Genomic DNA, 60948 nt, shown 5'->3' on the forward strand with positions numbered 1-60948 from the left:
TTCCTTTCCATTCTTTTTCCTTTCCTTCCTTCCTTCCTTCCTTCCTTCCTTCCTTCCTTCCTTCCTTCCTTCCTTCCTTCCTTCCTTCCTTCCTTCCTTCCTTCCATTCCCTTCCTTCCTTATTCATATCAGAGCATTGCACAACTTAAGATTATGGATGCATATGAAACATATGCAAAATTTAAAAAAAAAATTAAAATGTTAAGATAGACTGTTTTTGACCATAAGCCGTCTACTTCAATAGCATTTAGAAATAAATCCCCTGATGTTGGGAAAGAGTGAAAGCAAGAGGAGAAGGAGACTGTGACAAACCCAGACCTACTGGGATATACCACAGTTTCACTAAGCTGCCACCAACCATTCCCTATAAGAAGTCACACAGACCAGGGATGGATTTTTAAACAAATAAAAGAACAAGGTTTATTTACATAACACACAGGGAAAATAAAATGATCAAGTGAATAGGATACAGTAACGTGGCTTAGTCTCAATCATACATACACACAGTTTGGTTCACACAGAACACTTAACTTGAAGCACAGACCCTGAACCTATCAGTTCTGGCTAACCATACAGACACCTGAACCTATCAGGTTGGTACTGACTGACACACAGTAGTACCCTGTCTGACACACAGACTCCCACTCAAGCTTCTTCTCTCAGCTCTCCTCCAGCTTCTTCCTTCCTAAACTTCTCCACACAAGCTCCACATATATATACAGTACAGCCCCTCCTCCTGATGTCCCGCCTTCCACTCCCCATAGGATGGAACTTTCCCTCCAAACCCATGACAGACAGGTAACATCAGTGCTGTATGTAACAGAGACGACAGAGGATGAGATGGTTGGACGGTGTGATCAAAGCAACCAACATAAATTTGACCCAACTCCGGGAGGCAGTGGAAGACAGGAGGGCCTGGCGGGTTCTGGTCCATGGGGTCACGAAGAGTCGGACACAACTTAATGACTAAACAACAACATCAATAGCATTATCTCAGCCATTTGTTGAATCTTCTTTTGTACACATCGTGAGACATAAGTTGCATGCACATAAAAGTTGCATTAATAGAATTTCTCCACAGTCACAGAAAATTTATCCCAAATTTGACTACTCATTAGCTGACTTCTGTGTGGGCCATTTCTCTCTCTACTGGTATTCAGGAGGTCATCTCTTCCGCTCTGCAGAACTAGTCCTCTATTTGAAGAAATGTCAGAAGACAGTCCTTTGCTCAATCAAATCCAGTTTTGAAAGGAAGACAACTCAGAAGGGAGAGCAGAGCAAGGATCTTGAAGTTGCCCATCAGCCACTCCTACCTGGATACGATAAACAGCAAGTGCACAAATCTCCTAATCACAGTCTCCATTTCTATTATGAGACAAATTGTGTTTAATTTCTACCTAGATTAAGGCATTTATTTCTAAATCTGCATTTATACACATCCTTTCTGTGATGCAAATCTATGTCCCCTTTCTCTTCTCTTTTTTTGTTGTTGTTGATGATGCTTTTCCTCTATTTGTATGATTTGTGTGTGACAGCCAACATATCAGGTGTTCGTTTTGATTTAAATGTGTAGAATTATTTTTGTGCTGCTTTGGAACATTTTATCCTCCCCCACTATTGAACTTCTTATTATTAATGGTCTTCTACAGTTCTAATAATATCTTGTTTTTGAACGGTGAACTGCCTCAGAGGGGAGGGCTTGTTGTCAAAAGACACAGTAGAAAACTTAAATAGATAAATCAAGCCGTGCTGCTACCAAGATTTACTGGAAGTAGAATTAATTAGTACGGTCTCCAAATCTTCGGCATTTTCCTCTGAAGATTTTTGACAGCTATGCCTAATCACCCTTGGGGGGGTGAAACAGGAAATCTTCCTTCTCTTCACACTCTTACCTCTGGGAATACCACAGATCTTTATGATGTCAATGTTCTTACAATATTTTCACCCAGTTTTGCATGCCCGTAGCAAATCAGGATGTAAATTAACAGTACAAGCTTCCACATGCCCACTCAGGTAAAAAACCTATGGGGGAAAGGGTTAGCATAGCCTTTTGGCCCAAGCCTCATATCACAAGGTAGCCTCACCAAAGCAAGGGTGCTTGGTCCTGCACCTTGATCCGTTGGCTATAAAGTCGTGCCCCGCTTAACTATTACCCCGCATTATGACGAATCTGCTTCACAACAATGTTTTTGCAATCGCAATTGCAATGGTCTAAATGGGTTTTTTTCGCTTTGCAAAGATCGGTTCCCTGCTTTGATGATCGTTGGGTTTTCAAAATGGTCGCCGGGTGCTCAAAATGGCTCCCCGCTGTGCTTAGGGATGGATTCCTCGCTATACAGGCACCGAAAATGGTTGCCGTATGGAGGATCTTTGCTGGACGGTGAGTTTTTAGCCCATTGGAATGCATTAATTTTATTTATTTATTTATTTATTTATTTTATTTCTATCCCGCCTATCTGATCATATTAGACCACTCTAGGCGGCTTACAGTAAAAACAACAATGTAATTTTAAGACTTTACAGCAGAAACGTAAAAAAATAAAAATAAATAAAGAACAGAATAAGAAAAAAGATCGTCAAGGGTTTTCTGTTGGGAAGGCCCACCTATACATCAATGTTTTTAGTTGTTTCTTAAAAATGCCCAGCGAGGGAGCCGCGCGAATCTCAGGGGGCAAGTTGTTCCAAAGGGTTTTAATGCATTTCAATGGGTTTTTAAATTTCGCTTTACATTTTCGCTCTACAGCGATTTCGCTGGAACGAATTAACGTCGTTAAGTGAGGCACCACTGTAGTTCCTCAACCTGAGCTAGAATTTTTACCCTATACTATGCTTCTCACCTAAAGTCCAAGCAATGGGGCAGGGGAGGAAGGGATTTCACAAAGTGAAATGGCCATGGCTGCATCTTAGCTCTTGGAGGGCCTGTTGGAGATGGAATCATATATGCAGAATGTAAGAAGACTTCCTTACACCAAGTAAATGCATACAGGATGGCACTGCACAGCTGCCAACTTAAACACAGAGAATTAATTCACTTGTGAGCAAACCACCTTCTGCAACTGATGAACTTCAAGCTACTCCTGCCATCTGGCCAACAGACTATTATTTATTTGTCAGAACAAAAAAAATTGCTATGACAAATATTTGGTCAATGTATTATTAATGTTGTTCAGTATTTAAGCTGTTGTAGTCACATAAGCACAGTGTCATCTGCATCTCTCTCTCTCTCTCAGATCTGAATTAATCTAGCAACTGCAGCTAATACATATGTTTTATTGTTCTTCTTGTTTTGAACTTTTTATTATTATAACATTTATAGATCTTTAGACTACCTAGTTTATAGATCTAGGTAATTTGCAGGTAATTCAGCTGAGCAAGCAGAAGAATCGATTTAGCCAAACTGCACTACTCCATGTGGTACAAGAGGATGGACTGCATCTTCAGATCTTCAAAAAACCTCAGATTTGTGAATGTGGGTTACTGTGCTTCTCTATCCACAATTCAAAAAGCCATGAAATGGTCTGATACTGCTATATACTATTGTGCCTGCAATACCAGCAGGAAAAAGGATGCCAAATTTCACATAGCAAAAGGGCAGTCTGAATGTTAATGACACTAATGTCAAGGTGGTCTACAGCAATTATTTTCAACTTTTTTTTGGGGGGGGGAGCATGGCCATAAACACAGTATGAAAGAAATATAGACTAAATCAAGAAAGGCTGTATATGTCGCATAATGAACCTTGTAAGGTGGTGTATGAAGAATTATTTCCAGTCTGTGGCCCCCCCTCAAATGTGCCAGTCCACCATATAGCCCCCATTGAGAAAATGTGATGTACAGGATACCCTCTTGTGCTCACTGCCATTCACAAAGAGACCCCATGCAGGGACTCGATGTGGGACACACAAATCTGAAGACTCTGAGTTCAAGCCAGACATCAGGCTATCTGGAGATCCCTGCCTTAAAGAGAGGTGGGAAGTAGCCTTTTAATGTGTAGGAATATTGGTCCACCTAGCTCAATGTTGTTAACAATGACAGTCAGCAGCTCTCCAGAATTTCAGGAAGGACTCTCTATCATGCCTATCTGGAGATTCCCTGGTACTGTACTCCCGGATTATCTCCCATCCACATGCTAACTGAGCCTAACCCTCTTTAACTTCTAAAGAAGATTGGGACAAAATTGGGCTGGTGTGATAAATTATTTTAAATAATTTGACAAATTATTTTAAATAACAGTTTACTTGTATGCCACGAAACCAATGGGATAAAACTATTTCTTAAAACAGTAATGTCGGTGTTTTTTTAAGTGCATTTGTCAATTTTAGATGGCAGATCATTATATTAATGGATGGTTAGTTTATTAATTGATTAAATGCTTCTGGGACAAATCAGAAAAACAAATACTGTACATATATACTCGACATACTCTGGTACACACTGCTCAGCGATATGCCCCACACTTTTGTCTTTAATAGAAAAGTATACATGGAGTCACCAAGAACATTCCAAGTGGTCTTCAAGGAAAGAGAACTGCTCTCCAGGTCATGACCTGGAAGTTGTAGAACCAGATGATGGCGATTTATGACTGGATTTGTCTTCCGCAAGAAAAGAAGCCCTGGGGGGCAGGGGAGGAGTGGCACGCCAATTGGGACCATGCCACTGTGGGAGGTTGGAGCCAGTTTGTGGCAGCAGGTGAGACCTTTGCACTTAGACAAACCCAGACATATACCCAGTGTCAGCCATGGCATCCATTGGGTGGCCTGAGAGCAGTGGTAGCCTCACCTGCTTGACAGGACAGTTGTGAGATGTTAGCAGTGGGGACTAACCATGTATGCGGCTTCAAACTCCATAGACACAATGCAAACTGAACTGTTCCCTTGTCCCATTCCATGCTGAACACACACACACACACACACACACACACACACACACACACACACACACACACACACACACACACACACACACACACACACACACACACACACACACACACACACACACACACACACACACACACCAGCTATTATCTCTCAATGTAGCTAGACGTACATCCTTAACATAACAATCACTTGGGAGAAACAGTAAAACCTATGAAGCATCTTGGCGCACTCTAAAGATGAACTGGTTTGATTCAGCAGAAACCTGGGAAGAGAACAGCCTACCTCTTCATAGACCTTATGAAATGAATCTCAGTCCATAAAACCTTGGTATGAAATAGAACTCGTTCATCTTTTAAGGTGGTACAAGAGTCTTGGCTGGGTTTTGCTGCAACAGATTCCTGGGTAACACAGCGGCTACTTTTCTTGAAAACTGGAGAAACAGTTTCCATTTCCATCAGGAAAATGCCATGGGTACGAACCCTGTGGCATCCCACACTGTGGGTATGAACCCTAATGGCGTTCTGTGTCTAGTCATGCTGGCCACGTGACCACGGAAACTGTCTGCAGACAACCGCTGGCTCTATGGCTTGGAAATGGGGAGGAGACCCGCTCCCTAGAGTAGGTCACGACTGGACTAAATGTCAAGGGGAACCTTTACCTTTACCTATGAACCCTATCTCAATCCCAATTCACCCTGTAGTGCCCAATTCACACTGTAATGAGACAAGAGGTAAGGTCACAAATCTGCATCTTCTTGTGTAATTTGATCCTCAGTAACGCATGACAACTACCCAGAGTCGGCCCATAGTAGGATGATCCTGATTAAAGACTTGAGAGGAGGAGGAGGAGGAAGAGAAATAATTAAGACCTGCATGAAACATCCAAGCAAACTTTTGGCTGGGCTGGAAAACCGATTTAACAGCTCATATAACTCATTGTCTTAACCATTCTGCTACAGTTGGGACAAGCCTAATGTGTACTTCAGCATCAAGTGCCAGAAGAACCACGACTGTCTTTCTCTCTGGCTGAAGACCTCCATTGTACCATGCTCTACTGAGGATCAAACAGGACAAGATGATGCCTCAGAGGGAGTGTGCTGTTAGGATGCATGGGAGGTTACAGGGAGAAGAACGTGTTCTGGTGAAATCAAAAGGACAAAGTAGATATACACTACTGCATCCTGAATTCCTAAATGTGTATTTACCACCTGTTTGTTTTCATCCTGAGCTACATTAAACAAGTCCCTCATTTCTTCTGTTTATTTGTTGAGTGATATATATCTGATACAATAATATATGAGACACTAATCAAAGAGAGATTAAAGCAAAACTTTTTAACTGGACTTCTTAATGTCATTATTTCTTTATTTAGGAGTATTTTAGGCCAGTAATCATTATAGACTTGCAAGAAGACAGTTTCTAAAACAGACCTTCTCAATCGGCAGACTAGTAATTGATTGTTAATTGTTAATTGATTTTTAATTTATTTTATTATAATTGTATATATGTTCCTGTTAGCCGCTCAGAGTGGTATAGATTTACCAGATGAGCAGGATATAAATCAAATAAATAAATAAATAAATAAATAGTAACCACGGAAAATTCATAACCAAATGATGCCCTCTACCCACTACACAACACTGACAACCTGCTAAGTGGTGTAACTGGAAGTTTGGCTTTCACCGAATCTTAAGTGTTTTTTCTTCCCCTCTACTTCCCTTCCCCTTTTTTTCCTGTTTGATGTGTTTTTCTAACTTACCTTTTTATGTTTCCACGTGCAGAATCATTATTTAAACTGATGGCCAGAAACCTAGTGAAGATTTACACCTTTATAAGTACATCAGTGTAACTCTGATCAATGGAAAGGAAACCCACAGATCAACAACTCCCCGGTTGAATTCCTAGTAGCATGCTAGCTGCAAGACTCAGCACCCGAATAGGAATTTGATCAGGGACTTATTAATTAGTGGCTATTTGCCCCTCCAAGTTATGGCAATACAGTACACTTATGCGGCCATAAATAGTCATAGACTCTGGCTGTTGCTTTTAAAAAATAAAATGTATTCCATACTACTAATGAAATCTTCACTTTTAGTTGTGTGTTTTTTGTTTGTTTGTTGTCTGGTGTAGCAAAAATGATGTGGGGATGACACCAAAATAAAATATGCACTAGAAATTACTTGTCAGAGAAAGCAATCTTTATTTCAGCCGCATGCTATATGTGCCATTCTATAAATAAAAGGGTTTTTTTCCAGTTGTTTAAATGTATCAGGAATTTTAAAAACAGGACACAGTTTTCCTCATCCATCTACCACCTCCCTTTTTCTCCTAAGTTGTCCCACAGTCTATTCATTTTTATTTTTATTTTGCAACTTGCATAAAAGACCATTCTGAAAACAGTACATTGGCTAGATGTACAATGTCATGTCCATGTTGTTGGTCATTGGAAAAAAAGCTACCTCTTAACCACAAAGACATTTTTAAAAAGAAAAAAAATCATAAAATACTGTGCCTGAAAACATAAAATGCCTATATAATTTTTCAGCAGGGTAAAACATATATACAGTGCCACATTCCTTTGTATATACCAAAACATTCTTCATAAACACACAATGGTAAAGAAGAAATATTTTCATATGTTGTTCGTCTGTTTTCCTCAAAAGGAACATAAATAATTTTTCAAAGCTTATTTGACTTGTAAGGACTAGAGATGGGCATGAAGTGTCGGTTTGGCAGTTCATGCTGGTTCGACTGATGAACGTGCAGCTGTTCTGCCGTTTGGCATCCTGCCCCCTCCAGCAGCCACCCACGTGGATGCAGCACTCCATCCTCCCTGCCCTGCCTCCTCTGGATGCTGCCCCTGAGTGGGTGTCTGAGGGGGTGGAGCACCAAACTGTGGAACAGCTGTGCAGCCATTGGCTGAACCAGCATATCCTGCTGAACCGGTGGTTCATGCCCATCTCTATAAGGGACAAAATCACGGTTTGTGCTGACGGTGTTTCTGCAGGCTGAAAGAAACAACACTGTCATGTGATTTCTAGCCCTGAAGCAGAGGGACAGAAATTCCATGCCAGAAACACAACACCCCCACCTTCCAGCACTCTTCCCCCCCTTTCGGCCTTTTTGTAACCAGCACTTCTTCCTCCATTAAGTATAGGCGCAAGCAGAGATGCAGGTTTGCATGGAACGCCATGAAACATGAGGATATCTACTAGAGTTGATCAATTGGGAGGCCATCTTCAAGCTTTGAAATGGATCCTCTCCAATAGAAGGAATGGATGGTGCAGCCCTCGGTGGTTTCCAAAGTTGGAAAGTTCACCCCTTAGACCAGAGGTATTCTGAGTCAAATCATGGATCCACCTAACCTCCTGCTGTCTATTCCCATTTTTCCTAACCTACTGCCTTCCAGCAGAATTGCACTATGCCCTAAGCACAGATAACAGCAGCAGCTACCTGCTAGTTAAGGATGTGTGTTTCATCCTTTCCTTCCGCTCCATAGCAAGTGAAAATAGGCTTGCTCGCTCTTTTAATATTCAACATCTTTTCAAGCTAAAATGGTATTTATTTTAGTGATCTCTGCAGCTCACCTGTCCTGCCTTTGCAGTATATTTATCTGAATGAATCCTGAGGTTTGGCAGTCACAGCTTGCTCATATCAATATGATATAGACTGTGTAAGTTTGATTCTGCATGTGTGATTTCATTAGAGTTTTATCAGTGACAGGGTCTTAGCCTGTCATTACTCTAGAGAGAGCTAAATTGGTCAGAATGTTTCTGACAAATGGGTTGCTGAAGCAAAGACAGCCCACGGAATCATGGGATGCATAGAAATCGGTGCAATCATAGCAACAAGCTGGTTTTATCGAGACCCAAATTGTATGTGTCATCTTCATTTGAAACTTTGTATTTTTTTAAAAAAAATGAAATAAGCATTGAGTGGCATCAATTCTAGACCCAGGATCCACAACATGACCTTAGAAAATACACCAAAAGACTTGCCACATGTTACAACACATGGACAATATACATCCTAAACTGATTTTACGTCCCCAGACCACCCCAGTCTTCCTCAACCAGGAAAAAAAAATCCATCATAAAGAGAAGTTTCTCGCTCCTGGAAGGTTGCAAGGTAGCATTTGTCTTTCAAATCAGCAATTCTTCACCTTTGACCCTCAAGATGTTTTAGGCTTTATCTCTCAGGAATCAGCTCCTGAGATTTTTTTCCCCTTGCCTCATGTCTCTTTCTGAATGGTACTGAGCACGAGAGGATCCTTTAGACCATCTTGACATTGGTGTTGCCTACATTCAAGTTAACCTTTGTTGTGTAAAGCTTAGCATCCTTTTCCTGTTGGCAACACAGGCACAACATTGATAGACCATTGCATTGCATTTTGAATGCTTCCCCAGCTCACACTTTCAAATCAAGCCATTTTTTTTTTACCTGAACAGATCTCCTAGCTTGGTCTTTTAAAATAATCACTCCTTCAGCCTTATGAGTTGTCCTTACCAGATGTGGAAGTTGTTCCCTTTTTGCTAAAACAGTTTCATTGATTAATAATTTGAAGTATTCTCTTGAATACTTGACATCCTAGTGTAATTCAAAGGTATCCTCAGGGGTCTGGGAGATTGATGAAAGGAGCAAACTTTATAGTGAAATGCTGCATAATTTGCACACAGAGTTTGCACCACTGTATCACAGTGCATGCATCTGTTATATTAAAATGATAAATCAAGTTAGGATTCTGGTTAAGGAAAACACTTTCCTCTCTCCACCCCGAGAAACCCTTGGTATCCACGTGCTAGCCTCATGGATGTTTCTGTCTGGCCTAACCATCTTCTGAACTTGTCTGTCTTGTCCTTCTGATGGCTGTTTCTGCAGCTTTATTACCTCTGCAGCTGACTTTTCTAGTCTGACCAAACCACAACAAGGACAACAACAACAAGCCCTATGGAATGATAGAGGGATAGGAGAAATTAAAACAGACATAAAGCAACGGAGACCAGGAAATTGGTTGTGGCACATCAGAGACAGAAACAGAGCTACCACACTTCCCTTCCGTGGCAATTATCTCCAAAGCCAAAGAATCAGGATCAGCTCAAGGTCTAAAGATGCTGTGGGCAGAGAAAGACAGGAAAGTCACATTTTTTAAATAATATCTCCCAGGAAGCATCCTTGCCACTGTAATAGCCATCAAAATCCAAATGCAACATTTCCAAGCTCTGGGACAAACCATCCTCTGTTATGCACCCTCCTCCCCCAGGTGGTCTTCTCTGGCTGCAAGGCCCACCATCATGTGTTGGATCTGGACAATTTTCATTTGCCACCGAGATCCACGGAGATCTTATGTCAAGGCCATTGCAGGACATCAACAGGCTGCTAGGTCCATCTACCCATCGAGTGCTGGGCTAGAGCAGTCATCAGCCATGGTTCCTCCTGGGTACGGGAACCCTGGCAGCTCTCCATAGAGCCAGGTATTGACTCTAGCTATACAAAACTAAGGGGAAGGAAGGGACCAAGATTTCCAGTATGATGAGCATGGAGTGAAGATGTAATACATTTTTTCAGTTTCATTTAAAAAAGGGGGGTGTATAGAAGTCAAGAAATTGTAGTGCAGAAAATGGTCACCTGCTATGCCTTAGAGCAATGCACCAGCCCTTTTTTTTCATCAGCAGCAATATTAGCCCCCTCCCCACAAAATCAGGTCTTGCACACACACTCACAAAACAAACCTTGTCTTTCGCACTTTTAAACCTTCCATTATGCATATAATACATTTTCTGTGCTAAGCAGAGTTTGTTTTTTGTTTTTTGGCACAAAAATAGTCTTCCATACATTTTTCACCAAAAAATGTACTATAATGCGAAATGCTCAGAATCTGGCCTAATGGGCTCTTGACATTGGCTTCTGTTTCTCAGCTGGGAGAATGAAATGATGGAACATTTAAATCTCTAGCATGGAGTTTCCTGGTTCCACAGGCCTTCTCTCCCCCCTTTTCCCCCATGCCGAGCCGTGATTATGTCAGGATGGCAAGTAAATGCAGCAGCACACAATTCATTTTGACCTGTATTGTCGATTCTCCTTGACAATGAGTCGAGGTTGTCCTCAGTTAACATTTTTTTTCCCTTTCTCTCCCCACTCCCTCATTTTCTCTCTCCTTTTAAAAGTACTGTGTGTTCCCAGATCTTGCCCGTGAGTCACTGCAAGGACCGAACACCTGCCGAGTTTGTCTTTGGAATTCGGAGAAATGCTGTTTCCATGATCAAGTGCCTGACCTGCTCTTCTTTTTCACTTCTGTTTCTGTAATGAAAGCAGGGTGAATGGCTTTTCAAGGCTACATTTCCTTCTCTCTCCTACCATGCTGGTTTGTCAAGTTGCACTTCTGTATTATTTCACACCTGGAAATGTCTGTCATGGCAGCTTTATGACCACAACACAAGCACCAGCTCTTCCTATGTTGACTGGAACTTCCTATAAAACAAAAGACGGATTATTAACACCTTCTAAAGAACGTTCTCAGTCAAAGCAGGGGGTGGAACCATGCACTGCGTGAGACCCACCTCTCTCCCTCAAGGAGATTTTACAGCTCCCTTAGCGGCTCTTTTCAGCCTGCAGATACACATTTTGAGGGCTTTCTTTCGTGGGGGGGGTGAACCACTGCATATGAGTTGCAACCAACTAAGCCTTTTTTAATGGCTTAAACTCCCATTATTTCCAAACTAGAAATAAACTTCTGGACATTTGTGGCTTGCTTTTTTTCTACATTGGGTGTGGGCCCAATGTTGTGATGCCCAATGTTCCCCTATCTTCCCTGTTTGCCTATCCTTGATCGAAATGAGCCAAGATTGCAAAGATCAGCAATTTAAAATCTGGGGGATTTAAAAATTATTTTTGTTTTTATTTGTGTCTGATATGCTTGCACAGACTAACATGCACGCTGCTTCATCGAAAACTACTCCTAACATGTTGAAAACAACTAACATGCTGCTTCATTGAAGACTATAATGTTAAAAGATATTCATTGTATTACTCCTTATCTACCAGGTTACTGTTGTGGTTACTCGTGCTCCAATTTGCATACGTAACCCATTGCATTGCAACTATCATGTTGCTTCTGACTTATGGCGACCCATTTCAGAGTTTTCTAGGTATAAAGTACTCAGAAGTTGTTTGCCATTCCCTTCTTCTGGTGGTAAACCTCTTTATTCATCTAGCCAGGATAAATTGGATCAGTTCCAGCTGGAAAAAAAAACTGAGCATGTAGACAAGGCAATTGCATGCTGCAAAGCCACCACCTCTTCTTTCGATCCTTGCCCAATATGGCTCCTGAAACCAGCAGAAGAGTTGACTAAAAATGGATGAGATATATCATCAATGCATCTCTTAAAAGAAACCATTATTAGGACCATCCCAAAGAAATCAAATTTAGCATCAAATGATCTTAATAACTATCAGCCTGTTTGCTAATATACCACTCTTGGGTAAGTTAATCAAGAGATTGGGGGGGACCAGTGAGGAATCAAACTCCTAACTTTTGGTTCCATAGGTCGATACCTCACTAATCCATCTAGTCAGTAATTGAATCAAAGAAACTTACAGGGAAGTTGACCCACAAAATCCTCACTGATCCAATGAGCCTACTCTAGCTGAGACTTCCTACTATATATATTACTATATATATAGTAATGCCTCTACAAATCTTTTAAAAATGTCCTTTAAGAACAACTTTTGATGTTACTAAGTGTTACTTTTTACACTCAACGTTATCTGTTGCTTCTAAAAAATGACTTTCCAACTGCTGCTTACATTATTTATTACCTTGAATTAGTTACAGATTGCTGCGAAACCAAATGATTTGCAGCCATTTTCATTGATAGTCCCACAGGCCACAATCTGCATAAATTCGTGGTTACTATGAAATTCTTTTCAGTTCTTGGCAGGCATGTTGATGGAAAGTTGACCAGGCAATGGTATACATAAAGAAAAACATGGAAACTGGGTAAACTGGAAAATGTGCCTGCTTCCCCATTGTCACCAAAAGGCATGTACAAGTAGTATGCCTTGGCCAATGAATAGGCCATGCTGTCTCCAAACAGAGACTATGTATGATGACATGGCAAGCTGTGAGATATTGGAAGGCCCCCCAGGTATAATCTTGCCTGAGATCATTAAGATTTAGATCCAGGTTCCCTTATCTTTGGATCCTGGGCAGGTGGGATCAGAGGCTGCTAAATGAAGGACCTCGGTTGTAGGATGCCTTCCTTGGAACTAATCTAGCATTCACTCCTTTGTTACAAAGGGGCCTTATCTGAAGGATGCTGTCTGAACCTCTGAGAGACACCACACATAGCTTCTTTGGGCTGATCCACTGGGTCAGAAAGAAGGCGTAACATCAGGATAGCTCCTGAGAACATGCTTCGTTCCACCCATGCCTGGAGATGAACTGAGTCCATTTATGATATGTCTGCAAGACTAGTCCCTCCAGGGTTCACTCCTTCCCACTAATATGGAGCAGCAAAGGTCCTCCTCTAGTTCACTGAAATTTAGTACTGATCTGCTGGCATGAGGGGTGAATCAAAGCGCAGCACTGGCTCTCTTGGATTCACCACTGATATGGATTGTACATGTGTTGTATCTTACTTCTCTATTGTTTGTGGGGGGGTTTTAACTCTCTATATAAATTGTATCTCACAGTTCAAGCATATTTTTTTAAGTAGGACATTATCCTGAAAACCTTTCAAAGTAAATTTTGACAAATTTGGAAGGGAAGAAGACTGAGAATATGTACAGTAGGACTCCTGTGTCCACTGGGGATTGGTTTGAAGCCCTGCCCCCGGCTAGTGATGCTGGAAACAGTGGATAATAGTGAATGCTTTCTATAGAATGATAAAAGAAAAAATCCAGAAATATGTATTTTCTCAGTGTATTTACCAGAACTGGCCACTAGAGGAAGCCAGGGACTATGAAATGTATACTTCAACAACAAGAATACATAGCATGCTCTCTGGCTCCCTCTAGTGGCCAGTTCTTGTAAATACACTGAGAAAATATATACAGGCGTACCTCGGTCTTCGAAATTAATGCATCCTCCGGGACATTACATAATGTGGAAATTTCATGAACCGATACGCGGATTGTGCTAGGAAGGGGGGTGGCCCTAGAAACCTTCAGGCGCAATTCATCCTGGGGAAACCTAAACTGGGCCATTATTTTCTATGGATTTCAGTTCGTAAACTGAAAATTCCGCAAGGCTTTCGTAAATTGAGGTACCGCTGTATATTTGTCTTTTTTTTCTTTTAATATTTTTTTTATTTTCAGACCATAGAGAAGTGAAACTGTGGATACTGTTCCCTTCAGATACAGGGAAGCCCATGTTCGCCTCCAAGTGACAAATCACTAAATACAAGATACATAGGTGAGGGAGAAATTATATATGACAAAGAGTAACAGGCATAGTAAACATATCACCTAGCTTAATCCGCAGACCGAAACTTTTGTTTCCATACAGAGAAAAGACTGTCAGATGCAGGAGACCAGAGATGGATTTGAGGAGTGAGAGACTGTGTCAAACAGGTGTCGTAAGAGAGAGATCCAGGTGTAAGGAGCAGCAAGGCAGAAAGAATGAAGCAATTGAACACAGCAGGATATTTCTAAGAAGCTGAACATGGTAAAGTTGGGGGAAGAAAAGTGACACACAAGGTTATATTGGTAATGAAACAAGAAGAAGCTGGAGGAAATTACCTCTGTCCATTCATTGTTTTGTGCATCGTAAGATTCCACAGTGTCCAGGTAGGTATGGCCATCATAGCCACCAACTGCATACAACCTATCTCCAAGAGGACAGATTCCTACGGCGTCACGAGGCACACTCAATGGTGCTACAGTTGTCCAAGTATCTGTTTTAGGATCATACCTGGAATACGAAATGAACTAATTTAACATAGTAATTGTTTGGAGTGGTTTTTAAATAATAAGAGACTGCACAATTCTAAATATGTTGACCACCAATTTGCAAGGCATTTTTATGGCTGTTACTGACACAGAGCTAAACTAAAATCTACCACACAGAGAGGCATGTGCACAAACACACCCTTACACAGCTTCACATTCTGGAGATGGAAGGCAACTTTAGCTATCCCAGGGTGGAGTGAGAATTTAAAATGAAATAAGATATTTTAACTCTCCATATGCACCATTCAGTTTCTTAAATTGGGACCATATGCTCCTCCCACAACTTCCTGCTACACTTTCCTCCTCAAAACAGGAAATGTTGTTTCCTTCTCTCATTTGGATGACATTGCTCTGAAGCCAAATCGGAGGAAAGACAGACAGGATTGCTCCTTACTTGTGCCCTCACTCTTTCTTGACTATGTTGTTGTTATGTGCCCTCAAGTCGGAATTGACTTGTACTGACCCTAATAGGGTTTTCAAGGCAAAGAGGGGTTTTACCAGTTGCACACGCCCAGTAAGCTTCTATGTCTGAGCAAGGGACTCAAATCCAGGCTTCCTGAGTCCTAGTCAGTCATTGTATCCCTTCCTGTACTTGACTCTAAAATGAAGCAATATTTCCTGCCAAAAGAAGGAATGCAGAGCATGGAGGGTCATGGAATAGACCAGCAACAAAAGAAGGTGGTTGGAGACATGTTCCAAAAATGTTTGAGTAGAAGGCCTGCTCACACTTTATAAAGCGGAAAAGATGTATTCTCTTTAGAGTGTTTTGATTAGAGATGGGGACAAATAAAAAAAATGGTGATTCATTTTGATCCATTATTCGTCAACGTTAATGGATCAACAAATACAAATATACGAATATTCTTCGATGGATCGATGGATTGATGTGTCAATTCATCTGCATTTTAAATGGCTGTAACACTGCCCCCCCCCGATGATCTAGAGACCCTATATTTGCAGGGAAGGTTCCTCAGATGCCTTTCTACTATTCCTGAAAGTTTGGTGAACATTGAATCACAGACCCCCAAGTTATATAGTCACAAAGAGGACCCCTCCAGGAAAGCTCCCCCCAGGTACTTCGATACTCCAGAATCACAACGGAGCATTTATGCCTTTCCCCCAACACACCAGGCAACTTTGGTAAAGATTGGATATTGGGCATCCAAATTATTCACCCACAAATTGGGTCCCCCCAGGAGAGTTTACTACAAGGCACAGAAGCCCATTCTGCCTACCAGCCACCAATCAGCTGATCAGAAGCCAATAGGCAACCACCCACACACACAGCCAGCCACCCCAACAGCCTATCCCACACACCCTTCCTTTCTCTACCTTAGCCCCCACTCCCACCAACACCCCCTTACCTTAATAGCTGCTGCCGAGGTCTCCATCAGGACTTCACAGCCACGGCATGTAAAAAGTGAGACTGGAACCCCTTTGCAAAGATGGCAGCTGCAGCTTCCCTATCCTAAATGAAGCTGCAGCTGGCATCTTTGCAAAGGGCAGATAGTCTCCCTTTTTACATGCGTGACTCCAAGGCCAGAAGGCCTCGGCAGCAGCGATTAAGGTAAGAGGGTGTCGGTGGGGATGGTGTGGTGTGAGGCCTAAGGTAGAGAAAGGAAGGGGATGGGGTAGGCTGTGATATTGGGTGGCTGTAGGGGTGGCTGCCTTTCTGCTGTCAATCAACCGATTGGCGGCCGGTAGGCAGAATGGTATTTTTTGTTTTTCTTTTAATACAAGGATGAATAAAAATGGATAAATATTTGCCCTTTCATATTTGTGGGGTTCTCTGGAACCCCAAAATAAGGATCAACAAATATTTAACAAATTGGCTATATGTGTCAGAAAAAGCGATCCGTTTTTATATTCATCCCCATCTCTAGTTTTGATTCAACTCTATAGCAAACAGAGAGAGAGACTATTGGAATCGTTGGTCATGTTTCCTTTAACCACTAGAGGACTCTCTAAACCCATCGTCCGGTTCTATCTTGTAATCATGTTGTATCACAAAATAACTGAGGTGTTGTATAATTCGAATCTCCCTGAAGTATGCCATACCAATAATGAGGCAGTCCATCAGCCTTTCCTGCATCTCTTGCTGTTTGAAAAAGGAAAGCATTTCTTATACAGCGGCTATAATTCACAGTAATGTTTAGTACTATGCACTAGTTAAAACAGTTTTATTTGATAGATTGCCCGCCTTTGCAACGAATTAATTTATTGCACTTTGAAAACAATCTTGGAGCAAGAGCCTCTGGGAGATTCTGAAACGAGTGTGGAAATGCAGAATTTAATGATTCATAGCTACCATTCAATATTAAACTGAAGATCCATTTATCCCAGATATTGTCTGTGTGTGTGTGTGTGTGTGTGTGTGTGTGTGTGTGTGTGTGAGTGTGTGAGTGTGTGAGTGTGAGAGAGAGAGAGAGAGAGAGAGAGAGAGAGAATATATTTAAAATATAATAATATAATAAATTATAATAACATAAAAGCTAGTCTTTAAGGTGCCCCCACGTTTTTGGTTTTATTTTAATTTTTTTTTACTTTTTTTCTATTTTTCTTTAACCATATTTAGGAAATGTCAGGTACGGGTAATATAGCTTTTTTTTAAAAAAAAATCCCTTTTTTGTGGAGACCCTGGCTTTTAATTTAAAAGTCCAGGATGATTTTAAAACACACAAAAAAGCCTGCGTACTGTTGAAGCATCTAAAAGATGTGATTCATTGCATAGCAAAGGCTGCTGAAATGTAACTCCTTTGCTGATCATACCTTTCTACACAATCAGAAAGGCGGGAACAGTGGTTAGAAGCTGGAGCGTCATGGCCTCCCACCGCATATAGAAATCCATTATAGGTTGCCACACCAACCCCTCCTCTCCTCTTCGACATGGAAGCACACACGCTCCATTTGTTGGTGTGAGGGTCAAAACACTCCATGGATTTCAGGCAGGAACTCCCGTCTCGTCCACCAACAGCATACAACCTAGAGCAGAAACCCACATAAAATTGTTAGAGGCTTTAGAAAGTTGAACTTCAGAAACTGGCATCAAAGTTATTGTGCTAACATATCAGGCAAAAATAAGAGAGAGAGAAAAGAAGTCTGAGGAAGTGGACTTGTCCACAAAAGCTCACATTAAAATATAGCAGTTCGTTTTTAAGATGCTATAATGTTTTTTTGACTTTTTTTATTTTGGTTTTGCCTGATGTTCTAAATAATGGTAACACTAATAAGATTCTCAAGGTACATGAGATGTTCAGGGAGTGATTTACCGTTATCATCCTCCATTGATTTTCTATCATTAGGCAAATACTCAAAATCAAATATCAGGAGTTCTAGCTAGACATTCTATCCACTACTTCTCACTGACGCCATACACCACAACTAGGCAAAGTAGTCGTGTGGGCATTCATTCATTTTATTTATATCCCATCTTTTTCTCAAAAAAAAAGGACACGTGCCAGCTTATAAAATACTGTATTTGTGTAACACCACACGTCATCACTTCAACCGGTTGCCACCTGCTTTTCTGTCAAGTTCATCATTTTGACAGGCAGGTGCAAAATCGTCTCTCTCTCTCTCCCTCTCCCTCTCTCTCTCTCTCTCTCTCTCTCTCTCTCTCTCTCTCTCTCTCTCTCTCTCTCTCTCTCTCTCTTTTTTTTTTTTTTTTTTTTTTTTTTTTTTGCCAGGAATAGCTCTGTTTGCTGAATTTGGCCAGGGCAAGTGGTTGAGAACATTAGTTCGTTCGTTCCATATTATAGTTTCCAATAATAACTTTTCTAAATGTTTGAATTCTTCCACAAATTTGATAGAACTTGGGTTTTTTTAATGATACACATATAAAAATAATTTTTAAAAGTGGGAGAAAGTTCCACTAACACATTCTTCCGTGCTTATTGTGGGAAACTCGCAAGCGTTTTAGCAAAATTAGAAGTACTGTTGTGGCCACAAACAGCCACAGAAGATGTTCGAGCCAATAGTAAATAAGACTACCGTTGAAGGAGACAGTCACAACTAGCAAGCTGCCCAATTCTTCTTCTTCATCAGCATCACATTCATCGCCACTACCATCACCATTCCTTTCACCACAATTATTCATTACTATCTCACTTTATGTGGGGATGTGGTGGCGCTGCGGGCTAAACCGCAGAAGCCTTTGTGTGCTGCAGGATCAGAAAGCTAGCAGTCGTAAGATCGGAGTGAGCTCCCATCACTTGTCCCAGCTCCTGCCAACCTAGCTGTTCGAAAGCATGCAAATGCGAGTAGATAAATAGGGACCACCTCAGTGGGAAGGTAAACAGCACTCCGTGTATAGCCGTGCTGGCCACGTGACAACGGAAACTGTCTTTGGACAAACGCTGGCTCTACGGCTTGGAAACGGGGATGAGCACTGCCCCCTAGAGTCGAACACGACTGGCTAAAATGTCAAGGGGAACCTTGACCTTGACCTATCTCATTTTATATCTTGCCTTTTCTCTAACGAACTGAATACCATAATGGTTCTTCTCCTCTTCAGCTCTCAACAACACTGTGAAGGAAGGTGAGAGTAATTGGCCCATAGCCGCGCAGAGAATTTCATGGCACAACAGGGACCATTGTTGTTACATATTGTCAAGTTGGAACTGAATTATAGCGACCCTAACAGGGTTTTCAAGGTAAGTGAGATGTTTAAGGAGTGGTTTTACAAGTTCCATATCCCCAGTGAGTTTATATGGCCAAGTGGGGATTTGAACATTGTCCTAGTCCATGTGAGGCATAACAGGGGCTACTAATCGCCATTATTTAATCCTAGTGGAAGCCATTGCAGGCTTGGATGTATGTGTAAAACAAGAGGCAGAGACAGAGAGGGAAAAGATTGCACATACTTGCTATTCAGTGCCGCAACACCCACAGTACTCCTAGGAGTTGCCATGCTTGCTACATAATTCCATTGCCGGGCCTGGGGGTCCCATCTCTCAACTGTATTAAGGTAACTCCATCCATCATGGCCTCCAACTGCATACATTGGCCCTTCAAGCATTGCTACACCTGAAGATAAAAGGGGGAGGGGAGGAAAAGATTAATTGATAATACTGGCATTTTATGGACAATATATATCTGCTTAGTATCTTTGCATTGTGCTTGCTTACTCAATAGATCCATGACGTAAATATCCAAAAGAATAGTCATACAATGATGCAATACTGAAATCCATACAATACTAGGTTTCTTTCAAGCTGTGGTCCAAGCTATGCTTTCACTGCAGCTTTTCCTCTCCGAAAGCCTTCCACCATCTCACGATGAATACCTTTCTGACTAGGCAAAGTCAGACCTGGCTATAGTTGGAATCACAATTTTTTTTTCATATTCAGAATTGAAAGAACTTGGAAGATGGTGGAGGAAGAGGAAGGATAATCTTAAACTGATAAATTCATTCACCAGGTTCCCAACTTTGAGTAACCCAGGTGTTCTTGTACTACGATCCCCATCAGCCTTCGCCATTAACCGTGCTGGCTGAGTTTTCTGGGAGTTGCAATCAAAGAAAACCTGGATTACCTAAGGTTAGGAACCACTGCACTGGGACTTTGAGAACATAACTCTTAAAAATCTGAGTGTGAGTCCTCATGCATTCATATTCATGCATTGTTTATGGCGCTGAACTGGGGTTGCCGCCATTTCCCCCCCTTGAAAGTCTCCTCATCACTAACAGCCACATAGCAGGCAAGTTCAACACGATCCTCTGCATTTGAAAAGTCATTGTAACTCCTGAGTCTGCTAGTGCAGACAGGGAAACCACATCCAATTAATGGTTGTGTGTTCAAACTTTCCAGTGTTCATCAATCTCAAGAATGTATTCGCGAAGGCTTTCACGGCCAGGATCGAATGGTTGTTGTGTGTTTTTCGGGCTCTTTGGTCATGTTCTGAAGAATCTCAAGAATGATGGAAAGAACTTGAGACTACCACTTCCATATGTGGAAGAAAGCCAGAACAAGAGACTCATCCATCCCTTCAACTGTCAAACTGCTGATTATTTTTCACACTCCCTGGAATGTTGCCAAATAAGAGTCTGCAGCCCTTGTCTCATTCTCATGCTGGAGACGAGAAATACTGAAGGGGGTCGATGAATTTTCAACAGATTGCCATGACTCGCCTATCTTGCGGAGAATGAGTAATCTGACACAATTTGTCACATTCTACAGTCCACTCTCCCTGTTTCTTTCTTAGTATGTCACTGCTGAGTGATTGTTTCAAGAGCTCTGCCCATGTTACCTAGGCCATGCCTGTGTGTTGACATCGGAGGCATCACAGTCCATGCTTTGGTCACTGGATTGAAACATTCAACTGTATTGGATGTCTTCAGTCCATCTCGTCCTCCCACAATGTAAAGCTTGTTGTCAATCACAGCAACCCCAAACTGCAACCGCCTGCCGTTCATGGTTCCAATCTGGACCCAGCTGTTCGTCCTCAGGTCGTATTTCTCAATTGTGGTAGTGCCTGTTGAAAATACAAATCATAAATCTGATAATGTACCTGAAGGAGGAGTTTCAGATTTCTAAGACTGTCACCTGATTAGTTTAATGAAGTTCACTGATAAATTAATCAATTACATCTCCTTAAATGGGCATCTTAGTAAAACAATGACTTTGAAGTGGGCTTTCCTTGTTCTTAGTTTATGTCACAAATGTTGCAACAAGCTCTGTCTTATAAGATTCTTTTTAAAAGAATGCTGTATATATTTCAAATTGATCCTGCCCTTTTCATTTTCTTATAACTGTTCTTACTAAATATTCACCGCCTTAAAAGGCATCCTCAATCAACTGGACAACCATTTTAAATCAACTTAAAAACTGTTGCTACTTGATAAACAAATCAACTATTCAAATGAGTGCTGTAAATCTCTGATCTTTATTCAGGAGTTTTCATTTCCTGGTCTATATTTTTAAAGCATGATTGTATATTTACAACTGTCAGTGTAAATTTTCTCTTAGTAAAATTATGGTGAAGAATTATAATTTCCTATACTATCCCTTTTCTTTTTAAAAAAATCCCAAAAACCTCACTATTAATATCGTTTGCCTAGTTGTAAAATCCAGCAAGCCAGGTTTCACTGGCCTCAGGCTGGGAACATATGAAGCTGAATTATTCAGTGCCAGGCTGGCATTGATCCCCTCAGGGTAGCAAAAAGTCATTCTTTCTACCCCTACCAAGTCTATAAGCTAGACACACCAAAATTTCACATGAAATTGTCAGGACCAGCCATCAGCAAGTTTACAGTGCAACACTTCTGGAAGTGAACTTTCTCCCACAAGGTAGAGTCCTGACACCATTACTTTTTAACATTTACACAAATGATCAACCAACATTCCCATACTCATCTATGCTGATTGATGATCTTGCCTTCAGGGGAAAACCTTTGTGGCCATCAAGCATCAGCTAACCTCTGCATTAGAAGATCTTTCCTCATATTATTAAAACAACACATTGAAACCAACACCTTTAAAATACAGGTCTCTTGGAGCACAGGAGCGGAAAGGAATCTCTGAGTTAGCTGGGAAGGCAAAATTCTGGGACGTGCCTCTATCCAAAGTATTTAGGTATCACGCTGTATCGAACTCTGGCCTAGACACATTGTCTAGACACCAAACAGGAAGTTGCCACGAGAAATAACATATTTAGGAAACTGGCTGAGTCAGACTGGGGTACACACTTGCACAAAGACTTGATGGCCTTGTAGGCCCCTTCCACCTTCACTTTTCTATGATTTTCTAAACACCTAGAAAAGCAGCTTTGGCCTTCTGCTACTCTAGAGCAGAATATGCTAATGCCATATGGTGCAAATCGGCACAGGCCAAACAAGTGGATGTAGCTCTAAATGAAGCATGCAAGATTGTTAAAGGCTGCCTGAAACCTACCCTCATTTTAAAAGTCTATTATTTGATTGGCATTACCTGTCCAGAATCACATCAAGAGGTACTAGCAAATAATGAACAAGAAATACCGCACCAAACCCATCCACTTCATGGACATCGATCCTCTAAACATGGAGGAAAAGGCTTCTGCATATATCCAAAGCTCTAAATATTAAACCGGAAACAGTTGGCTAAAGCTATGAAGAACAAATGCAGCACACCTGGTTGAATGGATGGATGCTGAAGAGTGTGTCCCACCAGGACAAGACTCTGGCTGGACCATCTGGATGTCCCTTAACAGACTTTGAAATGAAGTAGGAAGGTCAAAGAATAATCAAGTAAAATGGGGCTACTTGGATACAAGACAAATTTTCTGTGACTGTGGAGAAATTCAATCAGTGTAGCACTTATGTGCAAGCAATTTATTCCCTCACCACGTGTAAAAAAAGAGGATTTATTTATTTATTTATTGTATTTATATCCCGCCTATCTAGTCAATTACGACCACATTTGCTAGGATCTAGCAAATGGCCGAGATAACACTATTGAAGTAGCCTCTGATCAAAACTTGTCTAATTATCTTAAAATTTAATTGGTTTTTAATTTTTTCCTATATTTCATATGCACGCATAATTTTAAATTGTGCAATGCTCTGATATGAATGAAGAAGAGGGACTGCCATAGATCTTACGCCGCCTGTGGCAAAGAACATGTGCACACTTTCTTCAGTCCTAACTTTAAAAGAAAACTGGACTGTCAATAGACTCGCACAGCAATACCGGCAATGAGACAGCAAACCCCATCACCTTGAGAACAAAAAAAATTATATTGGAGAAGCAGGCCAGGTTTTGTGGCAAATAATAACTGCATACGGAGGAGAATGTTCCCTCTAAATAACAGGCTGAATACTAAAACCAAATGCCTCTTGTGTTGCCATAGTATGGTTCCTTTTAACCCAAGAAATATCGAAGTTCTCAAGCATCTCCATCTAAGGTATGTTTTTATGTATTGCTGGAGGCCTGTTGCTGTCATCCCATTGTTTTTCCAAAACTTGGCCGACACACACAAGGAAGTCTGGTGGCCTTCCATAGCTGCATTTTTATAAAAACATGATTACATATTTATCTTTTTTGACAACATTTTTCTAAGGTACCTAGTTGCCCACATATCAAAAACTGCACATTTTGGAAAGCTGAGAAAGCTGAAATTTTGCCTCTGGTCAGTAAGCCAGGTAGGCAGGAAACAACCATGAATTTATCGGCCTGACACCACACATTTCAGTTTGGATGAAGAGCAGATTTTATTTCATGATTCCTTCTCATAGGAGTTTCTGAATAAAATATTGTTAAAACAGCCAGCCAACTGTTCCTTTGTTAGGTGGACGGTAGGGTTTGTTGTAACATCAGGCAAATTTCAAGGAACTTCCTAATCTTTAGTATTTGTGGAGGAAATCTTGGAACACTTACAGTACCTGGGTTTGACCTCAGTGAATTCTATAGCCTCCATTTCTTAGAAACCAACAAGACATTGTTTTCTTCTCGTGGCCAAGAAATTGAAACCACCTTATGCTTTCACTTTCCAGATTAAAAGGCCAATCAACGCTTTGAAGTCTCAAGACAATTGAGAAGATCAAATAAAAGGTTTTGCTATAACAACCAAGTACAGTGGTGCCTCACATTACGACGTTAATTCATTCCAGCGAAATCACTGTAGAACAAAAACGTCGTAAAGCGAAAATAAAAAAGCCATTGAAACGCATTAAAACCTGGTTAATGCGTTCCAATCAGCTAAGAACTCACCGTCCAGCGAAGATCCTCCATAGGGGCAGCCGTTTTCAGGTGCCTGTGCAGCGAAAAATGGCTCCTAAACATAGCGGGGAGCCATTTTGAGCACCTGGCAGCCATTTTGAAAACCCGACGATCAGCTGTTTTAATCGTCGGGAAGCGAAAATCGGTTCTCGAAACAGGGATCTGATCATCGCGCAGCTAAATTTCCCCATTCAAAACGTCCCTTTGCGATCGCTTTTGTGATCGCAAAAACCTCGTCGTAATGCAGATTCGTTGTTAAATGGAGCTCCCATCTTGCGAGGCACCACTGTACAACAGCAACACAAGTATCATCTGGATTCTTCATAAAAAGTGCATGGATAAAAGATGATCATGCCAGAGGAAGGGGCTCGTGTGGATACAACCTTTGGAGAACTGAATGATCAATGGTTGTTAAAAAAAATAAAATAAAATAAAAGTGTGCTGATTATATACCGCCCCATAGTGCTTCAAGCACTCTCTGGGCGGTTTACAAGTTAATTATGCAGGCTACACATTGCCCGCCCATCCCCCAGCAAACTGGGTACTCATTTTACTGACCTTGGAAGGATAGAAGGCTGAGTCAACCTTGAGCCGCTACCTGGGATTGAACCCCAGGCCGTGAGCACAGTTTTGGCTGCAGTCCAGCAGTTTAACCACTGTGCCACGAGGCTCTTCGTTGTTTAGTCATTAAGTCATGTCCAACTCTTCATGACCCATGGACCAGAGCTTGCCAGGCAGGTCTTCCACTGCCTCCTGGAGTTTGGTCAAATTCATGTTGGTAGCTTCGATGACAATGGTCAATAGTAAACTATTGCTATTCTCAGCTATTGTTCCAGTTCATTCTTCAGCTGCCCATTTAGCTTCACAAGCCAGACACAATGCAAAGCTCTTAAAGATTGGACTGCTAGTTGGATCTACAGTGTTCCCGTGACAATTCTGCCCCTGATCCAAAACTCCCCCCCCCCCTTTAATCTTAGGCTGTATGGTGTGAGGAACCATATTCTAAGAAGGTGGTGAGGCCACACACAAAATTAGTTCAACCACCCAATCTTGCTCGCTATGCCCACAGGAGCAGGCAATGTTCAGTTTTCTCGTCCGGAGCAGGAAAGACCTCACTATCAATCCAAATGATACTGCACTTGCAACACATTATGGAAGGCACAGAAGAACAGAGCTAGGACAATATCTGCCAGGAACTACAGGGTAGCATAATTTACTTTTTCAAGCAATAAAAAAAACATAATCCTAAGTGGTTAGCAAGGCTAAAGACCAGCTCAGCCAATAACAGACCATCGGAAACTCTACAGAATCTAGACTCTCCTGGCCTAGGGACGTTGAAACTAACCACATCCAGCTTAATTTTTGTGCCGACACTGTGGCTATGATGTGTCTACTATTCCCTTCATCTCACTGTTGTTGGTTGGCAGGAATGTTGAAATGCAGCTAAGTTTATTCAACTGAAAAAGGATCTGGAGCTTATAACTGTGTTATATTGCACAATGCCATGATCAGGAATCTCTCCTCTTGAAGATAAAAAGACTAAACCAATAGAGTCATGACTAAGCTGTGTTTCAAAGTTTTAGCCAAACAACGTACTAGGAATAAAGAAATGTCTTCAAGTGCCTACGGCTGTCTGCCTGGGCTAGAAAAGTCTGGCTGTGGCATGACCTTATGCCTTCCCTGAATCTAGATGGTCTCTGCCCATTTTTCTGTCCTCCTTTGGAAGCTCTTAGCCAGAGGAGCAACTCAATCCATTTCTGAAACAGAACAGCCCAAGAGAGTTCAGCTAGCAGAAGGACATTTTGTGCTATCTACCTACAGCCAGAGCACCGCTGAGCTAGGACTGAAACAAAAAAAATATATTATTTCAAAAAAGATAAAGCACGACAACATCGGATGAAATCACACACTTATGTAAGAGGCCTAGCTCAATTTAAAGACTCGCTGATTTATTGTGGCACAAGTTTTCATAAAGCACAGATTGCTCTGGCAGACCATGTCCCTACCTTTGGTGGCATCCATGCCTCCCACAGCATAAAGAGAGCCGACGGTGGATTTCCTAGGCTTAGTTCGAGGGCTCTGCATCATAGACCTCCTTTCAGGTAGCAAGTGGTACTTCATAGCTTCCATGAGTAGTTTCTGGCACTCAAGGTCATCAGTAAACATAGGGCTGTTTTCCAGATCTGCCAAGAGCTGAAGGCGCAAAGATTTGTTGTTCATAATGAAAGAATCAGAAACTTTCCCCCAATGTACGGTATATCAGTCATGACTTTATGGGGCACTGGAGAAATGGAGTCTTGACCCAAGTGTCTGAGCTACTCCTCACTGTTTCTATAGCTTCTCCTGCTTCTCTTCAGCACCATAGATTGGACAATAATTGGATAGACAGTGTGCGCCTTAAAGCTTATGCACAAAAACCAAGTAAAATGGCAGCATCTGGTTGCAGTTTCAAGGACTCTAGTTAACAAGCCTCCTGTGTGTGGGCTCCAGTCAATGCCTGCCTATGCCAAATGCCATTCCTGCTCTCCAACCACCTCCATTTGAAACCCACAGATCTTTACATCTGCAGGTCCAGCTCCTAGCTATCATTTCCCTACTCCCCACCACTAAAATTCAACTTCCATTAGCAACCAAGAGGGGAAGAAAACCAAATCGAAGCAAACATTGGCTTGTTTTACATTTGGTTTTCTCTGTTTCCCACTGAGCTTTGGCAGCAAGGCACTACAAAGTATCTGAAGCAAGCAAAATGCTTCCTCCCTCTTTTTTCTTGGTTGCCACCAAAATTTGATGACATGGTATTCAGCAGTATGTGGGGAGGGGAGGGAATCCAAAAATAGTAGCATTCTATATAACTTCTTTTCACATTGCACGTCGGCTCTAACTCTGTCTTGGACTCCATGGAAATGCCTTAATGGTGAGACACCACACCATTTATAACCAAAACCGGTCAGATTTTGACCAATGGTGGATCCCACTTGGATCTCATGTGAAAATGCTGGAATATTTTGTCTCAGGAACTAGCAACATTTTCCTCTTTTAAGTGAAGGGGTCCAGTCATATTGCTTGACACTTCCTGTATTAATTAATTGCTTTTATTAATGTACTAAATTTATGTACTGTCCTATTAATGAATCTGTACTACTCTGGGTGGTGTAAAAGCATGCAAATGGAACTAGTTGGCATCAAGACATTCCTTCAAAAATATGGTCAATGACAAATCTCCTGCACAAGAGCAAAAAGACCAGACATTCTGTAGGTCAGAACTAGTGTTAGCAACGCACCTCAAAAGCCTCGTACATTATGCTCATAATATAAATTCGTCTGAATAAAAAAAAATGCAAAGGTTTTGTGCAAAACCATTTCTATAAATGTTTCTTTAAGAAACATCCCAACACCAAAAAAAAATCATCCAGTGAACAGAAATTTTTGACATTCTTCATTTGCACTTACAAATGGAACAAACGGAAATTTGCATTCCTCATTGGCAATGAAAGGACTTCAATCACAGAGATGTGGGGAAAGAGTTATGCCCCTTTTTCATTCATAGTGAGTAATGATCTCTTTCAATTTAAGACTGCAAAATTGAACTATATGTCCACCTTCCTTATGTCTATATCTTTTAACCTCTTAGAAAGTCCACGTCTTTAACAAATATCTCCACACCCTAGAGGAGAACAATAAATCTGCTCTGGACTTCAGTCCGAAAAAGACAACTATTCAAGCTGATGAATTTATTTTGGAGAGCATTTAGCAACCAGACTAGTTCTTGCTTATTTGGATCAAAACCAAGAATGAAATCACTGTGGAGCCACCAACGTCTACTGCCCTACCCATAATGCATCACTTCCCACCAGTGCATGTTTGGACCCACCTGTGGGGAGAGCAGAGGCAGTCTTATGTAAGACAGTAGCATCCCAAGGTCCCGCTGCCTGTTTTGCAAATCATGCCGAACCCACATCATTAATGCCTTGAATATGGACTCTTCATCCGGGACATTGAGGTCATCACTGGACAGGAGCTTTGCAATTTCACTGGCAGGCAGCAAGAGAAATTCCTGATTTTTTATTACTTCCATGAAGTGTTCCTATGGAGGAGGGTAAGCATCACTTGAACAATCAATATGCATTTTATTTGTTCATTCATTTATACTGCATTTGTTTTCAAATCAAGGGTCTGAAATCCTGGAGATGACAGCATACTATCACAAACAAGCCCTCACACACACATACACTCAATATGCTCTCCCCAAGTGCTAGAATTTAAGTCTCTTCCCAATTCCAAAATACTGTAGCTTTTGGAATATGCATAGGGGAAGGTCAGAGTTCACAAAACAGGTGCATCTATTCAGCGTAGCAATAGATTTACCCTATCTTAAACATCTCATTGGTCAGGAAATGTTAGGACTGTGCCCAAAAGGATTTTTAAAATGTTTATATCAAAAACTTTCTTGAAATCTTATCTTCTACCAACATATACAAAATCTTTTAATAATTTTACAGCAGTTATATGCAACATTCCCTCTAAGCTTTGTGGCTCTACGGACATGCAACACTGCATGGGAACCATGCAGCCAAGCCAGTGCTGTTACTGATTTGCTTCCAGGTACAGCCAGAACTCTGCATGCACGGGGCGGAACCCCCACCTAGTGCCCCAGAAAATTAGAAAGAGCATTAGTTATATGCCATCAAAACATGGAATATAATTGACAAGAACCTGTTGTGTGAAGTTACACCATTATAAACTAAATATGATTGCCAGAAATAATTAAGTTGATTGAAAGCTTCCCCATGTTTCAATTCCGAGGCTCCCTTGGACAGTCTAGGATGCCCCCACACTGTGTCTTTTGCCCTGGGAAAAGCCTTTGGGAGCCCTGGAATGGAGGAGTGTGAGCCCTTAATAGTCAGAAATCACTACTAGATTACTACAGGTGCATCTGGATGGCAGTGACCAGACCATGCTTGTATACAATTAAAGGTGCCACCCACTTTCTAAGGTTCCCTAGGGCAGTGGTCCCCAACCTTGGGCTTCCAGATGTTCTTGAACTACAACTCCCAGAAGCCTTCACCACCACCTCTGCTGGCCAAGATTTCTGGGAGTTGAAGTCCAAGAACATCTGGAGGCCGAAGGTTGGCGACCACCGCCCTAGGACATGCCCGGGGCAGAAGGGAGCCCCAGGGAGCCTCAATATCTGAAATGGGGCAAGGAAACTTTGAATTAATTTTAATTGATTATTTCCAGCACTCAGATCCAGTTTATGACAGAGTAACTATGCCAACGGGGATGTGGTGGCACTGCAAGGTGAACTGCAGAAGCCTCTGTACTGCAAGGGCAGAAGACCAGCAGTTGTAAGATCGAATCCACATGATGGAGTGAGCTCCCATCGCTTGTCCCAGCTCCTGCCAACCTAGCCGTTCGAAAGCCTGTAAAAATGTGAGTAGATAAATAGGTACCACCTTGGTAGGAAGGTAACACCATTCCATGTCTAGTCACGCCGGCCACGTAACCATGGAAACTATCTACATACAAATGCTGGCTCTATGGCTTGGAGACAGGGATGAGCACTGCCCCCTAGACTTGGACATGACTGGACTAAATGTCAAGGGGAACCTTTACCTTTACCTAACACGATTTTTCCCAGGATGTGATTCCTCATGGCCAAATGGTGATCAAAATTAGGTCCTTTCCCCACTATCATCCCCCACGCGGCATTGGGCTGCTTCTCTTATAATCTTTTCATGGGGAGAGCACTGAGGCGGGCCATATTGTCACAGATCCTACTCAGCTACCTAGAAGATCAACGTAAGGGGAAGGTTCTCAATACTGTGAACAACAGTATGACCCATGGCAGGATGATAGTGGGCAAGATCAGGAATTTGCCTTCAGCCATTATTTGAATCCTGGTCAGAGAAGAATTTCTGGCTCCTAATGTCAGAACTAAACAAGAGAATTTAAAAATTTTAAAATTTTAAACTCATATCAGAGCTCTGGATATTTCCCCTCACATTTAGCACCCTGGATATTTTTTTAAAACTTTTCTGAGAAAAATTAGGACTGTGCCTTAGTTAGTTAATCAACTGGGTTTCTAAAAAATTGGACGGAAACCCATCTTTTCAAAAAGCCATCTATTTTAAAAAAAAATGTCTAGATGCTCACGTGGGAATGAAACGGCACAATAACGGGCTTGCAATATTGCACTGTTTTTCTCAACATTTCTGTAATCCGAATGTATATTTTTAAAAAGGAGAAGAATGAAGGCTGTATTTCTTCAGAGGAATCAAGGAGACAGTGGCTTGACTCCTTCCTGCTCTCCCTACTCTCTGTGATGCTTAGGAAATAGGAAGACGGGAGAGTCGTGGCAAATTTTAAAAATAGCGCAGGCTGTTTATAGGAAACGATTTTTATCTGTGGAAACAAGATTATCAAGCAGGAAACTGTTAATAGCCCACATCAATAATAGCAAAGGTAAAAGAAAGGGAAGTTCATTTCGCTGAGCTCTTTGGAGCCAATTTATATCTGAGCTGTTTCAGAGATTCAGCTCCTCCGTACTATTTTGCCTGTTTCCACTTGCACCAGATGGCCTGCCTAGATGTTCCCTTGGCAAACAGAGATCCAAAACACCACATTTGCTCAAATCCTTTGTGGGGGAGTGTGCAGGAAAAGGGGGCGCTTAAGAGGGGCACCTTAGCCTGCAGGAAGGAGGGCTGCTTAATCATTTCTGTGCCCTGTGATTTCTGCTTGGGGAAAAAAATGCCTCCAAAACAGATGGATTTTATTTCATGTTTTTCCCCCCAAGCTGCACTAAGAAGACACCATTGGACTGTGGAGCTATTTCCAGGCTCTACAGTCTATCCTGTGGGTCTACTCAACCTACAACCTTACATGAATAAAATCCACCCTGGAGTCATAACTGGCCAATTGTGGACTGTGCATTCAGAATGTGCCCTCTTTGATGGTTTTAAAAAGCAGGGCAGTTATGTTCTTTAGCTTGCCAAAGCTGTGCTTTTGATCCCAACAGCATCTTGTTTTCAGCTTGCCCCCATTCTTACACTCAGAAAAGCAATTGTTCCTCCTTAATACATTTGAAGAAGCACGAAGTGGCATTGTTAGACCTCCGCTGAAATATTTATACCTTGACATAGTTTCACAGCAAGGTTTTTCTGCTCCTCTGACAGCCCAATTATTCTTTCTTCTACTTTGAATTATCAATGGATTAATATATAACACAACCTGGAGTGTGCCCTCTGATGCTTCTTGGACTATCATCATCCCACCCACCCCCTCCTTATGTTCTACAGTTCTCGTTTCCCACCCGACCAGCCCTTCCTATTTTTTGCTCCTCTTCTAAAAACCTTGTTGCAATTTCCTTGCTGCTAAAGGAATCTAATCCAGCCAAAATGAATGTGGATTTTCTTTCTTTCAACCCGTCTTCTTATTCATCTCTCAAAAGGATTCCTAGCTGTTGTTTGCTCTGTCATCTTGAAATGGAGGGAAAGCTGATCCTTTGCCCTTTGAAAAGAAGGCGAGGAGTGGACAAGTATGTATGTTTTTGATTCGTGTGACTAATCAATTAGCTTAGTCATGATTAAATGCTTTTCAAATTAAATAGCTATGCTATCCTGCACTTTCTGTCTGTAGCAAGAGAACCACCAGCTTTGTTTTAGTTCAAAGATCTAGGACTGTGCATCAGAGTCAAACAAACCAGAGATCATGAACTGAATTGGCTTGATTCGGATTGATTTTTTAAATTAATATTCCGTTCCAGAGCAAATCAAAATGAATTTACAAATCAATCTGTGTCAGGAGGACAAAATTAATCAGATGACCCACAGATTGCTTCAGCAAGCCTTTAAGCAAGTTTTGAAGACGTATGGTACACAAACTCCCGAAATGTAACAGTTGACTTCTCTCTTAGGATTCTTCATGCCTCCAAATTTTACGTACATTTATTTATTATTTATTTATTTTCATTTACATCAGTGCAAAACCAGAGAAGTTACAGTTGCATTGGTGTTTTTTTTTCCAATGCACTGACTCTGCAACTTAGAAAGAGGTTCAGATCTGGAGCACAAATGGCTGAATACTAAATCAGGAAATTTTGAGGAGCCTCAAATATTTTTGAAAATCGGATCAGAGGACTCGTGCACAATACCTATCAATGCCACCAACAGGAGGGTTGTAAGCGCTCAGGCAAACAATTGCTTAAGGTTTTTTTTTTCATTTTGAAGAAACCCTTCCTACTAGTAAATACATGGCAAACAGAAATAAACATCTTGTCCATTCTGTGTCTTTCTAGTGTTTTCAGCATTTATACTAGCATAAACTAGCATTTAAGAAAATGCAGTTTACACTTGTTTTGGTACTAACGTAGAGAAACATTCAAATTTTTTAAAAAGTACAGGAAATCTGACTTCCCCCACACTTGCAGACTGAAATGGTACAGTCTACAAGTCTACTTGAGAGTCCCCTGGATTGCAAAGAGAACAAATCTATCCATTCTGAAGGAAATCAACCCTGAGTGCTCACTGGAAGGACAGATCCTGAAGCTGAGGCTCCAATATTTTGGCCATCTCGTGAGAAGAGAAGTCTCCCTGGAAAAGACCCTGATGTTGGGAAAGGGTGAAGGGAAGAGGAGAAGGGGACGACAGAGGATGAAATGGTGGGACAGTGTCATCGAAACGACCAACATGAATTTGACCCAACTCTGGGAGGCAGTGGAAAATAGGAGGGCCTTGCATGCTCTGGTCCATGGGGTCACAAAGAGTCGGACACGACTAAACGACTAAACAACAGCAACACTTGCAGACTGAAATGGTACAGTCTACTTTACTATGCAGGGCCAATCCTTCCATCAAGCAAATTGCAGTGGCAGCGACAAATGTACATCAGAAAACTGTAGCTTATGCAAAAACGTGAGGGCCACTGATTATGTAGCCAAAACAGCGCTGCACCAGCAGCAATGGAGTAGTTGGGGGGTTTGGAGAGATCGTCAAAGGCTGCGGAAGTAAAATAAATAAATAAAACAAAACAAAATAAAACAAATCAAAGAAAGGTGAGACCTCCCCCCCCAAAAAAAAAATCAGATGAGGACTGAACATGATTGATGGGCCAAAATGCTGTCTAAACACCAAGACTGGAATTAAGTGGAAACTTGTGGGAGGAGTGAAACAATATCCTGGGAATGAAAATTGAACCCCAAACCAAAAACCTGGGCACGCTGCAACATTTTGCTGTTTCCGCTTGTCCCTCTCTATTTTAACCTTTTAGTTGTTAGTTTCTGGGTCTCACCGTTGTGTACACATGTGCCACTTGCAAGAGTTCTGTGCAGCCCTGCGCATCTCCAAAGGATCGGATCCCTAAGCAGTTTGAAGGATGGAGCTGCTTCATGAGAAAATTGCAGCAGACTTCGATGACTGGAGAAAGCTGGAGAAGACAAGCCGCGGCCAGCAAGCTTTCAATCGTGTCTTCTTTTAGTTCCAAGATACCTGTGTGGTTTAATTTTAAACAGAGAGAAAGAGGGAGGGAAGGAGATGGGGGCGGGGGAGAGATGCACAGGAAGGAATTATTCTGTATGGGGAGAACAACCTCAGAGATAAGTTGTTGTAGGTTTTTCAGGCTGTTGGGCTGTGTTCTGAAGGTTGTTCTTCCTAACGTTTCACCAGTCTTTGTGGCCAGCGTCTTCAGAGGACAGGATTACAGACAGAATTCTGACTCCTGTCCTCTGAAGATGCCGGCTACAGAGACTGGCGAAACGTTAGGAAGAACAACCTTCAGAACACGGCCAAAGAGCCCAAAAAACCTATCCAACAACCATCAGATCCCGGCCATGAAAGCCTTCGAGAATACACTCTGAAATAAGGTTCTTGTGTCCAAGCATCTTACAGAGAAGGACCAGAACTCGGTGGTGAAACACTTTTCTTTTTTAATGCACAAATTCCAAGGGTCATTTTACAATATTGTCCGGAAGGACTGGAAAAAACTCTTGTCCTGAAGGGCCACTGCTGGCAGACACAATTGATAATGCTGGGACACATGAACTAAGGGTCAGGCTCAGTAGAAGGCAGCCTCCTCTCTTCACCATAATAATCTTAGAACTGCAGAGCCTGGAAGGGACCCTGTGGATCATTGTGTCTGGCCCCTGTCAGAGAGGCACAGTGGGGAATCAAACCCCCAACTTCCGGCTCCGGATCTGGATGCATAGACCACTCAGTGCCACAGATGAGACCCAACATTATGAGCAGTATGGAAGGTGTTTTCCTTGTCCACCACAATTAATTAGATGCCATCAAGCTGGTTTTCTAGGTATAATGTGCTCAGAAGTGGTTTACTGGCTCTGCTGCCAAAACCTCCAACTCTCTGAGCTATACCAGCTCTGCACCCACTACGGTCTCTTGTTTATTAAGCCTGACATAGAAGGTCTTTTAGATACCTGGGACAATGTCAGGGTGCATTAGCTACGAAATAAGTAGGGAACAAGATGCTCTTGCATTATACGGTTCCAATAAATTCACCACCCCTCTTAGAACAATGTTGTTGCTGCTGTTGCTGCTGCTGATGTATCATTATATCTATTTTTATTCCAGCAACACATATCGCCTTTCTACTTTATCATCATCACAATAAGCCTGTGAGGTATACAAAGGAGGGAGAGAGCCTACGGACCCTCAGTGAGTTTCAGGGTCCAGGGGAGAGTTGGAACTTAGATCTTCTGTGTCAAGTCAAGCTATTACAAGACACTAGCTTTCCAGAAACTACTGAACTACAAAAAAAAAATATCCCTAATTTCCAGCTTGGCTATGAATTTAACATTATTCGGATCTGTTCCTGTTACTCACTAGTACACAAATGCAGTCCATGTTAAAAGTTAGCCCTCCAGTGCCATGATCAGAGAAGGCTATTTCAGAGCTGCTGTGAATCCAGTTATAGGTAAAGTGCAAACTAAAAACTGGAGTGGATTCACAGCACCTCCAAAAATGGGAGCTACCAGCTTCTGCTAGCCATGGTCCAAATTGGAATCAACCTTGCCAGAATCAGAAGAAAGTTGACTTGACATTTACCTGTATAGGCATAACGCACGAGGTCTTTCAGTGCATCAGGATCCACGCCTTCCATTTTTATTTCCTCTTGTTTTGCTTCACGGACATCATTGGTAAACATGGCAGCAAAATAGTCAGAAACAGCACTCAGAACCAGCCTGAGAAGACATGGATTTTGTGAGCATCTGTGTCAGCTCATAATATCAATGGAAGCATCAGCCTTATGTATGGTGCTGTTTCCTTGAATATGTTGTGCTAAAAATGATGGAGCGTATGGATGGAACAATATTTCTTTGGCCTAAGATTAGAATGTTATGCATCTGCACAGCCAAAAGAAAAGACTGATTATGTAATTTAATATTCTCCTAGAAAGCTGCCTTGCTTCACTGGTAAAATGAAATCTCCCTTACTGGCAAAATCTTCTTGTCTTGAGCGGAAAATATACATTTGAAATAAATGACTGATTGGGATGGCTAAACATTTTGTTTCACTGCTGTTCTTTCGCTTTTGTTAATCAGAATTTTCTAAAATCTTCAGGTTCTTTCAGAATCAGAATAGGCAATAACAGGGTGGTTTTTTAAAAACGAATGTGAAATAGCAAAACTGTCAAATTCGCGCAATGCAAGGAAAAAGACTGTAAGTACTTGGTTTCTAAACTTCTCTCACTGGGTGTCATGTTAGGATTGCATTTTTTTTTCTGAAATATTCCTCATCTTTTGCAGCTATATGGCTATCACACCCACATACACATCTACACTGTTATATAATTATACATAATGACTTTAGCTGGGGGCATGAATTAAGGCAAAAATTCAGGTCCTTTTCATTTTCATAAGAACTCACCAAAATCTGCAAAGTACTTCATAATCTGGGTGGAAAGAATTTGAGCTTTTAAAAAATGGTTATGTTGGGGGGAAAATGAAACTAACAGATGTATCCATTCTTAGTGACTGTATTACAATTTTGAACACTAGGTCTATCTAGAGTGCATAGAGGTTCTTAGTTCATACTGAAGGCTCTGATATCTCTGCTGTATTGTGCCCTTTCTTCTCCACTCTCTAGAATATGGCTTACACAGACAGGTTCATTGCTCAATGAAGGCACCACAGCTCCATAAAACTTTCAGAATCCTATTTTATTTCAATTATGTTTCTAGCACTTATGCTTTTTTTATTTTATCGTATTGATTGCATTGGATTTTTATCCTGTCAAGGAATGCAGGCCAACCGTACCTTAATTTTTCTTTAATTTTTTAATAAAATGTTTTCCCACTTTCTGGTTGGCCATTAGAGAACATCTCAGTATGGATTTTTGGGATGTGCTGGGTGCCAGGACAGCTAGCTACCTCCGCTTGCCAGAACAGAGGACTTTATGGTAATCTCATTGTGATGTCACAAAGATAGTTGCAACGATTGTTGGGTCTCACAATTATTGGGGGGAACCACCATAATTTTTAAGGACATCTCAGTTCCTTGTTATCCAAATGAGTGGCTATTCAGAGACGTGCAGAAAGCCCGTAACCATTCAAAGCCTTTACCTATGAGCAGGGATCTTGTGGTCTCCAGCAATGAGGAGAACATCACAGAGTTGCTTCTGCTGAAGATAATTCTCCATCTTGCGGAAAGTCTGCTCTGCGTGGTTCGCTGCGTGGAAGTATTCATCCGACCCGTTGTGGTTCACTCCCATAGGAGAAGAGCAACTGCTTATCGATAGCCTGGTAGAGATGAAATGAAGTCATTTGTGCAGTCATAAGTGACCTGGAGAAACTGCTAAGCAACCAGAGTCTCTGAGAAAGCCAATGATGGAAATTTAACCAACATTCCCTTTAAGTTTCTGTCCCATTGTGTGGGAGCCCCACTCCATGAGTGCAGGGATGGGTGAGGCTTCATTCAAAATGGGAAGTAAATAAACCAGCTGCCACCTGTCCATGCGCAATGCCAACAGAACTCCGGGCAAGGACGCGCACATGAAACGTAGAGAGAACATTGCTAATAACATTTCAGTAGTGTTTTTCCTTAAGCTTACGCTGATTCTGCAAGCTCGAATTTCTACTGAACGCCTTTAGAATTTATGAGATAATACAAATATATACAATTATTTACCATGGATTAAAGAAATAAATAGGAAAGCCAAACGAATATCTAACCACAAATACATCAAGCTAGCAGTATTGGAAGGGAGTTCATACAATTGTCACATATCTGGATGATGGCAGTTTCTAAAGCTGTTTGCCAATGATCCCCTTTTAGAGATTTGAATGTGATGTTGTTGAACTGTCATCCTCCACCACAGTTTTTGGTCAAGCAGACATTAAAGATTTTGGAGGAAATCTGTTCCCTACCACAGAACATTCAGCAATATGTTCTCCTTTTCATAACCTTCTCTTTCAGTTAGAAATCAACCAGACCAGAAGCTGCTTCGGACAAGTTTAGTTAATTCTACCATCCTCTATTAGGCTACACATAGTTGCAGGTGGGAAGACCTTTCCCATCCATGTCTCCTTATTTCAGCTCGTTTCCTGGTGAAGTTCCTGGCACTGAATTAGGGCTAGAAGAAAACATCGCCCCTACACAATCCAAAGGATTTGCTCAAGGTGACTGAGAAGGCATGACTCCCACATTGCCTTCCTTTCCTATTCTCCGTCAGAAAGAGTCATCCTCCACACCAGCCACGAAACTCATTATATACCTTGGAATGCGCCGTGCGTTGTGAGCTGTGCTGACAAACAGGCTGCTGCATCAGGAGATAAATGCGAGCAGCAGCACTCAAAAATGGGAACTATTAGGTAAATAGTGCTACAAATGGCTGGGATTGCATTTTGAGCCAAAGATGACAATGTAGTAGTGCCAGAATTACTGTAGAGGACAGAAATTTCCTGGGGGCGGCCTCTTTCATCCTGCTTGGGGGGGATGGTTTCAAAAATGGAACGAAACGTAGTCTCTCTGCCTTCTGCAAGTTTCTTTTGAAGCTTCTATGCAGCAGCTTTCCAATATTCTTGTCTTTATGCAAGATTATTAATTCACTTTGGAATTATGGAAGCTTATTTGCTTTCATAATTTTGTGTCCTCCTGTTCTGAATGGAACAGCTGCCACCTTTTCGTTCATTGCAATGGTTTCCTTCTCTTCTCTCAGAAAACAATCTGAGGCATGCCTTCTCAGAAGGAAGCCTCCTTAAGCTCCATGGAACTGCTGCGTGAATGCATATGTACGTATGTTTTTAAAATTTCTCTATATCTCCAGGAAGAGAAATGACTGTGTGTCTACAGAGTAGAGTGTGTAGAGTAAACACTGTCGGGTCCACTCAAAGTAGGCAACTTGGAGTCCATATTGAACCCCTCTAATGGTAGTAGAATAAGATAGTTTGGATATATTTAAATGGATCTAATTGACAGAAAAATCTGGGGCTGGGAGAATGGAACGTTACTGAAATTGATCATCACCTTTCTCCCTTTTGGGAGAAGTATAAAGCCCTTGCTGCACAGAAGAAATACAGTCTCTCTCTCTCTCTCTTTCTACACACACACACACACACACACACACACACACACACACAGAGAGAGAGAGAGAGAGAGAGAGAGAGAGAAAGAGAAAGAGAGAGAGAGAGTCACACACACACACACAGAGAGAGAGAGAGAGAGAGAGAGTCACTTCTCTGATTGGAGATACAGTATATACAGTTTTTAAAGAACCAGCTTGAAAAATAAAATCTCAGCCAAAAACAAATTCTCTAAGTCTTAATATGTTAACAGCCATCAATAAAACTGAAACAGCAAAAGGGGAAGTATTGGATGCCTGCAGAAAAAAAAAGGTCTCACCCACCTTTTTCAGAGATTTAGATTGGTCTGTCCTTTCATATATTTTTTTCCTATCCTCTGGTCTGATACAATTCTTATAAACTACTGTATGATTAGATGTTTAGAACGAGGAGTTCCTTGATTTGATCAATCACAATTGTTGGGATTGACTGTACTGACATTTCCTTTTCAGTATATGTATATTTCGAAGCCAAAACAAAGTGTGGCATTCTTGTACACCCTTCCACTATTTAATCTGCAAAATTTAAAGAATGGAGGGGGAGAAGGCCTCCTCCAAAGAAACCTCTTTCAGCTTTCAGACAAGTGGGCAGCACACCGAGAATTAGAGGTGCCCCCTGTCAGATAAGTATCAGTACTACCAGATGTCCTGAGGAAAGACTATTTCATGGTACACCTGCAAGGATCTGTTCTCTGCCCAGGTCATAGCTAAGTCATTTACAAGAAGCTGTTTTTTCTGATATTCAACCAAAATCTGGCTTGCTTTAACTTGAGCCTATTTTTACATGTCCTATACTCTGAGATGACTGAAAACATATCATGCCCTTCCTCTGTATAACTACATTTCAAGTAGCTGAAAAGCGCTCTCATAGTGCCCTTGGTCTTCTTTTCTCAAGGCTAAACATGCCTAGTTCTTTCAGTCTTTCCTCATAGTTTTCTGAGCTTTCTGGGGGTATTTGGTAGGCCACTTTTGAAGACAGGTACAGTAAACATTACAGGGATGTGGTGGCACTGTGGGTAAAACCACAGAAGCCTCTGTGCTGCAAGGTCAGAAGACCAGCCGTCGTAAGATCGAATCCACACAACGGAGGGAGCTCCCGTCGCTTGTCCCAGCTCCTGCCAACCTAGCAGTTTGAAAGCATGTAAAAATGTGAGCAGATAAATAGGTTCCACCTTGGTGGGAAGGTAATGGCATTCTGTGTCTAGTCACACTGGCCACGTGACCCTGGATACTGTCTTCGAACAAACGCTGGCTCTATGCCTTGGAAATGAGGATGAGCACCGCACCCTGGAGTCGGACACGACTGGACTAAATGTCAAGGGGAACCTTTACCTTTACTGTAGAGTAAACATTGTCAAGTCCAGCCAAGGAAGGCAACTTGGGTTCAAAATTAAACCACCCTGATTGTGAATAGAATAAGATAGTTTGGAGATAGTAAAATGGATTTAATAGATATAAAAATCTGGGGTGGGAGAGAATGGAATATCACTGAAATTGATCATCACCTTCAGGTAAGAATTGTCTGTTTCTCCCTTTTGGAGAAGTAAAAAGCCCTTGCAGAATAGAAATACATTTGTGAAAATATCCTCCATGGGACATACTAATGTGTCTCCAATATAACATGAATGAAATATTAATGAAAATGTGTATGATGTTAGGTCTGGAGGATCATTTAAGTTTATTATGATGGCTGGCTTGTTTTTTATTTTATTTTATTTTTTTTTACAAATCTGGGATTGAAATGAGCACAATTTGCTGTTGCTGGGTCTCTTGTTGCATGTTAATATCGCTTCATAAACAGGAAACTCGTTTGTATTTATGAAGCAGAGAATGACCAAAAAAAAAAAAAAGAGGGAATCAACAAGCTGCTTCATGCTGTGTAGTCCTTTGCCCACTGCTAAGTTACATATTCAGCTTTTTTACAGAATTGAAAACCGTTGATATCCCGTGTCACATTTCTTACAAGGCTCCCCATCTAATAATAGTAACATTTGCCTCTGATGAAAACTGGGTTGGTTGAATCTGTCTATTTTTGGTCTGTGCTTCCCTTTCACATAATCTTCTTCATTTTAGCATTAATTGGGATTATATTTTTAAAATTCATTTTAATACATATATTTAAATATTTTAAATGAACATTGTCTCTTTGAGTTACTATTTAAGTGTTTGCTCCTGTGAAGGTTGGTATGGAAAATGTGTATTTTGGTAAAGCATCACAGCTTTCAGAGAAGGGCGACATCCAGGGGAATGGTTACATTCCAATCTACACGTCCATCTCAGAGGTGCAGGGAGGTCTTTGACACAAAGGAGTTTGCAAGTATCAGCAAACAGCCCTGGGGCAAAAGAAATCTTTGAAAAGTCACTGCTAGAAATGGCTGCATTGTTTTAGATATGTATTTGTTTCATTTTAAATGTCTTTTTATGGCTGATTCCCAGACAGTGCTTGTCAGAAATGCAACCAACACTTTATTGCGTTTGCTGCCAAGATTTTCAGCATTTCCCTTTTGCAAGTTAGCTAGGCATCCTTCAGTCATGAGAGACTGTGGTAACGTGCGCTGTATGGAGGACATGGAACATCATCTAGTGAAGCTGAGGAAACTAATTCGAGAGTGACAATCCCTTCCACACTAGAGACAAATCCAATCTGTCCCCCGTCCAGCTCCCTGGTTTTGCTGCTTTTGTGACTTCCTCTTTGCCTCGGCCTGCTGGACAAGGGTCTGTTCAAATTGGGAGAGGCTGCAATGCACTGCCTGCCTCCAGGCTGAACGCTCAGATGTCAAGGTTTCCCATCTGTTGAGGTCCATTCCTGTGGCCTTCAGATCCTGCTTGCAGATATCCTTGTATCACAGCTGTGGTCTCCCTCTGGGGTGATTTCCCTGCACTAATTCTCCATACAGGAGATCTTTTGGAATCCGACCATCAGCCATTCTCACAACATGCTCAAGCCAATGTAAACCTCGCTGTTTCAGTAATGTATATATGCTGAAAATTCCAGCTCGATTCTAGGACTACTCTGTTTGGAACTTTGTCCTGCCAGGTGATACCAAAAATGCGTCTGAGACAGTGCATATAGAACGTGTTCAGCTTCCTCTCCTGTCGTGCACAAAGGGTCCGGGACTCACTGCAATACAGGAGTGTGCAAGTATAGATTGGCAATAAGATTCTGGCCACTGATGATCAGGTTCCAATGTATGGAAGAATGAAGGGACCTGTTTCTTTTAATGGGGTGTGCTGCTCTTTCTATCTTAACTTCATTGTTATTATTTTTGTGTAACGTCAAGTTGCCTCTGACTTGTGGCAATCAGAAGAAGGTTGAGACTTGGCAGGATAGCTAAGAAAGAACTAGAAACTAGCATCCAGTGTAATGCCACTGGAGACCAAAACCAAGTTCATCCAAAGGGTTGTGTTTCCAATTACTATAAATGGACGTGGAAATGGGACAGTGAAGAAAGCTGATGGAGAGGGGGGGAATTATCTGATCCAAATAAAGCTTTACAAATACCGTGGACTGCCCTAAAGACAAACAAATGGATCCAGATCAAGCTTGAGGTCTCTCTAGAAGCAAAGACAACGACACTGAGACAGTAAAACACTGGGGTTGTCATGAAAAGACACAACTCACTGGAAAGATTATAATAGTAAGTGAAAGAAAGCAGTAAAAGAGGGAGACCAAGTAGAGGACAGATTGATTCAACAAAAGAAAACATGGGTTTGAGCTTTCAAGAGCTTCGTAGGGCTGCTAATGACAGGATCTTCTGGATCAAAGGGTCACCATAAGTCGGACAACTTGATGACACCCAAAAACAACAAAAATTAATACAAAACCTGTAACCATTCCAGTTTCTTTATTGTCAGCATTAAAGTTATGTAACTTTTCAATGATGTGCTTTTAAATTATTTTTAATAGTTTGACTTTTGTTGGTTTTTTGTTAAATACAACAATACGTTAAACTGAATTTTAATATTATTTTTTTAGCCATTACTTGGTTTTTAAAAATCATTTAGTGAGCCCCTGTATCAGGACAATTGTAGGCAGACATAAAATAAATAATAATAAATATAATATAAATTAGCCTTTATGTCCTGTTGACAGTCAAGGCTTATCTGGCAAACACACAATGGAAACAGGGGCTTGTAGCAGGTTTAGAAAATGGTTTTCTTTTAACCCTAGTGGACCCTGAGTCTCAGAACATTTGTAAACCTTGGTTTAAAAGTTACACTTTCCCCCTGCAAGGCGTCTTTTCTGAAGTTTTAGGAATCATTTGGCAATGGTTAATAAAGAATATCCTCATTATGCACCCAAACATCCCAGAAGATACGCCTTCACATTTGTGAAAATAAATTAAAGTGTGTGCATCGCCATGCAATACTAATAATCTGTTCAGCTTGTCAGGTAAATAGCCAATTATGGCTTGATTAGTTGTCCAAGTTGAAAGGCTATGAAATGCAGATGAAGTATTGTAACAGGGGACACTGCTACACAAATCCTGAAGATCAGTAGGCCTGATTTATTTGCAACGCTCGTGTGCCCCTGTCTAATTATGCTAGATTCAGTAATGTTTCACTCAGCTGTTCTGTAATAATTGCTTTTACAATTAATCGTATTTACTTTGCATTTGCTTGTACGTTTTAATATCTGATTTAAGTAAGAACGATGGCAATAAAATGCCTTGGCAAATGGATGGGATGATGAGGACGAAAATAATGGCATGTTTTCTTTAAGAAAATAAATATTCACATAATATTGTTGTGTGTTTCTTCTTCCTGGGCTCAGAAACATCCTTTTATGTGCCTTCTGGTGAACAGCCAAGGAAATCCATGAACCTGTTTTTATTCATTTGGGCTGCCAACTCAATGGAACTGACCCCTGAACAGAGAGATGAAGGATTGACCTGCTATTTGTTATTGTAATTCAGTTTTTTTCTGGTGTGTTATGTCTGGAATATGTATCTCTAATGGCTAAAAGGTTTCCTTCCATTTGAAACAAAAAGAGCAGTACTCAGTTTGGAGAGCATTCATCTAATGAAATAATTTAAGTTGAGTGACCATTTGTATTTTTATTAGCCAATTGAATTTAAATGCATGTGTAAATTACAGAATAAGTGGTCAGTATCTTTCTGAGAAACTCAATGAAATGCAAGAACTTGAGCATGTAAGAGCACAAGTTGATTCTAAACCTGACCCAGTAAAGAGCTATTGGATTCAGAATAAAGGCTGACACACCAGCGCATGTCGGAGAGCCAACTGGACTTAATCTTTCTTCAGCACTGGAAATGGGACAGCATGCTCCCCCTCAGTTGACATCAACTCTTTAGCTTAGAGCAGTGGTCCCCAACCTTGGGCCTCCAGATGTTCTTCGACTACAACTCCCAGAAGCCTTCATCACCATCTCTGCTGCCCAGGGGTTCTGGGAGTTGAAGTCCAAGAACATCTGGAGACCCAAGGTTGGGGATCACTGGCTTAGAGGACAAAAAAATAGAACACACAGCTTTTTTGCTCCAACACCTCGCTGGTGCTCCTAACATCGGTCACCTAAGACAAACACCTGACTCTACCTAATGTACTGCACTCGAATCCAGCCACATTGTTTGGGTACATGAGAAAGGAAAAGTAAGAAAGCAAGCAGACCATCCAAGCAAGCAGTAGGCTACATGATTAGAGCTTAAAACAAAAAGTCCAGGCTACGTGAAGGACCTTATCCTCCCATACTAGCTCACTCATGCTTTAAAATCTGCTAGAGGGGCCCTTCTCATGGTCCTCCCACCTTCAGAGGCTGGTTTCGTGAGGACCTGACAGAGGGCCTTCTCTGTGGCCATTCCCAAGCTTTACCAAGATAGGTTTCCTGCTACCTGGACAGCTTCCATTGGCAAAGTCCTTTTTTTATCACAAGGTGTGCTGTTTTCCTGTTTGCTTGTTTTTAAGATAAGCTACTAAGATTTTGATCAAGAAGAGATTTTAAAGTGTTTGAATTTTCATTGTATTTTAATAACACAATGAATTTAATTTTAATGTTTATAATCCTACTATATTTTACTGTCCTGTTTTTCTTAACTGTTTTGTAAGCTGCTTTGAGCCCCAAGTCTCAAAGAAAAGCAGCATATAAATACAATAAATTAGTTAGGCATCCTTCAGTCTCGAGAGACTATAGTATCATGCTCTGTACAGAGGTCTTGGAACAGCGTCTGGTGTGGCTGAGAAGGCCAATTCGAGAGTGACAATCCCTTCCACACTGAAGACAAATCCAATCTGTCCCCTGTCCAGCTCCCTGATTTTGTTGCTTTCATGACTGCCTCTTTGCCTCGACCTGCTGGACAAGGGTCTCTTCAAATTGGGAGAAGCCGTGATGCACCACCTGCCTCCAGGCTGAATGCTCAGATGTCAAGGTTTCCCATCTGTTGAGGTCCGTTCCTAAGGCCTTCAGAACCCACTTGTAGATCTCCTTGTATCGCAACTGTGGTCTCCCTCTGGGGTGATTTCCCTGCACTAGTTCTCCATACAGGAGATCCTTTGGGATCCGACCATCAGCCATTCTCACAACATGCCCGAGCCAACGCAGACATCGCTGTTTCAGTAATGTATACATGCTAAAAAATTCCAGCTCATTCTAGGACTACTCTGTTTGGAACTTTGTCCTGCCAGGTGATACCAAAAATGTGTCAGAGGCAACACATATGGAAGGTGTTCAGCTTCCTCTCCTGCCGTGCACAAAGGGTCCAGGACTCACTGCAGTACTGCCAAAACTTTGGACTAACAATCAGCCTGAAGAAAACACAAGTCATGGGGCCAGGGCATGGACTCACCTCCCTCTATTACCATCTCCACACAAGAATTGGAGGTTGTTCATGACTTTGTGTACCTTGGCTCAACAATATCTGACACTCTCTCCCTAGATGTCGAACTGGATAAACGCATTGGCAAAGCAGCTACCATGTTCTCTAGACTCACAAAGAGAGTATGGCTCAATAATAAATAAATAAATAAATAAATTGAAGCCTCCAATTACATTGTAAACTGCCCAGAGAGTGCTTTAAGTGCTTTGGGGTGATATATTTTTAATACACTTTGCTTTTTTGCGGGGGGGTGATATCCCAAACCTGCTGCCTGAGGCAGCTGCCTCACTCTACCTAGTGTAAGGACCAACCATTCCCCAGTGAGCAGGCAAAAATGGGAAGATCAGGCAGGTGGAGGAAAAACACACCATGGTACATTGGCCAGCAGGAGGGGCAGCATAACCGTGGGTGGCCAAGGGTCATCACATGCCACGTAAGGAGTCCAATTTGCACATCACTCTTATGGCAGTTTGGTTCCAATACAGTTTCCATGACTACTTCCTATGGAATTCTGGGATTAGTAGTTTTGTAAGTAACTTTGAAGGCTTTGCTTTTAAAAAAAAACTTTATTGTACTTTCCTAAATCAGAGGAAAGAATCTTCACCACCCTAGTAAAATACAAATCACAGGGGCCTGTAAGATGAAGCCAGGACATTGGAAGTGTTATCAAACTGTTATAACTATGTAGTGTAAACAGATCCTATGGCAATGATTTTCCACCTGCAGTTGCTTGCTCAGCTGAGTTCCCTTAATGAAATGCCTCTATCTTCCTCCACAATACCCACAGAAAAAGGGAAAAAGAAAAGAATTGCTATGGACAGCAGTAACTGAGCACCTGTGGGTAGATGGATGCTTGGAGCATGAATAGCATAATGCTGTCCTCTAAAGCTCTGTGCTCTTTCCCATAATCTGTCAGAAAGACCCGCCATAATTAGAAACCGTTGTTTCCATAGAAACAGCATCACTGGGAAAGCAAATCATTGTCCCCGTGGTACCTTTCACACTGTTCCCCTGATGATGCAAAAGAGAACGTTTGGCGTCAAAAGAGGAAACACTGTATGGGAGAGTAGGAGGTTGTTAATTGGATCAAGAGGTGGAGCACGAGAAACCAAAACAATATAATTTGGAAGGGAGGGAGAGAATGTGCAACATCCATATGCAAAATCCATAGTTAATCTCTTTCTTAGGGTAACTCCAAAGGTGCAAGTATATGCGCAAGCTTTTGACATCATTGGGCAAGATGTGACGAAAGCATAGGGAAGGGAGATGTGTTCTTAAAAGCCAAGTAGACCACAAGTACTGTAGTCTGTAGCTTCCAGAAAATGACACGTGCTGATGCAGAGATGTGGAATCATGAAGGGTTTCTATAAGTGAAACAAAATTATAATACATCAGACTTGAAAGCAGAAGACAATTTTGGATTCTTCTTTGGCAGCCCTTCCGTTGGAGGACTATCATGGTTAGAAGAGGACCCTGTTTGCTGCCCTATACATCAAATCCTCTGCCAGGTGGAGGTGCATGCAAAGGAGAAGCACTTTCCACAACCTCAAAAAGCTGACTTTTTAATGATTCTTGTCCGTGTCCAAGACATGAAATCTGAAAGAACCTTCTGAGAAATGCAGGGAATCTTTTGATTAGAATCGATATGTGTCGACAGCTTTTAGCACAGAAGAAATGGGAGGGAACACCCAAATGCTAATGTAAAATATCAAGAATTCATACCATAGCATGATTTTATTTGAAAATACAACTTCCATGCTGACACAGAATATATCGCTTCTACGTTTACTTCCAAATGAATCAGAATCACTTCTTTCTCTGACTCCTTTCTCTTCTGTTAAAATAGAAACAATCCACCATACTGGAGTAGCAGCATCTAATCAATCAGTTTGCAATCAATCAGATGAGATTAAAGATTTTAACTAAAAATCTGGCCTGATTAATTAGATGATAGCAAGTTTTTTAAAAAAATGTTTTCAATACAAGGACCCCCCCTAAACTGAACATGGCAGGCAGCATCCGAGAAAGCAATTGTTGGAGAGGTGATACATTTGAGAAGAGGCACACACACCCTTTCCCCCACACACACACACATGTAGAACAGAATGTCTCTTCTAAGATGAGACCAGCAGTGCAAGCACCATCTTTAAGAAAGATGGTGCTTGCACTGCTGGTCTCATCTTAGAAGCAGGATGGAATGCCTGTTCTGAAAATGCACCCTTCTGAGTTATACAGAGAGAATTCTTCTGCAATAATGCTTGCTGTGTACCAGCCATGAACTATGGGAAAGGAGGCATGTTGCCTAGATGCAGAACTGTGACTTTACTCCTGTGCATGTGCGTATACAACCTGGATGGATTCACTGACTAAACTCAAATAATTATTCAAATACGAATTTTTCCATTGGGTTACAGCTCTGCATCTTACGAAACTATTGAATAGTTCAGCTACTTCCTTTTTAGTTTCTTTTAAATTAAAAGAAGACTTTTGAAAGCTCACTTGAGCCTTTTTTTCACAATTTGTGGCTTGTAATGTGGGAGAAAATGCAAAAAGATAATTCATTGTGCAGTCGAGCCAAATTCACTTAACAAGCACATGTGTATTCTTAATTGCATCCAGTTCGGGTAACTTTCTACAGTGCGAATACTTGCACCACTAATGGCTTTTGATGATCTCCTCGTAAATAGTGTGGAAGTCAATGATTCAGCCATAAAATAACCTTTAATTGTCCATTAGCTCTAAAGTGCATTTCTATTTTTATATATAAAAAAGAGCCATCTTCTAAAAGTGCACAGACTCTGATGCAACGTTCTGTTGATTCTACAGATGTTCAACTAGTCCCTTGGTGAAAACAATCAAAACATAGTCTCTGTATGCTAGATTCATCTCCTCTGGACTTTTCACACTCTCAAGAGGTGCATTCTGAACTGCCATTTTTCACAAGAATAACTAATATTTCTTGTAAAAGATCTGCTAACTTTAACAGGAATCTTTATCTTTATTTCTCATAAGAAAAAGAGAGAGAGAGAGCATTAAATGAAATCCATAAGATCGGTTCTCTTTCCATCTCTTTCCTTTTAAGAGCGGGATAGCTGCAGCTACGCCTGTCCACTCACAAAACCAGTCTTTGACACCCCCCAAATTAGTAGTGGATAGAGTGCATAGGGTGGTTCATGCTGATTCATTTAACAGCCGGGCAGGTGTTCTGTGCTTCAAAGCCCCGCCTCCTCTGGTGGGTGCCCAATCAGAGGCAGTGCCTGGAGGAGGCGGATCAGGGAAGCCAGGTTCATGCCCATCTCTAGTAGTGCACTCTCTAATATCTCACATATTAAAGGATCCATTTGATACCATACCTAGATTGCTGGTTCAAACCTGAAGAAAACCCAGTTCAACTTCTCACCAAGTCTTAGTGAATGTATATATGCATATATATGTTTAATCTCCTACCTGTCTACTTATACTACAATTCAAGGCAACTCAGAGCATGACTGAAAAACAGATACAGCTAAAGGTTCCCCCTTGACATTTAGTCCAGTCGTGTCCGTCTCTAGGGTGCGGTGTTCATCCCCATTTCCAAGCCGTAGAGCCAACGTTTGTCCCAAGATAGTTTCTGTGGTCACGTGGCCAGCATGACTAGACGCGGAACGCCGTTACCTTCCCACCGTGGTGGTACCTATTTACCTACTTGCAGTTTTACATGCTTTCGAACTGCTAGGTTGGCGAGGAGCTGGGACAAAGCGATGGGAGCTCACTCCGTCACGTGGATTCGATCTTACGACGGCTGGTCTTCTGACCTTGCAGCACAGAGGCTTCTGCGGTTTAACTCGCAGCAGCATACTATGTTATAGCACAGATTGTCATATTAAAACTGCAACCAAATTAAAAGAAATTTTAAAGCCCATCTGAAAAGACGTGCTCAGACATGAGTTTCATAACTGGGGAGCAATCAGAAATCCACGAGCAGCTAGCTGCTGGGAGACCATGTCCTCCATTGTGCCATTGTATCTGACTATTTAGATGGAGTCACCAATACACACAAAATTGCCAAATACCTCTCTAGTGTCTTTTTATTTTACATCAAAAGTAGGTGAGAAAGCCTATTACGGGCTTTGTAATGACTTCTCTTAATACCTCTGCATTTCACCGAATTGTGTATAACCTTTACTTAAAGACCACTTTTATGCCGTTAGCCAGACTCTTGCTGTTCCTTCAGGTGCCAGCTACAGACAATTTTTGTGGTCTGTAATGAGAGGCTATAACGTATAATTTAAGCTACTTTCGAAATGATGCCCCTACTGTGAGTAATGTGATTAAATAGAAAACCTGATTGTCGGTGTAAAAACTTCAAACCAGAAAAGTCTAGCATTAGATAGAAAAGAACTAAAGGAAACAGAGAATAAGCTACCTGGATATGAAACATGTCATAAAGAATCTGTTGTCTCCTTTGCCCAGTAGATTTGGAATGGCTTCCCCATAGGCCATCGAACCCAATGCCAGCTCTTCCTCTTGAGCCCCTGGGTGCTCCCCTCTGAATAAAGATACCAGTGTGTATATCACAAGCTGCTCCTCAGCTCTCTTAGCTAGCCTGTTGTTTCAGATACAATGGCAAATGCTCTCCTGTCACCAGCATTGAAGGAAAGGGCAAAGCATATAGTACATTTTGAAGCTGCCTTCACGTAGTGAAAGATGTCCGGTTGCCTTAGCAAGCATTTGTCTTCAACACTTCATCTATCATTCAGTCACATTTTCTTTTGTGTCTGGTCATTGCAGGGTGACCAGGTGAAAAAGAGGACAGGGTCTCTCTACCTTTAATAGTGCTTTGTTGTTGTTTAGTTCATTTAAGAACTAAATGCAAAGAAATAGAGGAAAATAACAGAAAGGGGAAAACCAGAGATCTGTTCAGGAAACTTGGAGATATTAGAGGAACATTTTGTGCAAAGATGGACATGATAAAGGACAAAAATGGGAGGAACCTAACAGAAGCAGAAGATATCCAGAAGAGGTGGCAAGAATACACAGAGGAATTATATCAGAAAGATTTGGATATCCCGGACAACACAGACAATGTAGTTGCTGACCTTGAGCCAGACATCCTGGAGAGTGAAGTCAAGTGAGCCTTAGAAAGCCTGGCTAACAACAAGGCCAGTGGAGGTAATGGCATCCCAGTGGAACTATTTAAAATGTTAAAAGATGATGCTGTTAAGGTGCTACATTCAATATGCCAGCAAGTTTGGAAAACTCAACAGTGGCCAGAGGATTGGAAAAGATCAGTCTACATTCAAATCCCAAAGAAGGGCAGTGCCAAAGAATGCTCCAACTACCGTACAATTGCACTCATTTCACACGCTAGCAAGGTTATGCTCAAAATCCTACAAGGTAGGCTTCAACAGTATGTGGACTGAGAACTCCCAGAAGTACAAGCTGGATTCCAAAGGGGCAGAGGAACTAGAAACCAAATTGCTAACATGCGCTGGATTGTGGAGAAAGCCAGAGACTTCCAGAAAAATATCTACTTCTGCTTCATTGACTATGCAAAAGCCTTTGACTGTGTGGACCACAGCAAACTATGGCAAGTCCTTAAAGAAATGGGAGTGCCTGACCACCTTATCTATCTCCTGAGAAAACTATATGTGGGACAGGAAGCAACAGTTAGAACTGGATATGGAACAACTGATTGGTTCAAAATTGGGAAAGGAGTACGACAAGGCTGTATATTGTCCCCCTGCTTATTTAACTTATATGCAGAATACATCATGCGGAAGGCTGGACTGGAGGAATCCCAAACCGGAATTAAGATTGCCGGAAGAAATATCAACAACCTCCGATATGCAGATAATATCACTCTGATGGCACAAAGTGAGGAGGAATTAAAGAACCTTGTAATGAGAGTGAAAGAGGAGAGTGCAAAAAACGGCCTGAAACTCAACATCAAAAAAAAACTAAGATCATGGCCACTGATCCCATCACCTCCTGGGAAATAGAAGGGGAAGATATGGAGGCAGTGACAGATTTTACTTTCTCGGGCTCCATGATCACTGCAGATGGAGACAGCAGCCACATAATTAAAAGACGCCTGCTTTTTGGGAGGAAAGCGATGACAAACCTCAACAGCATCTTAAAAAGCAGAGACATCACCTTGCCAACAAAAGTCCGAATAGTCAAAGCTATGGTTTTTCCTGTCGTAAGGTATAGAAGTGAGAGCTGGACCATAAAGAAAGCAGACCGCTGAAGAATTGATGCCTTTGAATTGTGGCGCTGGAGGAAGCTCTTGAGAGTCCCCTGGACTGCAAGGAGAACAAACCTATCAATTCTAAAGGAAATCAAACCTGAGTGCTCACTGGAAGGACGGATCCTGAAGCTGAGGCTCCAGTACTTTGGCCATCTCATGAGAAGAGAGGACTCCCTGGAAAAGACCTTAATGTTGGGAAAGTGTGAAGGCAAACGGAGAAGGGGACAACAGAGGATGAGATGGCTGGACAGTGTCTGCAAAGCAACAACATGAATTTGACACAACTCCGGGAGGCGGTGGAGAATAGGAGGGCCTGGCGTGCTCTGGTCCATGGGGTCATGAAGAGTCGGACACGACTAAACGACGATGAACAGTCCTATATTAAAAGTGCACAGACTTTAATGCTGGAATTAAAAAGTCTTGCAGGCCAACATGAAGGAAGGAGTAAAAATGGAGAGGAATTCTAATAGGGCTTTCAAGGTAGATGAGATATTTAAAAGAGTGGTTTTATCAGTTTCATCTCCCTTGTCCTTGAGTTTTCATAGCTGAACCAGGATGCAAACCAGGTCTCCTGCTAATCTATCATTCTGTCCATTACACAACACTGAGTTATGTGTTACATTGCTTTTATATTTCTCACAAAGCTAAGGCTTCCAGACCAGCCACGGATCATGTGAATTGCATTTGGGCCTTTCTATAGTCTTTTATACATCTGAACATCTGTATTTAATTATGTAGGTGATTTTCTGATGGAATTTTGCAACCTACTGTCAACTTCCTTATAACCCCATTTTGTGAGTGCTATACACAAAGAACATCCTTGGGCAGATTTAATGGCATGTGGGAAGTCTTTTTGGAGAGCTTTGATAGCAACAATATTATTGCCTCAATTTTGTAGCCTGCTGTCTGACACCTTAATTAGCTGACGAACACCGAAGTATCTCTCATTCTGCTCTCTCCCAAATCTTGTTTCCTTTGTTTTTTCTTTCTCATCTTCCAGCTAACCTAATTCTATGTAAGCCTGAGACTGTATCTCTGGAACTACAACTTTGTATCGCCCAAACCAGTGGTATGTGATTGTGGACCTCCTGATGTTTTTTGGACTACAATTCCCATAATCCCTCAGCAAAGGCTACAATGGCTAGGACTGACGAGAACTTTACTCCATCATGATCTGGAAGATATACGTTGCCCAACCCTGACCAAAAGGAAGGAGATCAATTTCATTTTTGGTCAGTTTTTATTCTAACTCCAGATGTCCTTCTTTTCCTTTGGTTGTTATGAACTGATATCATTGTAGGTAATCTTGCAGTAACTTATTGATTTGATGGTAGTGGGCTGTGGGGGAACAAGCTAATGCTGTCCCCCACCATGACTCTCCAGCCATCTTTTTGAAAGGCAAAGCATGTGCCATTCACCTTGTCAATCCTACACCCTCCGTCTGCAGACTCAGAGGCAGTGTAATGATTTTCTATATAGCTGACCCTGAACTTATTTGGGTGATGTTGATTGGAAGTCATTGTGTGAGCTTGAAACAAGCTTACGCTGCTATTAGTTAGTGGCCTGGTTCAATGTCATCTGCATTGAAAGTGCAGATGTGACTTGAAATTTAAGCGTGCAACCGTACCCACCAGCAGAGAATTAGCAAAACGGCATTGTGTTTCTAGTGTTGTCCAGCAACTCACAGCATGAGACGTGTTGCCTCTGATATTGGAGGAGATGGGCAACCGTTCAGGCTATGAGCAACCCCTGCCTCCATGAATACAATGTCCTTTTAAAGTAATCTGAGTTAGCAGCCATCGCTACATGCGAATGAACACTACAAGCGCACCTGTGTTACACTGCAATATGCATGCCATACAACTTTAACCATCATGGGTAAATCCTCAGGATACGAAGGATTTTTAGTTTTGTGGGAAAATTCATGCAGTATTTCCCAGACACTTTTCTCTTTCTAATGTGATGACAATTGGATGGAATTTTCTGATTAATCAGTGCATGGGAAACTGGCATTGATCAGGTACAGACTGAGTTGTAAGGACTGCTGGATAGCTCAGTGGCTTAGACATGTGGCTGTAAAGCCAGAGGGTGGGAGTTCAATTCCCTCACTGTGCCTCCTTGGCAGGGGCTGGAACAGGTGATCCAAAGGGATCCACCTCTGGAGTTCTATGATGATTCTGATGATGATTCTCTGTAGCATTGTTGGATACGTTTGGAGAGCCAGACGCTTCCAGGTTTTGCGAATAAATAAGTGCTGATCACAAAATTGTCGGTAAATGAAACTTCCAAGTACAGTAATGAGGCAGTGTCGTATATGTTCTCGTGGATATAGGGACGGACCAGCGCTCTGGAGAGCAGGGTTTGAATCACCTCGTGGACATGGAAATGCCCTCGGGACATTTAACCACTCTTTAAATGTCCCCCTTAACTTGAAAACCTTATTAGGGTCGCTGTAAGCATAGAGCACACACACGTATATACATCTGACCATCAGGTGTTATAAACAGGAAATCAGACGACTCCCCAGGAACTGACTGTACGGATGCTTCCCCGAATTAATGGGCTGAGAGGACTGGATTACATTTGGCGATAGGTAATCTTGGTCAAATCACTAAAAAACTACCTATTTGGAAAACATCATACCTGCAAGCTCAGCTAATTAGCCTATCTGTCAAATGTCCACCATCTTAAATGTTTTAAATGCTTTGAATATTTTTAAATGTTTTCTTTTGATGTTTTCAGTTTATTGTTTACTTGTATTTTGTTATTTCTATTTTTTGTTATATTAAATGGTACTTGATGGAATTTATATGCTGTAAACCACCCAGAGTGGCCTCGGCCAAATGGGTGGTATAAAAATGAAATAAATAATAATAATAATACAATCCATGAACAGGGACATGGATGTTTGACCCTCTTGATGTAGTTAGACTATAATTCCCATCATCCCCCATTGGTTATGGCTGATGGGGATTGTCATTCCATAGCATGTGGAGGGGCACAAAAATTGCCTACCCTAGGCCAGGAACCAATAGGCAGCTTCTTTTGCTTTTCAGCAACATATGAAACATCCTTAGGTCTCTTTTCTTGGACTGCACTGTGGATGTGGCCCTTCATAATCTAGTGTCTTTGCCTGCCAACCTTCCTTTTGCATTTTTTTTGCAAGGTTGCTAAGTGGCAAGTAACATTTGCACTTTGATGAAACCAAGCTGAGCTGCTGTCCTATCAGTTGCAGAAGAAATAAACACAATAATTTGGGCAATTTTTTTTAAAAAATGCCCAGAATGTTTTCCCATGCATTTTGGAGACAAGAACATGATGTGATAATGAGAAGAATAATTTAACAGGACGTGAACAACTCAACACCTAGTCAGCCTTGACAGCCACGAATCCTTGACAGAGAGAAGTTGTGACTCAAGTGTATTCATACTCAATGAGCCCACAACTCCTGAATGTGTCACTCTCTAAAGTTCATGGGAAACGGCAGACATGTCATCGCAGTGCAGAAAAACACAGAGCAGACAAAAAATGTTGCATAATGACCTTAACAGTTAGGTAATGGAATGCAAAACATTATTTTATCCCCCTATAGCCATTATTATCTTTCCCTTTCTAGCCCATCCTGTCCTTGAGGCAGAAAACAATGGCTTTTGACCCTTCACATGACTGCAAAATAGAATGAAATACTCAGTCCAAAATCATGTCAGTTTTCTTCAGCGTGCAACGAACACTATATGTATCATTATCAATAACACTCAGCAGACAGTCCTTTTGTTGTTGTTACTGGATGTCATCTGCAAGGCACACACAAATTTGCACAGAGTTTTGCTTCTCCCACACACACACACTTCTTCTGCATCTGTGAATATGTATACCTGGTAAAGGATTACAAACTTTGCACCTGATGAAGTGGATACCAGTCCACTGAAAGCTGAGTTATATGGGAAGCTGCCATACTAAATCAAAGCACTGCATGATCTAAATGGCAGCAGCATTCCAGATTTCTGGGCAGAATTCTTTCCTAGACCTAGCTGGAGATGTCAGGCTTGAACCCGGGACTCTCTGCACGTAAACAGATGCTCTCTCTACCACTGAGCTATTCTCAGTCTTTGAACAGGATCTAGAGAACAATTAAACATAGTGTTCCCCTGCCTGCCTTTCAGGCAGGTCAGACTACAACTCCTATCATCCTCAGCCCATACAGCCAGAGGATTCAGTAAATTATTAGCAGCCAGGGTCTCTGTAGTAGTAGCCCACTAAAATTGGGTTGTAGGCCTTTTCTGTAAACTGGTGGCACAATTCTTGCTTGGAAAAAAAAACCTGAATTGTTTTGAACTTACAGCTACAAGATGATGCTTTCTGAACCCAGGACTTGGGAAAGTTGTTTTTACAAAGACAGAGGCTATGCCAGTTGGAAATAGCATCATTCCTGGCCTTGCAAAAATGATAACCCCAGAAAGTAACTTTGCCACGTTCTTTTTGCAACATCTTCTGATAGTGATAATAGCAGCATTAAACTGGAGAGAGTATAGATCAGCTAATTGTCCCAAATGAGAACCTTGTAGTACAAACCAAATCTCCACCTAGTGCAATAATGCAGGACTTAGTGGCCCTCTAGATACTGTTGGTTTTAGCTCTCACCAGCCTTAGGGAGCAGCGCCCATGGTAAAGAATGCTGCAAGTTGTCCAGTACAAGTGGGAAGCAAAACATTGCTCGTCCTGATTTCATGCAACCGCTCGCTATGCGTATTGATAAAACAGACATAAAAGCCCACCAGCAAACATATCAGCAACAGGGCTCCCCTGCTGTTCCTCATCAGTCACTGGTATTCAATGGCACATCGTATCTTGGGTTTCATACGACCAGACAATGACTCCACAGGATGTTGCCCTGGGGCCCCACAATCTAGAAGGCATCCAAATAAAAATGGTGTATCTTTGGGATGGACCTGCCCTCCCCCAGTGAGCTCCCAGGCCCCATTGGTGGCAGACGCTGGAGCACAAGCTGGCTGGAATTCTTTTTCTGAATCTCAGAATCTCCCAGCCAGCAAGTCTAGTGGCTATACCGGCTCAGAGATTTGGGGAGCTGTATTCCAAACAAGGAATTTTGTCCAGCTCTCGGATAGAAGCTGATTGAATACCATATGATTTCAGTGTCACCCTATGAGTGACTATAACAGACTTCCTAAGCTATGCATTCACAGAATTTCTCCATCACAACTATTGTTTTTTAGATCAGGAGAGTTGTATTCTTGTGTCATGTGCACACATCCTTTTACCAGAGACTGATCTGGACTTACTTCTCTAAATTCATTTCAGGAACCATGTTTCACAAGGAGGGGGTGGGAATCAATTACCAGCAATGTCTATTGTTTCTGAGAGCAGCGTAGCATTGCTTTAGCGTTGAAAACGGAACGAAAATCCTATCAATTTCAATAAACTGTCATGTCTGTCATCTGACTAACCCAGACATCAATTTTGAGGCACTAGTGCTATCATATATTACAATCCTGGGCGACAAGAAGTAACAGGAAAATAGTTCATCCAATATCATGTTCATTGCCAGAAGAACACGATACTGTGCTTTAATGCGAATGAAAATATTTTGTCATGCGATGTGCTTTGCAGCAAGTTTGCACGCTGACAACATCAAATCGACAGCGATATCCAGGGTGGTGTGGCTCCTTCTTCTCGTTTGCTATATTTTTAACTCACATTATTTGCTTATAAATAGCATTTTTATTTTAAGTGGGAAACTCTGCATACTCATGAAAATCTGTGTTAAATTATTAACACTTGAAGAACTGGAATTCTAGTACAAAACAGATCTGGCCCTTGTTCCATCATCCTCTTTGCATCAGGGTCTTGGTGTGATCAACTCCCCCACCCATTACTCTGCTGACAGGAAAATATTTGCACCCAGGTACTCAAGTAAGAAGCTGATCCATTTTTACTTCCAAGCAAGGCTGCACCCTGATATGACAGCTGGTCTCAGAGAATGCAGTGGTTCTGTGCAAACATGCATGATTTTTACAAATTTTGGGTTTTGAATTTTAGGCTCATTTATCAATCCTGTGTATCCCATGTCAGAAGCACATCCAAATGGGTTCAGTGTGATTCAGTTCAAAGTAAATGGGTCTAACATTACAGGATTGCAGCCTTGTAGGGATTGCAAGTGTTAATGCAATTTGCAAATAAACCTTTGAGAAGCTTCTCACTGTATGGTTCAAGGTTAATTATATTTATCAGGGAGCAAGCAGCAGCAAGAGTGTCAAGTGCCTGAAAAGAGCACTGGGGGAGGGGAAGCATGCGCACATCTGCATGTGCTCTCACATACGTGTGTGTGTGTGCACATCTGTAATATTCTCCATATACCAGAGTTTGGACTTATTAACAAAGTCACTTGAAGGGACAGTGTTCACCCAGATTGTTTTTATTTGGTGGAAAAATTAATATGCTCTGCAGTGTTACTGAAAATGCTACCGGGGGTGTGTGGGGCGGGCGGGAATTAGGTGAAGCACGTAAGCCTTTGGGAGGTAAAACTCAGAAAGAGAAAATGCCAGGCACAGAATGTATCCAAATTTTGCAAAGCATAACTTGGGTTAATTCGTATGAAACAGAAAATGATGGAATTTGGGATAAAAACTTCAGCATCTTCTTTTAGAAATTGCTTTTAAAAATCTGAACAGTATATTCATTTAAATTTCCAAAACTTCAGTAAGGGTAAGAAGGGCTTTAAACACATCATGGAAGGAAGGAAGGAAGGAAGGAAGGAAGGAAGGAAGGAAGGAAGGAAGGAAGGAAGGAAGGAAGGAAGGAAGGAGGGAGGGAGGGAGGGAGGGAGGGAAAGAAAGAGAGAGAGAGAGAGAGAGAGAGAGAGAGAGAGAGAGAGAGAGAGAGAGAGAGAGAGAAAGAAAGAAAGAAAGAAAGAAAGAAAGAAAGAAAGAAAGAAAGAAAGAAAGAAAGAAAGAAAGAAAGAAAGAAAGAAAGAAAGAAAGAAAGAAGGATGGATGGATGGATGGATGGATGGATGGATGGATGGATGGATGGATGGATGGATGGATGGATGGATGGATGGATGGATGGACGGACGGATGGCCCCCAAAGCTACCTTTTCGAACTAGTTGTGGTTTAACTTCTCAATCCATACTATACTAAATCAATGTAACTGAATCAAGTCCAATAAACTACCCCTGCTTCCATTTCCCTGTTGCTTCTCTTGTGCAAAATTTTGAATTTACTTGGCCCAGGGACTTTACTTGTCATACGATCTAATCTGTTTTTCTTCAGCTTAAGTGATGTCAAAGCTGTGAACTCTTCAAACTGCACATGGGCAGTGAAATGATAATGCTATGAACAACATCAGTATCAATGATCATAATAATAATAGCAGCAGCAGCAGCAAAAGAATGTAGTTGTTCTTTCTTAACGCTGCTGTGCCTAACACCTACCTCTCTCCAGCCTCTTCGTTGTGCTCTTCTGTGATCATCTGCAATTCCTGTGTGTTTTTGTTAGTGTCTTCTTTGTCACAGTTCTTCTCAGGGTCAACTTTGGGCGTCTCTTCGGCCACCTGAAGCTGCTCAATGAGGTCTTGTTCTTGCCACGTTTGGATCGGCCGGTAGGGCACTGGGGTCGGGCCCGGCACCGGCGCCAAGATGTTATGATGGATGGGACTGTTGTTTTTCTTTAGCCCGTTTCTGTCCCGTGAGTGGCTTTTCAGCCTGCTCTGAACGGGCGTCCCTCGATGCTCATATCCTTCCTGCTGGAGGCAACCTCCGGTGCCGGTGGAACTCTGCGAGGGGTGGCTGAACCATCTCCAGCGAAGCCTCAAGATCTGCTTCACATCGAATTCCTTCTTGCCAGAAACTGACATCTCTGCTAAAGAGAAGGAAAACAGCAACAGCCACACAAATCCAAGTCTCCTAGCAATGCAATGGACCCTGTTATCTCCTGTGTTTTTCAGTGTCTCCTCTTCATTCAAAAAAGGGGCATGTGTCCCTTGCCAGGATTCTCTTTCGCTTCCGTCCCCTGAATATCTCAGACACTTCAGTGAAGATCTTCCTGACTGAATAGGTGGGAATCCATCCTGACAAAATGATGAGGTCAGATCTTAAACAAGTAAATCAGCTTAGCACAGGCGAGCATCTGCTATTACACTCTTCAGCTGCTAGTCTCAAGCTCACAGGCACAGAGAAAGAGGGAGAGAGAGAGACAGAGCGGTGGAGAGCTCCGCTCTGAAATATATAACCTAGCCGCCTATCATCCTAAGGGATCTTACTCTGCAACTTCAGCTGCATATTAAAAAAAAGAAAGTGCCTCATACTTTTTCACACACACACACACACACACACACACATCCCCAGGCAAACTAGAATGTACCTGGCTTGTAAACAGGAGCATCTCAATTCATGTTTGGGCTCTGCTCCTCGATTTGCTTACCTGGAAGCAAGTCCCAACCTTTGGAGTCGGCTCTCTTTCAGGAACCCGAAGCCAGCTTGCTTGAAAGCAAGCCCCATTAGAAGCAACGGGGTTTGTTTTCCATTAGAATCAATGGGGTTTGTTTTCACTGTCAACGAAGATAGGGGACAGGACGCAAAATTTTACAGGGTTTAAAGGAAGGGGGATTTTTCTGAGCCTTTTAAATGTTTGGTTCTCAACTGTCCCATTTTTCATCTGAGCAGTTCAATTTCTCCAGAAGACTATTTCATATAGTCACTAGCCCCTTTTTAAAATGTGAAGCAACTGGGAATGGGTGTCTTTGATGATCACATCACTTTGCCTTAAATTAAAGAGACAACATT

General features: G+C 41.6%; 1 protein-coding gene across 2 annotated transcripts; it reads right to left on the reverse strand.

Annotated features, from left to right (window-relative positions):
• Nucleotides 1-10595: 10595 nt before the first annotated feature.
• Nucleotides 10596-60651, reverse strand: KLHL4 (kelch like family member 4). Of its 2 annotated transcripts, XM_072981501.2 has the most exons (12): nucleotides 60587-60651; nucleotides 59599-60022; nucleotides 37092-37268; nucleotides 35576-35712; nucleotides 33807-34003; nucleotides 28393-28605; nucleotides 26528-26714; nucleotides 21074-21298; nucleotides 19690-19852; nucleotides 17597-17809; nucleotides 14618-14789; nucleotides 10596-11347 (listed from the first exon to the last, which is right to left on the reverse strand). In XM_072981501.2, the coding sequence occupies exons 2-12, from the start codon at nucleotides 60018-60020 to the stop codon at nucleotides 11288-11290; spliced, it is 2166 nt and encodes a 721-aa protein (XP_072837602.2). In that variant the 5' UTR covers nucleotides 60021-60022; nucleotides 60587-60651; the 3' UTR covers nucleotides 10596-11287. The 2 variants fall into 2 exon arrangements, with proteins under 2 accessions (XP_072837602.2, XP_020666683.3); XM_020811024.3 differs by lacking the exon at nucleotides 60587-60651 and having other exon boundaries at nucleotides 59599-60513.
• Between the last annotated feature and the right edge of the window lie 297 nt (nucleotides 60652-60948).

Source organism: Pogona vitticeps, chromosome 11 (assembly GCF_051106095.1).
Source record: "Pogona vitticeps strain Pit_001003342236 chromosome 11, PviZW2.1, whole genome shotgun sequence".
NCBI lineage: Eukaryota > Metazoa > Chordata > Lepidosauria > Squamata > Agamidae > Pogona > Pogona vitticeps.

Bases quoted from the DNA above. Each gene is read 5' to 3' on its own strand.
- KLHL4 (XM_072981501.2), bottom strand. From the start codon at position 60,020: ATGTCAGTTTCTGGCAAGAAGGAATTCGATGTGAAGCAGATCTTGAGG. The intron at 37,269-59,598 runs GTAGGTGTTAGG...CATCTCTACCAG, and splicing joins AACGAAGAGGCTGGAGAGAG to GCTATCGATAAGCAGTTGCT. The intron at 21,299-26,527 runs GTAGGGACATGG...TATTTTCAACAG, and splicing joins AGGCATGGATGCCACCAAAG to GCACTACCACAATTGAGAAA.